Below are 72,089 nucleotides of genomic sequence, written 5' to 3'. Positions count from 1 at the left end.
AATGGGCGTAATTGGTAGAGCTTTTTAGAACAGACACGGAGGAGGTCTCAGGATAATCCCAAACTCCACAAATTACTAGTGATGTGGCTATTCGGTAATCCCTCACGCAGTGATCGGACCCTTAGCAGATGTCCTCTGTGTGGATTGTCATTACACTCCCTCTCTTCTCTCCCTTACCCCTTATATTGTTCTTGCCTCCCACCCCCTTGCCCTGCCTAACACTATCTACTTTTTACCATGATATTATGTTATAATTTCACATCGGCAATTGTTTTCTTGTTGCGTGTTTGGTTACAGGGGTGGGTTAGGGAGGGTGGGATACGTTGGGTTCTAGTCATAATATGCCTCAAGCACGAAGTATATGATGTAATATTATAATGGTAATATGTGTGAATTTCTCCTTGGTTTGAACAAAATGATTCTGCACAAGAGCATATGTTCCACTAGCCACATGTAGATGTGAAATACTCCGCATGTAAAATGCAGATCTTTTCCTTACAAAAATAATGTGTGTGAAGAATTGCTTAACTATGCAAATTATACCAGAAATACCCAATAAAGTGTGTTTAAATTTATTTATTTTAAATGGAGACTGTACAAAAAAAGTAAATCTATATGTCAAAAACCAATCACCGGAGAAGTTTTCTAAGTAAAGAGGAACCTTAAAACCCAATTGTTACATGCCAGTCTTTTTGCAGTACAGTAGGTATATGCCAAAACTAGGGCTTTTTCGTCATGTGGCGGGTGTGTTTACTTTACCCCATGAGTGGTTGACCTGAAACAATAATAATGGATCAGTTGTGCAGCACGCTGCCAGAAAAATTGTGTTTCACCCTGTGATACCCCATATTATCTCTGTGCGTACCCGTTGACTTTTAAAGTGGGAAAACAACTTCGCCAATGTTAAAAGATAGCCTCCAGGGAAAAGTTAATAAACACTCTTGTATTCCAATGTACCTAAACATGGCATGTTACTGCTGGCACTGCTCAATTCTTTTAGAACATGCCTTCCTCAGTATTCAATCTGCCAAATAAGTGGATGTGGAGCCTAACACAGTCACAGCTCCAACAAGCCACGATCCCTCGAGCACTCAGGGTATTGTTAAGGGGTGCGTCGGCAATTGCTTTAAGGGAAGTTTAAGACAGGTATCACTTCCACTTGCTTCCATCTAATCCCTTGTCACATGATTGCGGGGGCCTCTGGTGTTTATGGATAATGTAGTTCACTCATAACTACATAAGTCAGGTAAGCGGCATTACATTGCTTCGAATAAAGGGTGGAGGAAGGGACGGAATGTATTCATCCACATGGCATAGCATACGGGTGTTATTTTATCAAGGGTAAATATTTATGACTGCACATTTATCAGGTAGCGCATACATATCTATACACAATTAAAAAAACATTTTCACCCGATTTGGAATAACTACTAATGAGGTTACTTATGCATGAAGTTGAAGCAAGTATAACAAAAATAGAAGTCACATACAATCTTATTGGACACAAATGTACCAATCTCTGACATTTCGCTTAAACCATTTTCGGCAGTTCAGAAACTTAATCTCATTTGTACCTCAAGACATAATAGTACAGAGTCTGTATTAGTGCTTTTGACATGTCTAAGGGCTATCCACCTCAAGTCGGACAGTGCATGATTCATTTCAACATAATGTTTATCATAGGGGCATGCATTCTGTTGCAACGAATGCATGATTTGAGCTGTATAATGCGTTTTAGTACTTTCTGACTAGTCTTACTTATATTATTTTTAGTGGAGTTTTATATATCGTAACCTAGACCCAAAGGTATCAGAGCGCTTTACATGAGCACCAGTTGGATTACAGATGGACACATTCATTTTTGTTCGGCACGGGGAGATTAAGTGATTTGCTCACATCACTGGATGTTGAGTGTTCCTGCTGAGACTCGAACCTGGTTCCACAGTTTCGAGGTTGACCGCCATAGCCATTAGGCTACATCCTCTCTTTATTGTAGGCTTTATCACACAGGCAAAGTACACAGTACACAACATTTTCAGAATTACAATTTATAAATTTGAAATGTTTAATCTTAAAACCTGTGTAATTGAAACCCTCAGCCTCAATTGTGTTTTTGTATGTTAAACAGTTGCCACACTTATGGCGTCCCCTCGGGTGGAGGGAACAGTGGTGGCCCTTGCAGATAAGCACAGTGGGGAGGAGGTGGGGCAGTGGTGGGGGGGGGGGGGGGGGGGGGGGGGGGATGGAAGTCACAAACAATGGGGAAAATAAAATAAATAAATAAATAAAAGAACTTACTTTGTGTTTGCTGCACGCCACGCCCTCGCCGCCGTCCCCCGCATCCGAAGAGCGACTACAGGAGGAAGGTCCTTCTCCTACCTGGCCGCCAAGACCTGGAACTCCCTCCCGACCGACCTGCGCCTGACCCAAGACCACCTCTCCTTCAGGAAGAAGCTGAAGACCTGGCTGTTCGAGCAGTAGCGGCACCCCCCCCCCCAGCGCCTTGAGACCCTACGGGTATGTAGCGCGCTCTAGAAATGTCTTTGATTGATTGATTGATTTGCTGCATTGCCAAGTCGGATAAGTGGCGAACGCACCAAACCCACCCCTGCCCCACCCCACCCCCACTCCGCCCCACTGCCTCACCGCACTTACCTGCACAGGCCACCACTAGGAGGGAGTTTAAAGAGTCTACTCATATAATAAGTTTGGGTTTTCACTGTGGTGTTAGATCTCACTAGATTGTCCCAAACATTCCAATTACATTTTAGAGCCAATATTGGTAGTTCCTGAAATGTTTGCAGTCCTGTAACTATCTTTCAGTACCTCCTGACTGTGTTTTTTATAAGGTTCGTCACTCCTGAAAAAGTTGTGACACATACCAGTTGTTTAGTTTTCAGTTTGTTTCTTGGCAGTAACAAGTGTTCTCTTTGTGTAAACCAATAATGTAAACTGTAAAAGTAATGTGGATTATAATAATTTAAAAATAAAACAATACCCAGCCAAACCCTGAAAATAACCTACAACCTTTAAAGAACTAAATAACATAATAAGATATGAAAAGTTAACCGCTAATAAAACACATTTACATATATCAACAATTATAATAACCAAAGTAAAAAACACAACATTAATGCAAACTACGTGGACTGCCATGATGGTTTGGTCTACTATATTTTTAACATCAATATTATTTAGAAATAGAAAAAACAATATACTTACCTTCGGTGTTATGTTGTATGACATTTTTGGTGGAACCTTAGATCTCATCTGCATTTTAGGGGCCTATTTACAAACTGCACTAGCAGTACATTTACTAGTACTAGAGTAGTACTATACATGTAATACAAAATGCTATTGAAAAACCTACTTTTAGAGACCTCTGCCTCTTCTATGTTTTTTGTTCGGAGAGCTCCACAAAATTAGATATATGGTTTAGTAGTAAATATGAGAGGAACCTTGGGAAATGGCTTGAAAATGAAGAAGAACTACTACAAAACAGAAGAGGCTTATGGAGGGATGAAGAGGGGTTCGGATAGGGGCATGCCAATAAAAACCCTGACATACAAAAAAGTAGGACCATTGCTATTCACAAACTGCACATACAAAGTTACTACAGTCAACATGATCAAAAACAGTGGTAAATATACTGCAACCCATCCTTGAAGTAAGTCCAGAGCTGCACACAGCCCCTAACAGGTACTTCCAAAGAAAACAGTGGAGTCAGGGACTTAAGAGTATGCACTATAGGATATAAAGTTAAATAAAATAACATTTCAATGTAAAATTATTTATTTAAAATTAATTAAACCAATACATTGTTTTTAACCGCTTAACCGTGGTTTAATTAGGTGGGCGGGGCCACGTCGGCCAACGGATGTGCGCAGCACTACGGAGGTAGTGCTCGCGACGTTGGCCGACAGAAGCAGCAAAGGGGCTAAATAATTAAATAAAACGTTTAAACTTCTCATAAAAAAAATTAAAATGTATTACAATTAAATAAACAAAGAGGTTTTTTTTAAAGTTACTAAATAATAATTACAATTAAAATTATAATGTGGATAGGATTTTATTTAATCAGTATAAATAATCAATGTAATAATAATAATGATACATTGAAATGCTCTATTATTTACCGGTAATCTTCATTACTCCTAGTCCTCGTCCCATTTATTACTAATTGGAGATAACCATCTCCCGACAGAAAAAAAGATCAGAAGAATGCTGGGACACTGACCCCGCCCCTCCCACCGGGAGTACATAAGGGGTACTTACCCAGAATTCCTCCTGAACAACCAAGCCCACAAGGAAGGCCGGCAGTCCGGGAGGGAGGGCGGGGCGTATTAATGAGACGAGGACAACGGGACCAGGAGTAATGAAGATTACCGGTAAGTAATAGAGCATTACCTCCAGTTCCCTTATGTCCTCGTCCCATTCATTACTAATTGGAGAATACCAAAGCAGAAAAGCCGGCCTTCCCAAACAAAACAGAAGCCAACCCAGGAAACCAAACCAAGGCAGCCACCGCAGGAACCAAAAGGCCGAACCGGCTGAAAACCCCAGCCAGAGCACCCAGACAAGAGGGAGCCCCCCCAAGCCGGGACGCATCCAACAAAACAACGGGAGAACAGCCGGAAGACCAGTCCGGCAACCCACAGAGGCTAACCAGCCCACAGCAGGAACACCCCACTGCCAACCATAGAAGGGGAGAGCATGGACCCACAAGCCAACCGAGGCAAGAAAGAACAAAACAGCGAGGTGGCCACCAAAAGAGGAACAAACCTCCGGAAGCCAACCCACCAGGCCCCAAGAGCCAGAAGGGAGCAGACCCAGCAGGGACCAGAACCCCAGAGGACGAAAACCGACCAGGAAACAAGGAGCCCGGGAAGACAAAGAAGAAAAGGGTACAAGTGGAAAACATGAACCCAAGAACACAGCCCCAGCAGAACCAACCAGGAAACCGTCGAAACCGGAGCAGGGAGCCACAGCCCGAAGAAGGCAAACCCCAAACCAAAGAGAAGGAGAGCAACGGAATGGGCAAACGACCCAGAGAACCCAAGACCACAGTAAGGGAACCCCAACGGAGCCAACACCAGCAGCAGACAAACCCAACCAGAGACAGTCCAGGCAGAGACGACCCCAAACATCCCAAGCAGAAGGCAGAGGCAAAAAAACACAAAGGCCAGCAAAGACCGAGGGCCAACAACCCAGAAAGGCCCCAAAGGAGCGGACAGGCCCAAACATCACAGCACGGAAACCTCAACCCACCAGGGGAGAGGTAACACAAAAAAAAAACATCCCGACCACAAGGGCAACAGACGCCGGGGCGGAAAGCACAAAAAAATAAACCCCACGGCACAGCACGTCCAAAGGCAGGGCCCGAACAGGGAAAAAACTCCCAGGGAAGAAAGCGGCAACAGAGGACACCGCAGCCGGGAAGTCAAAGCCGAGCAACCCAACCGACCAGAAGGACCCAAAGGCCCAACCCAGAACTGGGGGAAGGCTCAAAGAAGGGAAGGCCCCAGCAGAGCACAGACAGAGAGCAAACAGCCCCGGCATCGCCCAAACAAAATCCCCAGAGTAGGGGAAAACAGAAGCGGAGGACAGACACAAACAGGCCCATCCAGAGCCAAGAGACCACAATGGCAGGAGCACACAACACCCCCCAGGACCAGAACCCAACAGCAGAGGGACCAGCCACCCCACATGCAGAAAAGACACCAGCAAAGAAGTGGCAGGTCATACAAAGAACCCCCAACACAGCCCCAGCAAGCAGCCCAGGACTGCAGCAAGAGCGCACCCAGGCAACTCCGAGCAGGTCCAAACCCGCAAACCAGCCAAGAACCGGAGCCAACAGGGAGGAAGGCCGAAGGGAACAGGCAACCACAAGGAGCCACCGCCAAAGGCCAAGCAGAAGCATCTGCAAGCCAGCAGACCAGGAGAGACCGAAACATGGCCCCTGGAGCAACACGAGGACAGGGAAACGCTGAGGCACAACCCCGGCCAAAAAGAAACAACAGAAAGGGCAGGGACAAGCACCCCCCTCCACAGCGAACCAAGCCAGAGGAGAACACCGCAGGCCAGAAGAGACCCAGCGGAGGCCATCAGAACCCGGGAACCCAACCAGGCAACAAACAAAGCCCACCCGGAAGCATCACTGACACCAGACGAGACCAGAGAAAGCAGGGAGGAAAGGCCAAAGGGAGAGGCACATCCACCAGTCAAGAGGCCAAACACAAGACACCCCAGAGGAAGCAAGAAGCACCCAGGCACCAGAGCAGGCAAAGCGGCCAGAACCCCACTCAGCCACGAGGACCCAAGACGGCCAACCAGGGCCCTCCAAAGCACACCAGTAAGGAGGACAGACCCAGAAAGGAGGCCAGACCAGCACCACAGTGCCCGCCAGCAGCCCAGGGAAGCAGAAAGAGGAGAAAACCCCAACCGGAAACCCAGGCAGACAACCCCAAACATGAGAGAAGCCGCCCCCAGGGAGCAAAGGCCACAGTAAAAACACCTGAGGCCAGGACCAGCAACCCCGAGGCATATGACACAGCCAAGGAACCCCAGCAACCCTCCCGAACGCAAGGGCTAGCAGACCACCAGGGCAAAAACGTAACATAAACTAGTGCGCCAAGAAGAGCCAGGCCAAAGCGCAGGCAAAGCGACATGGAACAGAACTGCGAGAGCCAGGACAGCAGCAGGATGACAGAGACAACAACCAGCACCACAGCCACACAGGCACAACTCCCAGGAGAAGCAACAGGCAGAGACCCACCGAAGCCAACTAGAGGAACCGGAGCCCAGAGCACCACCAAAGAGACATAGGGAACGCCAAGGCCAGGCCAGGTCCGAGAGCAGAAGAGACCAGGCGCCCTCAGACCGGCAACACCGGGGGGCCAGAGGAAAGAACACCAGACACAGGACAAGAAAGACAACCCGGACACAGCACGAAGACAGCCCGCCAACAAACTGACAGCTGCCAGAAAGAACAGGGCCCACAAGGGAGGAGAGCCGTGGGAAACAGGAGGGGAGGCACTCAAAAACAAACACCCCTCTCCCCCGCAACAGAAAACACCCACGGGAACAACAATGCAAGGCAGCCCAGTGAGAGATGATCCCGCAGTGTGAGCAAGGAACAAGCCCCAACACACAAACCAACAAGCAGCCAGCCAGGGAGACAAACAACCCCGACCCGGGGCCCAGAAGACAGAATGCGACTGCCCCAACCCGCCTAAGAGCAGGAGAACAGGAGGCTCACCCCAGTGCGTCCGAAAAAACGCCAGCAGGAGCAAAACCCCAGCCCCCACACAGAACAAGAACAAAGCAAGCGAGGGACAGGTGACGCCTCCGCAAAGGAAACACACCACAGCAATGGACCCAGACCCGACGCCGAACTGAGGGAGCCCCACAGACCGGCAGAAGATGAAAACAGGGACAAGGAACCAAGCCCCAGCAAGGGCTCCCTGGAGCAACCAGGCCCGGGCAGAGCACAACACATCCCAAAGCACCCCTTTCCCAGGGAACGACAGCTGAGAATGAACGCAGGGACACGAAGATCTAATAGAACGCGTCAAAAGGAAACCCACCACCACGGGCAACCAAAGATGCACGAATACAGTCAGCAGAAGAACAACGCTTCCCCACTGGACCACCAGGGAAGAGGCGCCGGCAGGAGCCAGTGGGTGGAGAAGGGCCACGAACACCCACCAACAACGGGGGAACGGGGTCAGCGGCAGGCAGCACAACAGCAGAGCTGGTGGGGGAGAGCGCAACAGCGCAGCGCAACACGTCTGGCATCAGTGGGGCACCAAGACTAACCCCAATGACAGCCGAGACATGCAGCAACACCAGCACGAAAGAACAGCAATCCATGCCAGAACGGCATGTCAGCAATCAATGCCAAGCTGGGTAAAGAAGTGCCCAAGGACCCAGTCTGGAACGCAGCAGCAGCAGCCTCAACCAGCAACAGCCTCAAACAGCAACGCAGACCATGAAGAAGCCAGCAGCAGCACACCCCCAACCAGCAAAGCGGAAGATACACACAACCCAGAGAAAGGCACGAATGCCGCCAGAGGTCAGGGGGGCGGGTGTGGGTGGGGCAAAAAGACGAAACAGCATACTGCACGAAACAATGCTGGCTGACAGAACCCACAACAGCAGGAGACAGTACCCAAAGGAACAGAAACCCAGACACGCGAGGGAGTAGACCCCACTGTTGTAAATTAAAGCAGAATGTGATTAAGCATTTACTGAAAACATTAATGCTTCCCTTTTATCGTGTTTTTCTCATTATGTTGACCGAAGTCTGGACTCCATTTTGTATTGACATGCTGCCACGTGTTCACCACGAGGAGAGTCCGACCTCTGTGTTAGTTGCTCTTGTAATCTGCCTAGTAACAGTTATAAATAGCTTTCTTGTCTATCTGGCGCATGCCCAGACTTGACCACATCTGTTATAATTAGCTTTGCTTGACCATGTGTTTTCGCGGGCCCAAAGAGTGTGTTAGCTCCGCCCATGTATTGATTCAGTATCGAGAATGACCCTAAATGGTAATGTTCTTCAACCTCATGTGGTATCCACCCACTTATGAGCCCCTCTGTTGTGTATAAAAGGGGACTGTGTACGAATGTTCTTTGTGCTACTCCTTGCAATACTGAAGAGTGTTGTGTGGATTGTAGGACCACCCTTAAGGGTTAATAAACGTTGTTTTTGTACTTTGCAGTTTCCGTGCCAACTTCCTTATAGATTTCGTTACAGAAGAGCGAACCCTTGTCTCTTGCGGGCCTAGCTGGGGCTTGTATTCATCAATTGGCGCCCAACGTGGGGCTCATCGGCGACTCGGATGCTCGAAGGACTGGTCGCGACGAAGGTGAGGAGTTTGGCCGGGGACGTGATCACTGCCAGCGGCGTCTTAGCCCTGGCATCCCGAGGTTTTTCTTCCTTCCCTTCCGAGCTGACCGTCTGGGTGGCGCCGGTCATCGACTGAGACCTCTTCTGTCGGTCCTGCCGTGAGAGCCGTTTGGGCGATTGTGGAGCTTGGCAGTTGGAACCTGGACTCTTGATTGGTAAGAACCGTTGTACGGTACTTGCTCCGAGTTTTGAAGCCTGGTCTGGCTATTTGAGTTTGATTGATGGTGACTAGTCATATTTTGAATTTGTCTTTGTGAAAATATATGCGTTGCAACACATATAGGCAGGTAATGTGGAGAAATTTCTCCGGAGCTGTGTAAACTTTGAACGGCGCAACGATTAAGTGCCATTTTTCTTGATAATACTGCATATTTTGCATTATTCCTAGCATGCCTGCTTTTAGCGCACTTCGTAAGTGGTGCTGCTGTTTTGGGAACCGGTTGAACCTCGAGGAATCTGCTCCAGCTCCCCCAGAGGGGACTCCTAATAGGGATATGTACGTGAAGCATGGTCTTTCTTCCATAATGTACAGCACGTTATGGAGGAAATATACGAGGAAGGATCCTGAGTTGCGATGGCCTTTGTATGGATCGTTTGATATACGTAAGATTGAGTATGTGGAACAGTGTATGTGTAAGCGACGTGCTCGTCAGGATATGTTTGAGTGTGTGCGATTATGGGTGAAGGAAGTGCGTGAGCGAGAGAAACGTGAGAAAGCGCTGTTTGATAAGGAGCAGCGAAAGAATGATCATGTGCGAGCTCAGGAAGCGAAGCATCGGGAGGACAAAGAGCAAACGGACAGACAAGAGAAAGAGCGTAGGCTACAAGTTTCGGGTCAATATGTTGTTCGTCAACCACTTTATCCTGTCCTTAATAATCCTGATGACGATTTTTATTTACTAGATCGCTCTCCGCCCCCTTATGTTGGCGCATCTGCTCCGCGGCCGCAAGATTCTGGCCCGGCTCCGGGTAAGGTCGACACACGGTCCATGTTATCGACCGAGCATATGGCTGATCTTCGGAAACTTTCCCTCCGTGCACTTAAGGGCAAGATGTCTAAGGATGAGTTGTTCCATACTTGGGGGTCGTGGCAAGATAGAGAGAGGGTGTATTTTCTGTCTCATTTTTCAGAAGAAGTAATTGCTGCTTTCCGAAAATATTCTAGTATCCTTGAGCCTGACGAAGTGTCTTCGGATGCCGGAGCATTACGTAATGGTGTTTTTTCTCCCCCTAAGGCTTCTGAGGCGGCTCGGCGGCTGTTCGCTTTGCGGGACGAGGTGCTGGCCCTTAGAGAGAAAGCACGTCAACAAACGGAGGAGGAGAAGCAGTCGGATTCGTCTGCAGCAGGGGGCCACCCATCCGCCTCCCAGTCAGATAAGGATGACATAGTGCATGTTAAACCAATGCGAGAGGCGGCGCCTTTGTATGTTCCTCCCAAGGGAGCAGGGACTAGCTCGGATATTAATTCTGTCGATGCTAGGGGATATTTTGTGTATAATTGGGTTTATACTCCATGGCATAGGGCCGATGTTATGGCATTAAAGAATGCGCTGCCTGACCCCCGCAAGAATCCAGCGGCCTTCTATGAAGAAGTCGAGGGGGCCTTGAATTCTTGCATTATGACCTTAGCGGATATAGACCTGTTCTTTGGCCTTATCCTACCGCCGGATACATGGCGCTCTGTCCGAAAGGTAGATGATGCGGTTGCCTTCAAGGCCCGGTGGTCTGACCTTGAGGATGAGGATAGGGAACGGAAGCCCGCACAGAAACCACCCCAGAATATTTTAGATCTCCCTGCGGCTATTGTGGCTAAGTTGAAGACGATTATCCCCCCTAAAAAGATTGACTGGAATATGTTAGCTGCATGTAAACAGAAAGTTGACGAGTCAGTCGCGGACTTCTTTACGCGCTTTGAGGAGACGTTTCATGATTTTAGTGGCCAGTCGCTTACTGACGACACGGGCCGCCACCTTTTCGCGGACAAATATGTGGCTAATCTGCTGCCGGCAGTTGCGGCCCGGTTAAAAGCGAGTGAGAGTTCTTGGTCCTCCGCGACACCGACGGCCCTTCTGACCATCGCCCAGTATTATGAGCGTCAGGAGCACGAGGCGAAGGGCCAGGAGGAGAAGAAATCGAAAGATCTCAAAACAAAAGTGATGTTAGCACAAGTATATGGCCCGCCCCGACGGGGTAATAATAATAGAGGAAGGGGCGGATCTTATGGTCCCCCTTCGGGCCGATCTGATTTGAATAGGAACCAGTGTGCGTATTGCAAGCAGTTGGGCCATTGGGCCAGGGATTGCCCAGCGTTGCGTGCTTCGCGTGAGGGGCACGCTCCGGGTGGCCCGAGAGGTAGAGGGGGCTTCTCGAACTTTAGAGGGAATTCCAACGATAATGCCCGTTTCGATACTGCCGGACAGCACCGAGATAGCTCAAATGTTTTCGATCGCCAGCACCAGTATCATGTATCGGACATCGATCGATCGGGATATCATGATTCTCAGCATGCATAGGAATGCGTAGGATGGGGGTCTGAATCAGTTGAGGTGCCGGTCGATCAGGCGGGTCCTTATGTATCGGCTGAGGTTTTAGGTTCTACTGATCAGTTCCTAGTGGATACAGGAGCGACACGTAGTGCATTGTCTAGGTACTTGGTTCCGGGGGCTCCCCCATCCGGCTCAATAGTTACATCGGTAGGGTTTGATGGTACACTCTCTCGAAGCCCTCTTTCACAGCCCCTTGCATTTAAAGTTGATTGTTTTTCTGCGCCCTGTCCGTTTCTGCTTGCTCCGTACACACCAGATAACATTATGGGCCTTGATATGTTAAAGTACTTTAGGGCTACAATCCGCTGTTCCCCTGAGGGTGTGAGGGTGATTTTAAATGACAACTACCCCCGGTCTGGGCGGATGTGTACGATATCAGAGGATGCGTTGTTGGCTACCCTCCCCCGAGCTTTATGGGCGACTTCGGACACAGATGTCGGACAAATGGTGATTCCTCCGGTCCACATTAGTGTCCAGGAGGGGGCGGTACTACCGCGCCTCCCACAGTATCGTATTTCCCAGGAGGGCGAGGAAGCTCTCATACAGATTGTGCAAGATTTGATCGCAGTAGGAGTAGTGGAAGAAGTTCCCTATAATATCTGTAACAGTCCGATTCTCCCTATTCTGAAAAAGGACACGGATGCAAAGGTCTATCGGTTCATAATTGATTTGAGGGAGGTAAACAAGATCGTGATACCTCAGTACCCGGTGGTTTCCGATATCACGACGTTGCTTACCTTGGTTCCGCCTACGGCGACCATGTTCTCAGTGATTGATTTGAAAAATGCCTTCTTTTCTATTCCCATTCACCCTGATAGCCGATTTCTTTTTGGGTTCACATTAAACAATAGATCTTATCGTTTTTGTAGAATTCCCCAAGGCTATACAGAAAGCCCTAGTATTTATAGTCAGGCCTTGAAGCGACAGTTGGATTCCTTTGTTTTACTCGAGGGGGTCGCCCTCATTCAATATGTCGATGACATCCTGTTGGCGGCTGACACCCTGGAGTTGTGCGAGAAAAGCACGATAGCCTTACTTTCCTTTTTAGCATTTCACAATCACAAGGTCTCTAGGAAGAAATTGCAATTCTGTAGACCAAAGGTGACTTATTTGGGTCACCTTTTGTCTAAGGAGGGGCGTGCACTCACACCAGATCGTATCCAAGTAATTTTGGACACACCAAGGCCATCCACGCAGAAGGATGTACGTGCATTTTTGGGTCTTGTTTCTTTTTGTAGACAGTGGATATTGGGGTTTTCACACATAGCTAAGCCATTACTAGCTCTCTTGACAAAAGACACGCCCATCCCGATCCCCTGGTCAGATGAGTGTGACGCTGCTTTTCAGCAATTGAGACAGGCCCTTTGTTCAGCACCAGTGTTAGGGACCCCTGATTATGCAAAACCCTTTTCGTTGTATGTGCATGAGAAAGATGGATGTGCATTATCAGTCTTAGTGCAGATGCACGGCGATAAGCAGCGCCCTTGTGCATATTTTTCGGCTGTACTTGATCCTGTCGCCCGAGCATTGCCAGGGTGTTTTCGCTCGGTTGCGGCGACAGCTGTGTCAATACGGCAGAGTGAAGGAATTGTGTTATCCCATAAACTGTTGGTGTTAGTTCCCCATGCTGTTGATGCCCTGCTTAATCAAACAAAGACGCAGCATTTGACCAGTGCCCGTTTAACGGGATATGAGTTGACGCTTTTGGCTCCTCATATTACGTTAAAAAGGTGCGTGACATTAAACCCGGCCACATTGTTGCCATACCCCGAGACCCAGCCTGAGGCGCAGAAAGCGCATGATTGTATTCTTGTGACTGAGGAACAAACAAAGGGTCGTATTGATCTCCAGGATACGCCCTTTCCAGATGTAGATGGAGAGTTGTGGGTAGACGGGTCATGCCTGAAGCTACCAGATGGTACGACTTCAGCAGCGTATGCAATTACCACATTACACACGATAGTGGAGACAGCACGCATACCACAGAAATCAGCTCAAGCAGCGGAACTGATAGCGTTAACACGAGCGTGTGAGCTCAGTACAGGATTGTGTGTGAATGTTTACACAGACAGCCGCTATGCCTTCGGAGTAGCGCACGATTTCGGCCTACTCTGGAAGGAGAGAGGGTTTCTAACGTCACATGGGGTACAGATAATGCATGGGGAGTTAGTTCACAATCTTTTAACTGCATTGACATACCCAAAGAAAATCGCCATTGTTAAGTGTAGCGCCCATAGGAAAGTGGTTGATAAGGTTGGAGAAGGGAATGCGTTAGCGGATCGAGTAGCACGGGAGACTGCGATGCAGCCCGGTACTACTGCCATGTATGTAGTGAAGTCACAGGTGGAGAGATGGCATGATGCGAAGGAGGAAGTGCGAGAAATACAAAAGACCGCTTCTGACAAAGAGCGGGAACAATGGGCTAGCGAAGGAGAACTGGATGACGAGGGTTGCTGGAGAAATAAGCAGATGGATAGATGGAAATTACCCACGGCTTTTGTACAACCTATGGTTCAGATGGCACATGGGCTAGCACATGTTGGAGCTTCCGCAATTGTGAAATTGCTTACCCAAGTCTGGGAGCATCCAGAGATTGCTAGCACGGCAAAGAGGGTGGTGCAGACCTGTATGATCTGTCTGAAGTATAACCCAGGGAAAGGCACGCGAACTCCAGCAGGAGGATTTGCGACGCCCACTGCACCCTTTGAGGTTCTGCAGATGGATTACATCCAGCTTGAGCGCTGTAACAACTTGAAGTATGTTCTAGTAGTGGTTTGCGCCTTCAGTAAATGGGTTGAGGCGTACCCTGCGAAAGACAATACTGCAATGACTACAGCGAAGCTATTGCTGAAAGAGTTTTTCCCCCGATACGGCGTCTGTAGACTTCTGTGGAGTGATAATGGACCTCACTTTGTAGCGGATGTTATAAAGTATGTCTTGAAGGGCCTAGGCATCACCCAGAAGTTCCACGCCGTGTTCCACCCTCAGTCTGCAGGACTAGTCGAGAAATATAATGGTACACTGAAGCTTAAGATCGCCAAAATCCAAGCTTCAACATCTTTGACTTGGCCAGACGCCCTGCCACTGGCGTTATTGTCAATTAGGTCGGTGCCACACTCTCGAACCGGCCTTACACCCTATGAGATTGTATTTGGACGCCCAATGAATATTTGGGGTCCACCAAGGCCTAAGGCTGTGTATGATGTACCTTGTGTGATGATGAGTGATTATCTGGCACAGTTAACGGATAACTTGGTTTCTATTCATCAACAGGTCCGAGAGGCGCTCCCTGATCGGTCTACTGGCGAAGGACATGGTCTCCGACCTGGAGATCATGTAATGATAAAGGTTTTCGACAGATCGAACAGTTTGGAGCCGAGATGGGTAGGACCTGAGCAAGTCCTTCTTGCAACGAGGACGGCAGTGCGAGTCTCGAACAGGAAGAATTGGATCCATTCCCTGCACTGTCGAAAGGTACCGCCCGGATTGGTAGAGTCTGCCGTGCTGACCGATCAACGAGACATCCTAGCAGCAGAAACAGGCCGTGCTGCAGAGCCAAGCGACACTGAGGAGCTCTTTCCGGACCACGCGACTTCTGGAGGAAGGCGATATCATCTGCGACCAAGGAAGTGAGGTTTCCAGTACCGGGACATACTGTCAGAACGGCCCTTGGGTTAGTGAAACGGAGAGCCGATGAGGCAAGGGGGGGGGGATCAGCCCTGCATTAGTGTAGTGACACCCGTCTTGGCCCGCTGGTGAAGAAATCAACCGCTGCCCAAGGGGAAGAGTTCTGACAGACTTTTTAGTTTCAGGAAGATATCAGGGTATTGTTTCCTTTGACATGGAGAAGAAGAAAATTCTTTGTGCGTTGGGGTTCATGCTAACAGTAGCTATCGTTGGTATAACCACATGGTTTGTGGAGGAGGCAACTCCTGCTCGAAAGACGCTTGTGTTGACGACTCCAGTGCCTGAGGAGCACTACTTTTATACGTTGCCATATCAAGAGTTGAAGCATCGACAATCCTATTTGAATAACACTTTCATTCAGATGCTGCATCACACCCACGTTGCTACAAATGCTACGAACTGTTGGATATGTGGGATGATGCCAGCCCATCAGAAGAAAGGAGGTACGCCATTCATACCACTTCCTTTCTCTCACAATGGCTCTTGTAGAGCATGGTACACTTTGTTGTTTGCCACTCGGAAACCGACAGTGGGACGATTGCTTTTTAGACTTAATAAAGAATGCCATCAGGACAAGAATGGATATCCACAAGCGAATGGGACAATTTGGGAATGGGAAGAGTACCGACCGGACAATGAATCCATCCCCTATATCTTCACGAACACCAGAGACACTGTGGGGAAGGACAAATTCGTAATCCAAGTAGCACAAGCCCAAGCGGACCTGTGTGTCCAGAGTGTTGGTTTTATCCCTGTTGGTGTCAGTGATTGCATAACCGTGTTAAACATCGATGGGTTAAATAACAGTACCTTCCTAGCATCCCATAATACCTACTTTGTATGTGGAAATAAAGGTTATTACCGTTTGCCGGCTGGGTGGTCTGGGGTATGCTATGTATCATTCCTATTACCTCCTGTATTCTTAGCACCCGCGTCATATCATAAGGATTTAAAACTGTTGAATAATGTGACTGTAAATAGATATAAACGTACTCTATCAATTGATGAGGTGGATCAAACAGATACCAGCTTGCAACAGTATATTGATTTTAACTTAGGACTGTTCTTTTTTGTTGGAGCCGCTTTGAATAGTAGAAAGATCCGAAGATTAACGAGAGTGGTAGAAGCTGTGACTAATCAAACTGCTGCTGCTCTTGGGAATCTTACGGAAGAATTGCAAATTACTAGGATTGTTGCATTGCAGAATCGTATGGTATTAGATGTAATGCTAGCTGATCGAGGTGGAGCCTGTAAAATTATTGGAAGTAGCTGCTGTGTGTTCATCCCTGATCATACGCCATCCGTTTATAATGCCATTAACAAACTGCACAAAATAGCAGCTGAAATCCGCACAGAAAACGGCACTTGGTCCTTTTCTGGATGGTTTTGGGCGTTGGTTACTGCCTGGGGTTGGAAGGTTCTAACTGGTCTCTGTATTATTATAGCAATTCTGTTCCTTTTCTGTATGTGTATTCAATGTGGACCATTGTGCTGTTCCGTATGCATTTCACTCTGCATTCCAGATAAGAAAACTATTGCCGATGTTGCCCGCCAGAAGGGTCTAGCTAAAGAGGTTAAAGGAATGATGATAATTGACATATATGATGATTATTCTTGGAAACCGGATGTCTTCAGTAAATGCTGAAAGGGTCGTCTGTTGTAAATTAAAGCAGAATGTGATTAAGCATTTACTGAAAACATTAATGCTTCCCTTTTATCGTGTTTTTCTCATTATGTTGACCGAAGTCTGGACTCCATTTTGTATTGACATGCTGCCACGTGTTCACCACGAGGAGAGTCCGACCTCTGTGTTAGTTGCTCTTGTAATCTGCCTAGTAACAGTTATAAATAGCTTTCTTGTCTATCTGGCGCATGCCCAGACTTGACCACATCTGTTATAATTAGCTTTGCTTGACCATGTGTTTTCGCGGGCCCAAAGAGTGTGTTAGCTCCGCCCATGTATTGATTCAGTATCGAGAATGACCCTAAATGGTAATGTTCTTCAACCTCATGTGGTATCCACCCACTTATGAGCCCCTCTGTTGTGTATAAAAGGGGACTGTGTACGAATGTTCTTTGTGCTACTCCTTGCAATACTGAAGAGTGTTGTGTGGATTGTAGGACCACCCTTAAGGGTTAATAAACGTTGTTTTTGTACTTTGCAGTTTCCGTGCCAACTTCCTTATAGATTTCGTTACAGAAGAGCGAACCCTTGTCTCTTGCGGGCCTAGCTGGGGCTTGTATTCATCACCACCAGGGCACAGACTCGGGAAAGCAGAGCACAGGAGCCGAGCAACCCACAGAGCCATCCGCCACCAGCCAAGACATCGGCAACCCACCCCCTCGAACACAAAAAGGCCCCTGCAGTAGCCAGGACAAAAGGAAAACTTGCAGCGCAGGCAGGCCGAAGCCCATCCGTAAGCCACGAGCGTCACCCCATGCTGCCTACAACGCCAAGCGGAAGCGTGAGCCACCAGACAACAAGGCCCCCACCGCCAGCCGCAGTCAAACACACCAACAGCGCAGAAGTACTGCAGCGCACAAGAGGCGGGGAACAGAAGCGAAACAGGCAGGGAAAGTAGAAATCTGCAAGCAGGCACTCACCCGGAGTGGGGGCCAACCCCAGAATCAAGGCCCCCACTCCAATCGCCCCTCAGGAGAAGTTCCAGTGGTAGAGCACATGCTTTGCATGTATGAGGCCCCGGGTTCAATCCCCGGCATCTCCAGGAGTCTCTGTTGCTTATCTTGGTGATTTTCCAGAAGGCTTAGCCTGCCATCACTAAACTGACGAAGAAGAGCAACACCGCAAAGCGGGACTCACCCGGGGGGGCTGCAAACAGCCACAAGGCCCCCCCATGCACCGTCCGGAATCCAGGAAGCCGCTGCCAGACACCAAAGGCAGCAGAGCTTCGGCAGGAGCCAGAGGAACCAGGAAACCATCACGAAATCCACCCAGCCAAGCCCCAGGAAGACGAGCCTCCAGTAACCCGGAAGGACCCGGGAGGCCGGCTCACCAGCCGCAAAGGGCCACCAGAAACCACACACATGGGAATCAAAGAGCCGGCCGAGAAACCAAGCCTCCCAGCAAGCCAAGCAGGCCGGGAGGCAAGGAACCAGATACCCCAACCGCACAGCCAGGCAGCCGGATGGGGTAAAACAGGAACAGAAGCCACTCAAGCCCAGCAGGAGCAGCACCAGCATCCACATCAAGTCTGTCGACAGACAGAAAAGAGCACAGGGGGAATGCTGGGTAAGTACCCCTTATGTACTCCTGGTGGGAGGGGCGGGGTTAGTGTCCCAGCATTCTTCTGATCTTTTTTTCTGTCGGGAGATGGTTATCTTCAATTAGTAATGAATGGGACTAGGACATAAGGGAACTGGAGTTAATAATATTTGTTATGTAGGTAATTATTTATTACACATTCAATTTCATGAGTAAAATGTGCTTTAACATTTAATTCTTTTAGTTCTCGGTTACAAATAATCTGTTTAAATGAATTTAAATGTGTGTTTTATATTAAGATATTTACTTGTTTTTTTAATAAATATTAAATCTTGTTTTTCCTTGTACAATAACAAAGTAGGTCGCACACTGCTCGTCATACCCGCAAATAGCCCCATAGAACTCTGGATAATGTAGTAGCAACGGTGAGTACGCCTATGCCACGAGTGTGTCACTATAATGCCATCCCTGGACACGTGTTTCGAGGTAATTGCCTCTCGTCAGCAGGGAGCAGGTAGGTATGTGGGGTGCCAAGTAGACTGCCAAAATATTAAAGGTAAAATACCTCTACCGGCGCGCAGGTGCGGAACCAAGGCTCGTCAGCCCAAATCGCTCGAGGGAGCTTAAAAACATTAACAAAGTAGGTCGCACACTGCTCGTCATACCCGCAAATAGCCCCATAGAACTCTGGATAATGTAGTAGCAACGGTGAGTACGCCTATGCCACGAGGGTGTCACTATAATGCCATCCCTGGACACGTGTTTCGAGGTAATTGCCTCTCGTCAGCAGGGAGCAGGTAGGTATGTGGGGTGCCAAGTAGACTGCCAAAATATTAAAGGTAAAATACCTCTACCGGCGCGCAGGTGCGGAACCAAGGCTCGTCAGCCCAAATCGCTCGAGGGAGCTTAAAAACATTAACAAAGTAGGTCGCACACTGCTCGTCATACCCGCAAATAGCCCCATAGAACTCTGGATAATGTAGTAGCAACGGTGAGTACGCCTATGCCACGAGTGTGTCACTATAATGCCATCCCTGGACACGTGTTTCGAGGTAATTGCCTCTCGTCAGCAGGGAGCAGGTAGGTATGTGGGGTGCCAAGTAGACTGCCAAAATATTAAAGGTAAAATACCTCTACCGGCGCGCAGGTGCGGAACCAAGGCTCGTCAGCCCAAATCGCTCGAGGGAGCTTAAAAACATTAACAAAGTAGGTCGCACACTGCTCGTCATACCCGCAAATAGCCCCATAGAACTCTGGATAATGTAGTAGCAACGGTGAGTACGCCTATGCCACGAGTGTGTCACTATAATGCCATCCCTGGACACGTGTTTCGAGGTAATTGCCTCTCGTCAGCAGGGAGCAGGTAGGTATGTGGGGTGCCAAGTAGACTGCCAAAATATTAAAGGTAAAATACCTCTACCGGCGCGCAGGTGCGGAACCAAGGCTCGTCAGCCCAAATCGCTCGAGGGAGCTTAAAAACATTAACAAAGTAGGTCGCACACTGCTCGTCATACCCGCAAATAGCCCCATAGAACTCTGGATAATGTAGTAGCAACGGTGAGTACGCCTATGCCACGAGTGTGTCACTATAATGCCATCCCTGGACACGTGTTTCGAGGTAATTGCCTCTCGTCAGCAGGGAGCAGGTAGGTATGTGGGGTGCCAAGTAGACTGCCAAAATATTAAAGGTAAAATACCTCTACCGGCGCGCAGGTGCGGAACCAAGGCTCGTCAGCCCAAATCGCTCGAGGGAGCTTAAAAACATTAACAAAGTAGGTCGCACACTGCTCGTCATACCCGCAAATAGCCCCATAGAACTCTGGATAATGTAGTAGCAACGGTGAGTACGCCTATGCCACGAGTGTGTCACTATAATGCCATCCCTGGACACGTGTTTCGAGGTAATTGCCTCTCGTCAGCAGGGAGCAGGTAGGTATGTGGGGTGCCAAGTAGACTGCCAAAATATTAAAGGTAAAATACCTCTACCGGCGCGCAGGTGCGGAACCAAGGCTCGTCAGCCCAAATCGCTCGAGGGAGCTTAAAAACATTAACAAAGTAGGTCGCACACTGCTCGTCATACCCGCAAATAGCCCCATAGAACTCTGGATAATGTAGTAGCAACGGTGAGTACGCCTATGCCACGAGTGTGTCACTATAATGCCATCCCTGGACACGTGTTTCGAGGTAATTGCCTCTCGTCAGCAGGGAGCAGGTAGGTATGTGGGGTGCCAAGTAGACTGCCAAAATATTAAAGGTAAAATACCTCTACCGGCGCGCAGGTGCGGAACCAAGGCTCGTCAGCCCAAATCGCTCGAGGGAGCTTAAAAACATTAACAAAGTAGGTCGCACACTGCTCGTCATACCCGCAAATAGCCCCATAGAACTCTGGATAATGTAGTAGCAACGGTGAGTACGCCTATGCCACGAGTGTGTCACTATAATGCCATCCCTGGACACGTGTTTCGAGGTAATTGCCTCTCGTCAGCAGGGAGCAGGTAGGTATGTGGGGTGCCAAGTAGACTGCCAAAATATTAAAGGTAAAATACCTCTACCGGCGCGCAGGTGCGGAACCAAGGCTCGTCAGCCCAAATCGCTCGAGGGAGCTTAAAAACATTAACAAAGTAGGTCGCACACTGCTCGTCATACCCGCAAATAGCCCCATAGAACTATGGATAATGTAGTAGCAACGGTGAGTACGCCTATGCCACGAATGTGTCACTATAATGCCATCCCTGGACACGTGTTTCGAGGTAATTGCCTCTCGTCAGCAGGGAGCAGGTAGGTATGTGGGGTGCCAAGTAGACTGCCAAAATATTAAAGGTAAAATACCTCTACCGGCGCGCAGGTGCGGAACCAAGGCTCGTCAGCCCAAATCGCTCGAGGGAGCTTAAAAACATTAACAAAGTAGGTCGCACACTGCTCGTCATACCCGCAAATAGCCCCATAGAACTCTGGATAATGTAGTAGCAACGGTGAGTACGCCTATGCCACGAGTGTGTCACTATAATGCCATCCCTGGACACGTGTTTCGAGGTAATTGCCTCTCGTCAGCAGGGAGCAGGTAGGTATGTGGGGTGCCAAGTAGACTGCCAAAATATTAAAGGTAAAATACCTCTACCGGCGCGCAGGTGCGGAACCAAGGCTCGTCAGCCCAAATCGCTCGAGGGAGCTTAAAAACATTAACAAAGTAGGTCGCACACTGCTCGTCATACCCGCAAATAGCCCCATAGAACTCTGGATAATGTAGTAGCAACGGTGAGTACGCCTATGCCACGAGTGTGTCACTATAATGCCATCCCTGGACACGTGTTTCGAGGTAATTGCCTCTCGTCAGCAGGGAGCAGGTAGGTATGTGGGGTGCCAAGTAGACTGCCAAAATATTAAAGGTAAAATACCTCTACCGGCGCGCAGGTGCGGAACCAAGGCTCGTCAGCCCAAATCGCTCGAGGGAGCTTAAAAACATTAACAAAGTAGGTCGCACACTGCTCGTCATACCCGCAAATAGCCCCATAGAACTCTGGATAATGTAGTAGCAACGGTGAGTACGCCTATGCCACGAGTGTGTCACTATAATGCCATCCCTGGACACGTGTTTCGAGGTAATTGCCTCTCGTCAGCAGGGAGCAGGTAGGTATGTGGGGTGCCAAGTAGACTGCCAAAATATTAAAGGTAAAATACCTCTACCGGCGCGCAGGTGCGGAACCAAGGCTCGTCAGCCCAAATCGCTCGAGGGAGCTTAAAAACATTAACAAAGTAGGTCGCACACTGCTCGTCATACCCGCAAATAGCCCCATAGAACTCTGGATAATGTAGTAGCAACGGTGAGTACGCCTATGCCACGAGTGTGTCACTATAATGCCATCCCTGGACACGTGTTTCGAGGTAATTGCCTCTCGTCAGCAACCCCACTCTCATTTTCCTACTCCCTGCTGACGAGAGGCAACTACCTCGAAACACGTGTCCAGGGATGGCACACGCCACGCATACTTGCACGCACTCTTGAGCATAGGTGTACCCGCCGACGCTGACCTTCAGGGACCATTTTCATTGGGGGAACACGACTGGTAGGTGTAGCAGTGTGCGACCAATCTGATGTCACTTTATATTCAGGCTCCCTTGAGCCGGTGGAGTCGACGGACTCATGGTTACGCACCTGCGCGCTAAGAGAGGTACTAGACCTGATTATGTTTTTAGCAGCTTACACAGCAACCCCACTCTCATTTTCCTACTCCCTGCTGACGAGAGGCAACTACCTCGAAACACGTGTCCAGGGATGGCACACGCCACGCATACTTGCACGCACTCTTGAGCATAGGTGTACCCGCCGACGCTGACCTTCAGGGACCATTTTCATTGGGGGAACACGACTGGTAGGTGTAGCAGTGTGGGACCAATCTGATGTCACTTTATATTCAGGCTCCCTTGAGCCGGTGGAGTCGACGGACTCATGGTTACGCACCTGCGCGCTAAGAGAGGTACTAGACCTGATTATGTTTTTAGCAGCTTACACAGCAACCCCACTCTCATTTTCCTACTCCCTGCTGACGAGAGGCAACTACCTCGAAACACGTGTCCAGGGATGGCACACGCCACGCATACTTGCACGCACTCTTGAGCATAGGTGTACCCGCCGACGCTGACCTTCAGGGACCATTTTCATTGGGGGAACACGACTGGTAGGTGTAGCAGTGTGCGACCAATCTGATGTCACTTTATATTCAGGCTCCCTTGAGCCGGTGGAGTCGACGGACTCATGGTTACGCACCTGCGCGCTAAGAGAGGTACTAGACCTGATTATGTTTTTAGCAGCTTACACAGCAACCCCACTCTCATTTTCCTACTCCCTGCTGACGAGAGGCAACTACCTCGAAACACGTGTCCAGGGATGGCACACGCCACGCATACTTGCACGCACTCTTGAGCATAGGTGTACCCGCCGACGCTGACCTTCAGGGACCATTTTCATTGGGGGAACACGACTGGTAGGTGTAGCAGTGTGCGACCAATCTGATGTCACTTTATATTCAGGCTCCCTTGAGCCGGTGGAGTCGACGGACTCATGGTTACGCACCTGCGCGCTAAGAGAGGTACTAGACCTGATTATGTTTTTAGCAGCTTACACAGCAACCCCACTCTCATTTTCCTACTCCCTGCTGACGAGAGGCAACTACCTCGAAACACGTGTCCAGGGATGGCACACGCCACGCATACTTGCACGCACTCTTGAGCATAGGTGTACCCGCCGACGCTGACCTTCAGGGACCATTTTCATTGGGGGAACACGACTGGTAGGTGTAGCAGTGTGCGACCAATCTGATGTCACTTTATATTCAGGCTCCCTTGAGCCGGTGGAGTCGACGGACTCATGGTTACGCACCTGCGCGCTAAGAGAGGTACTAGACCTGATTATGTTTTTAGCAGCTTACACAGCAACCCCACTCTCATTTTCCTACTCCCTGCTGACGAGAGGCAACTACCTCGAAACACGTGTCCAGGGATGGCACACGCCACGCATACTTGCACGCACTCTTGAGCATAGGTGTACCCGCCGACGCTGACCTTCAGGGACCATTTTCATTGGGGGAACACGACTGGTAGGTGTAGCAGTGTGCGACCAATCTGATGTCACTTTATATTCAGGCTCCCTTGAGCCGGTGGAGTCGACGGACTCATGGTTACGCACCTGCGCGCTAAGAGAGGTACTAGACCTGATTATGTTTTTAGCAGCTTACACAGCAACCCCACTCTCATTTTCCTACTCCCTGCTGACGAGAGGCAACTACCTCGAAACACGTGTCCAGGGATGGCACACGCCACGCATACTTGCACGCACTCTTGAGCATAGGTGTACCCGCCGACGCTGACCTTCAGGGACCATTTTCATTGGGGGAACACGACTGGTAGGTGTAGCAGTGTGCGACCAATCTGATGTCACTTTATATTCAGGCTCCCTTGAGCCGGTGGAGTCGACGGACTCATGGTTACGCACCTGCGCGCTAAGAGAGGTACTAGACCTGATTATGTTTTTAGCAGCTTACACAGCAACCCCACTCTCATTTTCCTACTCCCTGCTGACGAGAGGCAACTACCTCGAAACACGTGTCCAGGGATGGCACACGCCACGCATACTTGCACGCACTCTTGAGCATAGGTGTACCCGCCGACGCTGACCTTCAGGGACCATTTTCATTGGGGGAACACGACTGGTAGGTGTAGCAGTGTGCGACCAATCTGATGTCACTTTATATTCAGGCTCCCTTGAGCCGGTGGAGTCGACGGACTCATGGTTACGCACCTGCGCGCTAAGAGAGGTACTAGACCTGATTATGTTTTTAGCAGCTTACACAGCAACCCCACTCTCATTTTCCTACTCCCTGCTGACGAGAGGCAACTACCTCGAAACACGTGTCCAGGGATGGCACACGCCACGCATACTTGCACGCACTCTTGAGCATAGGTGTACCCGCCGACGCTGACCTTCAGGGACCATTTTCATTGGGGGAACACGACTGGTAGGTGTAGCAGTGTGCGACCAATCTGATGTCACTTTATATTCAGGCTCCCTTGAGCCGGTGGAGTCGACGGACTCATGGTTACGCACCTGCGCGCTAAGAGAGGTACTAGACCTGATTATGTTTTTAGCAGCTTACACAGCAACCCCACTCTCATTTTCCTACTCCCTGCTGACGAGAGGCAACTACCTCGAAACACGTGTCCAGGGATGGCACACGCCACGCATACTTGCACGCACTCTTGAGCATAGGTGTACCCGCCGACGCTGACCTTCAGGGACCATTTTCATTGGGGGAACACGACTGGTAGGTGTAGCAGTGTGCGACCAATCTGATGTCACTTTATATTCAGGCTCCCTTGAGCCGGTGGAGTCGACGGACTCATGGTTACGCACCTGCGCGCTAAGAGAGGTACTAGACCTGATTATGTTTTTAGCAGCTTACACAGCAACCCCACTCTCATTTTCCTACTCCCTGCTGACGAGAGGCAACTACCTCGAAACACGTGTCCAGGGATGGCACACGCCACGCATACTTGCACGCACTCTTGAGCATAGGTGTACCCGCCGACGCTGACCTTCAGGGACCATTTTCATTGGGGGAACACGACTGGTAGGTGTAGCAGTGTGCGACCAATCTGATGTCACTTTATATTCAGGCTCCCTTGAGCCGGTGGAGTCGACGGACTCATGGTTACGCACCTGCGCGCTAAGAGAGGTACTAGACCTGATTATGTTTTTAGCAGCTTACACAGCAACCCCACTCTCATTTTCCTACTCCCTGCTGACGAGAGGCAACTACCTCGAAACACGTGTCCAGGGATGGCACACGCCACGCATACTTGCACGCACTCTTGAGCATAGGTGTACCCGCCGACGCTGACCTTCAGGGACCATTTTCATTGGGGGAACACGACTGGTAGGTGTAGCAGTGTGCGACCAATCTGATGTTGTTTTTCCTTGTACTTTCCCATAGAGGAATCTCTTCCAATGTATTGGAAAGTTACTTGTAGTAACTTTATACTCGCAAATCTTTTTTAGCAGGATTCGCTCCCTCCTTTGAGAGGATGGAGACGTAAATATGTACCTTTACAGTCAGAGTTGTTGTATAGCGAAAAAGTGTAAAGTTACTAATAGTAAGCTTACATGACTAAGGGCCAGATGTAGGTATATTTAATTTTGCGAGTCCTTAATAGCGATTTTTACTGAATCGCTATTAAGGACTCGCAAAATTGAATGTAGGTAGGAATCGAAAAAATATTAGCAATTCCTTAATATTAATTAATTGCGAATCGCAAATTGAGGTTCCCAATCAAGGAATACCATCCCATTCAATCAAGCAATCAATCAATTTGTAAAGCGCGCTACTCACCCGTAGGGTCTCAAGGCGCTGGGGGAGGGGGATCCGCTACTGCTCGAAGAGCCAGGTCTTGAGCTGTTTCCTGAAGGAGAGATGGTTCTGGGTCAGTCGTAGGTGGGTGGGGAGGGAGTTCCATGTCTTGGCCGCCAGGTAGGAGAAGGATCTTCCTCCAGCGGCGGTCTTGCGGATGCGCGGGACGGTGGCGAGGGCGAGGCTGGCGGAGCGGAGGTGGCAGGTGGGTGTGTAGAATGTGAGGTGGTTGTTGAGGTATGTGGGTCCCATGTTGTGGAGAGCCTTGTATGCGTGGGTGAGGAGTCTGAACGTGATCCTCTTGCTGATGGGGAGCCAGTGCAGGTCTCTCAGCTGGAGAGAGATGTGGCTGAAGCGGGGGTGTCCAGGATAAGTCGTGCAGAGGCGTTCTGTATGCGCTGGAGTCTTTTCTGTAGTTTGGCTGTGGTTCCAGCGTAGAGGGTGTTTCCGTAGTCCAGTCGGCTGGTGACGAGGGCCTGGGTGACCGTCTTCCTGTTGACGTGGGGATCCACCGGAAGATCTTTCGGAGCATGCGCAGGGTGTTGAAGCAGGATGACGAGACGGCGTTGACTTGCTTGGTCATCGTGAGGGAGGAGTCCAGGATGAAGCCCAGGTTGCGAGCAGGGTCCGTTGGCTTTGGAGCGTAGCCCAGGGCAGGGGGCCACCAGGAGTCGTTCCAGGCGGAGGGGGATGTTCCCAGGATGAGGACTTCCGTTTTATCTGAGTTCAGTTTCAGCCGGCTGAGCTTCATCCATTCCGCGACGTCTTTCATTCCTTCCTGGAGGTTGGCTCTGGCTGTGGCGGGGTCGTTGGTGAGGGAGAGGATCAGCTGGGCGTCGTCGGTGTAGGAGATGATGTTGAGGTTGTGCTGTCGGGCGACGTCTGCGAGCGGGGCTCATGTAGACGTTGAGCGAGGATCCTTGTGGGACGCCGCAGATGACTTCGGTGGCTACGGACCGGAACGGGGGAAGGCGGACTCTCTGGGTTCTGCCGGCGAGGAACGAGATGATCCATTCCAAGGCCCATTCATTCCTATGAGCCAATTTGCGATGCCTACCAGCATAGCATTTAGGGAATCGCAAATTGCGACTCTCTAAATGCTTGTGCATGATAAGGAATCCCAATTTTGCTATTCCTTATTTTGCGAGTAGGTTTAAACTTACCTACATTGCTCGCAGCCAAATTGTGATCGCAAACGCTGAAATTCTGCGAATTTCAGGGTTTGCACTCGCTATTTGGCTTCCTACATCTGGCCCTAAATCTACACTTTGCAAACAGAACCCTAAGCCTGTATCTATGCTACTTAGCAAAGGATAATATTAGAAAACATGTTAATGTGATCTCCATTGAGGTGCAAATTCTTTAAACATTATACAAATGATATGGCTACAAAGTTGAAAGGGGAATAATAATCTTGAATGCCATTTATTGCAAATAAATAATCTGTTTCCAAAAAGCAAAATCTGGTTATAAAACACTTTTTTCTTCAAATTTACACGGTTAGATGCTTCTGAGCGAGGTAGTATAAACAATTATAACACCCGAGGCTGAGATGATATTAACATCGAACTAGCTTGTAGGGGCTTCGCAGCGATGTGCGTGTCATGTTGTCATCATAAATGTTTCACACATTTTAATTAGCTTTTAATTATGTATTATAATTATGCCTTTCAAGTGCAAGAGGAGCCATGGCTATAATTGTTATCAATAGAAGGCACAGCGCACCACAATAGCTCACAGCGGGTGTGAAGGAGAACACAAACAAACTGTCAGCGATCTGATTAAGACGGGCATGCCATAGCAACCGCTGATAACAAGACTCCACAGTGAAATATATTGCCTTTCCACATGAATATCAGCCAGCAGTCACAAATAAGGCTCAATGCAAGCTCTCCATCCAGGGTGATTTTTAGTTCAGCAGAGACATAAACATTTCAGTGCGTCTTTCAATTTTTAGTAGAGTCCCTGATGTGGCGGAGAAGAGCGTGCTATGAGAGGCACATCACTGCTTTCACTTGGAGAAATGTCACAACACTTTAAATTCATTGGCGAGAATGGCTTCTGTGCGTTGTCTGCACATACAGGACTTTCAGTTCACCTCAGAAATGAGTAAACTTGATCAATTTGCTATTTTAGAAAAGTGCAGCATAAAACATGGCTTGTCCATAGTTCTTTCTACTTTAATTACATTCGAATTGAACGTCTCCATATTTACACTGGCAGTAGCTGGCTCTGAATACATTTATTTTTACGATTCCTGGGTTAGTTTCAGTCATTTAAATTGCTTAACATTCCGATCACATGTAGCAGTGGCGGCGCCAAAACGAGTGACATTTAGTGAACATTTCTGAGCAACTCTGAGAGTGTGATTTGTTTATGCTGTATATAGTGACTGCCACTTTTGTTGTACGTTGTCAAATTAAGATAATCAGCTGTAGTCAGGATGCACAATGAGATGATAGAATATATATTTCCATCAATGTTGACAAGCACTCGGAAGTAATGCAGAGCAGGAGAGACGAGGGCAAGACAGAAACTAACACGACTGCCAAGAAAATAACCAACAGTTCTGATTTTTATATCATGAAAAGGGGCCTTACCAAACTTCTATTATACAAACAGAATGGGTGACATAAGGACAACAGCAGTGTGACTTTCCTCTCAACGAAAACGCATTCTAGTGCAGGCTCTGGCTTTCCAGAAGAGCATATAGGCTTGTTATTGAATGCATTATTCTTTATGTAGGTATAGAATTGGTGTAATAGTTTTGTCAACCTCAGAAAGTTCATTGAAGGTGAAAAGAAAGTGAGCAGTCATGGGACAGAGGTCAGGTGAGCTCTGCGTATGTCAGCGGTGATGCTCATCACAGGTGGAGTCTGCATCAACAGCAAACTGTAAAATACATTTGAATATGCCGATATATGGAGCGTTAGACCAGTCTAAATTTACTCCAATAATGGGCCGAAGTACTCAAGGAATCCACAACACATAAAAGTTCACTAGGTGAGGATTGGGCAGGGCTTTGTGCCTAAGAGGCTCTTTTGACTCCTCCCATCCACCCTTTAATGGACAGTGGCTGTTCAAAGCCATGAAACACAAGCTGGAAAACCACTCTTTGCAGTGGTTTCCAGCTCGTATTTCCTGCCACTGTGTGATATCGGCTCCTCACCACGTGACATGTGAAGGGAGCCGATATTATGTGATACATGGTGGCACTATGTGAGTTGACAAGTCTCCACATGTTTCTGTCTCCAGTGAGTTAGGGCTCCACTTGTCAGTAAGGGAAACTGCCCAAAGCAGCAGGCATCATGTCCAACCTAACATTGGTTCACCGATTTCATTTAGAGTCGGAAGAAAAGCTAAGAATTCCATTGAAGGAAAGGAAAAGATATTCTCTGATGTTAGTGAGGGCAGGTTCACTGCCCCTTTCAAGACTCAACCAAGATTCATGGTCAGGCATTGGTTTCATTAGAGAAGATGATGATATGTTTCAGAGTTTCATTAAAAAACACTCCAATGAAGAGAAATGTGTTAACCAGATAAGTAAGATCATCTGCTAATAAGGGTAGTAATTGCTTCAAACAAGAAGCTGAACAGGACTGAGGTTAGATGTTTCATTTATGTTTACCTTTGGCTGGTTGGAGGAGTGTGGTGAAAGCATTTTGAAGAGGAGGGCTGATAGCAGAGTAAGCTGAAGGTTCAGAGAAGACTTAAGTTGAATCTCGGATTTTGGTGATGTTGGACTCAAGACCTCCCTGATGTTGAGACGAATAATGGAGGCTTTTATCTGGCCATCTGGATATGACAGTCCCCACTAGAGGTTGAAGATGTCTTCTTTCGTCTTCTTTTGTGTTTGACTTCTTTAATGTGTTTGCTGAAGTAGACCTATTAGCTGACATGCTGCTGACTGCATGTGAAAAAAACACGCTACCTCAAAGAAGTCTCTTATGCTTAAACACACTTGATGTTCCCCAGAACACCTACGTTTTCAGAGCTGTGATCAACGCAATAGAATAAGTGAAGTGAATTACTCAATCAGGGGCATGGATAGAAAAAACCTTGCCATGTCTAGAAGAGTCTGGCAGAGCTTAAAATGCGGAATTGCACAATGATGACATTAGCCAGTTATTTGTTAGCAAAAAAGGCAATTTTATTAAGACAGACTTGTGTCATCAATTCATAAAAGGTACATAACATAACTTAAGAAACCCCCTTCTCACTAATACATTATATTTCTTATATTCCCCCACCCCTAAAAATCTCAACTTTATAAACATTGCATCAACAAAAAACCCCATGTCCTTCCCCTTGTTTCCTTTCTTCCTCACCACCTTTATGTCGCATTCTCCAAACTCTCTCAATCACACCCTATCAAGCAACCCCAAGTGAAGTCACTTATTGTGTTTGAAACCCCCAGACGCTCCTCTTCCTCTCCCCTGTTATCTCCCCTCCCCCCATGGGATTGATATGCACGCTCCAGACTCTTCACCCCTCCAAAATGCCGCACCCAGGAAAACCGTTAGGGGCAAATTCTCAAGGATGTATCGCCAAGTTATCGGCACTTCATCGCAGCCAAAGCTGTGATAAATCTATCGCACCATTCACAATCTGGTGCTAACAGCCCATATCACCAGTTTACCTAAGATAGCAGCCTCAAAAAAGACCGCCACAGATGAGCCCGGCAACTATCGCTAATGAGATGCAGAGTAGGCAACAACACCACTCCGCAACATTCACAACGAGCAGCCAGATCTGAGATAAGATCCCAAAACAGGCGATAAGGCTCGTTAGCAGCAGGATTCTAACACCTGCTCTGACGTGGTGTAAAGTCGGACGACAACCTGCACCAGAAAAGGGAGCCCAGCCCACAGCCACACCTGAAGAACAACAGATGCCATGGAGACACTGACCATGCATCCCGGAGCCCCAAAAGGGCAACAACACCCACCACCAACACCCCCAGGACACCACCCCCTCACCCCCTGGGGCCCTACTCCAGGCACCCCCCACCACCCCCACGGACAAAGATATGTCACACCAACGTTACGAAATCATGAACAAAACAAATAGCCTGATATCGCACAATTACAACACCCAACATACATGTGTGGTCATAAAGAGGAGAATCATATCATCTTAGAATTTCCAAATAATTCATCCTATTCAGAATAAACACAAAACTAATATTCAGAAGAGTCATGGCGGGTCTTCTCAGGACAATCTGCAAGTCACAACCTGCAAGACAAAATCCTGCATAAGAAGGTGTGTCATCAAAGGAGAGAGAGAGAGAGTGAACGATAGAGAGAGACAGCGATAGAGAGAAAGAGAGAGAGGGAGAGAGAGAAAGACAGAGAAAGAGAGAGATTGTACAAGGAGCGCAAGGCCAATCAGGCTCTTGGCTCATACATGCCAACTGTTACGTGTGTACCACTATTGGTGCACAGTAAGTCTAAGGCCTCGCATCAATTGCAACACGAAGGCCATATCACTTTTCAAAAATGCAAGCAGTAGTCAGACTAATATTAGGTATGAAAACTCCTTTGTCCCAATACACAAGGCGGAAGGACATCTGAACCTCCGACCTTGGTTTTGAAAGCGGCTGGCACCCCCTGCGAGAGATGCCATACCAGATCCTGACTACTCCCACACCACGAGCTGCGCTAATGAAAGACCACCTTGTCCACACCCCACACACACTTGTCCCTGCTTGAGGTACACATGCATGGAATGCCCTTTGATACATAAGGAGAAAAAAGCCCATATGTCCAAACTTTGCACACAAATATGACTCACTGCTCCGAGCTGTGGCATATCATCCACATAACTGCCACCGGTCAGACAAGTGCCGGTGCTACGAGACCTGCAAACACAATGGCAGGCAATCCCAGGCACATGCACAACCCCTGTCACATGGAACCGTACCGTTCACAAATGCTGCATCTGTTGGGATCACCGCCACTGGCAGTGTTGTGCACCAGTTACCGACTGAGTTTCCATCTTGCATACGTTGCCTGCGTCCAGCCCTGGTTCCACTGTCGATCATGTACATTCAAGTGGCGCATGGAGGTCTGCCTATCAAACACAACGGTAGCTGAACTAGATTATGACTTGTGTGTGCGCCCACAAACAGGAGTGTAACTGGGATACCCGTGCATGGGATGCCTTGATATTTGGCGTATGTGCTGGCAGTTATGCACGGGAGATTGCACAACTCCTCATGTACAGCGACCACATCGAGGCGCTCCCATATTGGGCTGTGTTGCGGATTGGTGAAACGGCGTGGACGGAACACAGCTGTCCGGACCAGTAAATGGATTGGCTTTCCCTCATGTTCCTTGAACTCGACAACGATGTACTCTTGGAACAGATTACCCATTAAGCGGCGCTCACATTCATGGACGAGTAACTACATTCCTGCAGCCACAACTCATTGTCACCCACTGTACAGGTCCCCACACCTTGTTGCATCTTGGAGGTATGATCACATATCCCACCACAACAGTGGACATGTCTGCCTTCGCCTGGACTCAGAATGCATGTGCGTGGACCTAGGCGTGTGTACACACACCTGTGCAAGGTGATGCAGTCCCATGGGCAGAGCAGCTCAGCGTAGTTTGGCAACGTTCCTAATTCGGACATTCTGCTGGGGGGAGAGTATACACATGGCAATGTAGTATGACATGTGACCTTGTAGGACCCTTTCACCTGCTCACTGTCAGCAGAGCAAACAGTCAGCGCAGTCCATTAGTAGAGCACTATGTAGATCCCATGGGCTGTGTGTCGTGTCCCCTGACACGGGGCAATGAGCATATACCAAACATCACATTATTCGTCCAGCAAGGCAAGGCGGGCTGAGCACGTTGCCATCCGTAATGATTTGTGTCTATTTTTGCCTCCCAATTTCTTGCACCTCAACATGTTTATATTCTGCCTGTTCGTGTCTGAAGCATTGGTCTGCATGTTGTGCCCCTTGCCTTGCCCGTACTGACACGCACATGCTAATAAAGTCTACACAACTTCACTAGTGTTCAACTGTGATGTGTGTTGATTAGAATGACAAATCGTGTGCCTCAATGAGCATTGTCCGTACACAGGGAGGGACTGACTGACGCCTGTATGGGGGTGGGTCCCTATTGACAGCTCCACCTCTGCGAGCCAGACATTGTTGTTGGGATAGTTGCTGGCAGACCTGTGCTCTTACGTGTCTTCAGCAATGTGAGTATGGTATCCAACTTCTTGCCATGTCGATCAATGTGATCCATCAAACAGACTGTGTTCACATAGATGTGTGTGAGTAGGTATGCGAAGAGACGTTCTGTTGTCACATGTGACGGGAGACACCACTTCAGGCCTGCTACCGATTTTGACATTTCTACACACAGCCCTATTTAATACATGGACGTGGGCCTACGTTGTGGGGTTGCAAGATTGTTGTTCAAGTGCAATGAGGCCACAGCTAGTTCACACCTTCACAGTCATCTAATTGACCATGTGGTTCAGGGTCACACATGCGCATTGATGTCATTTACCAGGGTGTACCTTTTAGTGCAATCAATGTCCCTACATTCATCCATACTTTTATCCTTGAGTGAGCATAGACATGACACATCTGTGTGATTTGGAATGTTTTATTCACATTCTGGGGAATGTCGGAGCTGGAGCAGTACATGGCCATGCCAAGCCCACATTACATGGTTGCCCAGTGGTGGGCCAACCAGAGTCCTTGGGGGAATGAAAAGTTAATCTGAAGAGGAAGAGTTCAGTCCGCAGCCGGATTGCTGTGTCATTGTTAACCAGAGCAGCTATGGCAGTCCATGTCGGGGTCCAGGTGAATGTTGCAGAGTGTTTCGGGGGACAGTGGGAGGTGTTGTTCCAGGGCATGATGCTTAGGGGTGAACCAGGCAGGGACAGGTCATATGGCGGGAATGGATGGCTCTACCTCCTTCCTCACACAGTCATTACCCTCCGCATCTTACTCCTCTGAGTCTGTGTCCAGTGTGTCAGGTGTGTGTGGTGGTGTTATGGCTGCATCACTGTGTGCCACTGATACATCAGGGTGCAAAGGTGATAGGGCTGCATCACTGTGTGACACTGACTCATCAGGGGCGGAGATGTGTGTGTCGAAGTTCTTGCAGCAGTTATCTGTGACAGGCTCAGTGGCAGCAAAGGCAAGATGAGGAACTGCAAGGTATGGAAGATCCCAGCTACATCTCACTGGTGATCAACTGTGGCAGCCATACTTCCAGCCTGCATCGGCTCCATGGTCTCCTTTTTAATGTGTACCTCATCCCGCTAATCAAACTGATCCAATCCTTTGGGGTCAAAACAATAAATTACGCGGATGACACACAGCTCATCCTCTCGTGGGAAGGTGAAGATGCCATTCCTTTTTTCACCTTCCACGACTGCCTAAGAGAGACGGCTGGATGGCTACACAGAAACTCCCTCCAGTTCAACTCCGCTAAAACGGAGGTCCTGTTTTGCTCAGGCACTAAGATACCCCGTCAGTTTCCGAATGAATTTTGGCCCCCGGAGTTTAGAGACAAACCTCTGCCAGTTCCTTCGGTGCGCAACCTGGGAGCCATGCTGAACAACAAATTAAGTATGGAAACCCAGGTGATGAAAACGGTGGGGATCTGCACAGCCCTGCTTCGATCACTGCGGAAAATCATGCCTCTTCTCCCGGTACAAGCCAGGGCGTCGATAGTCAGGTGCACGATACTCAGTCGCCTTGACTATTGCAACGCCCTACTCCTGGACTCTCCAGTCACGATGATGGACCGACTACAGCGAATTCAGTCTGCCGCCGCCAAGCTGGCTCTTGGCTGGACGAGGAGGGCCTCGGCCACAGCGGCTCTGGCTGAGCTACACTGGCTACCCTTAAAACAACGAGTGGCCTTCAAGTCCCTCTGCATTGTCTTTAAGGCTCTGCACGGACTTGGACCCAAACCTCTGCAAGCCCTGTTTCTGTGGTACACTCCTGCCAGAGACCTACGTTCATCCTCTGCCTGTCTGGTAAAGGTGCCCAGATTCAACAGAACTAGAACAGGGGGCAGATCCTTCAGTGTTGCAGCGGCCAAGCTGTGGAACAGCCTGCCCACTGACATACGTCAGATATCACAGCTTCTTCCATTCAGGAGACGCATCAAGACCTGGCTCTTCCCCAAATAAATTGTCCGTCTGACTGTTCTCCCGGTTATCCGTTAACAGAGTAATTTCCAGCGCCAGGAAGCCTGCAAGGTGTCAGTCGCGCTTTACAAATTCTCAAAATAATAATAAATTGTCCTCCGCATCTGTGCCAACTCTGTGCAGTCATCGCTGGAGCCTGTCTGACTAGACAGTTCTTGTATCTGAGTAATGGCCCACAGCGATGTCAGCCAAGGATTGTTGGAGAGCAATGTGCGGACAGTGGGTGTCTGTTAGGGACTGTAAGTGGTCCCTGATGGCATCGAGTTTGGCTGCCACATGGTCAAACCCCACCCGCAGCTGATCAGCCATCTCCTCCTGGCACCCTAACACACGGTGTTGGAATGCCATGTGGTGGTCGAGGGGGTCCTAGGAGCCAGCCGTGGTGGTGTGTGCTTCCTGCTGTGTGGTCTGTGCAGGGGGTGGGGTCGCCTCGATGCTGCTGGGCTGACCTGCACCTGGGGGTGTGGTGCGGATGATGTCCATTACCCGTTGGAGGGTGTGTGAGCAGGGTGTCCTCTTCATCATCACTGAAGAGATGTGTGGTCTGCTCTGCACGATGTATTGATTGTCCCTCTGCAATGTAAAGGGGAGATGCAGGTTAACAGTGTGTCCCATGTATGTTGACGCATTGTAGATGTTTGCATACAGACTGCCTGACAATGTACATTGTGACTGTTTTGGTGATGCTGGCTATTTCATGGGAGACAGTGGACATTTCGACTACATGACGAATGTGTGGTTGTACTCATACATTATCATCTCACAGTGTCATGCAATGCCAGATGTGATTGGCCAGTTCGTATACACAAGCGGGACCAGTTCTGTCCTCTGTCCTGTGGTGTGAGTGTTGAACTTTGTACCACATTGTCGTCAATGTTGATGTGCTGTGATTGCTATGTGTGTGTGCTGCATTGTGGGAGAGTCGCCCCTGCAGCTCTGATTAAGAGGCCCCTTATCCCTTTGAGGCGGTGTGCCTTTGACTTGTGTGCTTTTCGGGTGCTGGGATGTTTGCGACTTGGGTCATTTGTACTCTTGGACAGATTTTGTACTCTTGTGCATTGTTTGTCTGCAGATGTAGCTTTGACGTCATGGGTTGTAGGTTCACGTAGATGTGTCAGAGTGTGACCTGCTCCTTTACGGATGTGTCCACACTCAGCCACCTCAATGTCGTCTCGTGCACTATGTCATGTATTTTGACTGCAGCCGTGCTCTCGGTCATGCAGTGTCACTTGCATTGTCAGTGTGGCTCACAGAGCCGCTGCTTTTCTGGGTTCAGCACATGTGCATGGGTAGGTTGTGAGATTGGTGATACGAAGGGGGGCCCATTTGTGCACATAGTGGACGGGGGCCTACTTGGTGTTTCTATGTGTGCTGCAGTGTGCCAAGGGTATCAGGGACATGTTCCACAATCATTGCGCGTGTGTAGTGTGCTACACATGATTGTGCATGTGTGCCATTGTGTCCATCTCCCTCCGTCCCCCCAGTCCCTGGGTCATGTCATATCGAGCTGTGTCCAGACCTCCAACTCCTGCCACCGTCTCCACACTGATGACTGTGGCCACCATTTCCTCCAGCTCATCCAGCTCCACCTGTGGCGCAGGACTCCCACCTCCAGTCGCCTATGCTGCCTTCCTGTTGGCAGCGAGTTTCTGTTTGGTTTGGCTTTGCACATCATGCCAGCGCCTCCTCCATTTACCTCTTCGACACTCCAACTGCATTCACGTTGTTGACGATGGACTGCCATATTTCAGTTTGTGTTTCCAATGACGCAGTGGAGGTGACGAACAATTGTTGGTGGTGTTCTATCACCTCCATGACGATGATCAGGTCTTCCTGCGGACTGAACCCCGTCAACCTCTTCCTCTTCTCCTTGCCCTTCCCTGAGCACGGGGTTCCTGGCTGGTCCTCCGTGGGGATTGTGGGGTTCAGGTTGTCCTCTGCACTCTATCCGGGTGTATCCATGGTGCTACGCAGTTTGCTTTAGTTTTGGTGTGTTTTTTGTGTTGCTTTTATAGTGTATTTTCCTGCAGTTCACATGGGAATTGCAGGCCTGTCACTGGTTGTCGCTGATTTTTGTATCGCGATTTGGGGCATCGCAACTTCTTTCGTATTCCGGTTTCGCATTTTTGCTGTGTCTCGTTGATTTTAACGTGGTCATGTCGTGGGACTATCGCATGGTGCAGCCGGGTTGAGAATACTCCATTAACACGGTGTTGTTTTCTCACGATAGACTGCGATATGCAGAGTTGCGTTAAGCTAATTTGGCGATGATTATCACACGTTCTTGAGAATATGCCCTTTAGTTTTTTCCTGCCCCACCAAAGAAAAGGTGCCATTTAGTCCATTAAGTATTCAGTGCACCACAGCATCTCCTTCCATAAAGAGTCAAACAATTCTCGCACTTGTAAAAGATAACATGCCTGCCTAAATTTGAATAAATGCCCCATCATCTTTGAAGAGATAAGCCTTGTTTTCTTGTATATGCTTATTCATTAATGTTAGAATACCTTCCTGTTCACAAAATATCCGCATTGCCCTATTTAACTTGCCGAGCAATATCCATTGTGGAGTGACTGATAGTCCCTCTTTAATATCTTCTGGGTAGTAATTCTGACCACACAATACACGTACATACCCACTATTTCTTTAAAAACATGACATCCACTTTTGTAAAATGAGCGTGAGACCCCACAACTGTACCAGATCATTTTCTCCCAAATGTATTATCAATAAATCTGGACACCATCTGTTGGAAAAAAGTTCCGAAAGATTTGGTACTAGTTGTCCCCAACACATGCTGCTTTTCCCCTTCCATGCCACCTCATGCTTGCTACTGGGCAGTCCTAAAGAATGGCCATAAATCTGCTGTTGTGCATATTCTGGTGCCCGTCTGACAAAGGAATGTACCATAATCCATGAGACCATCTTATTCGTGTTCGGACCTTTTATACATCCTAAAGCGAAAGAAAATTACAATTATCAAAGTAAAATGGGAATTTGATAAGTGACAGAACTCTTATTTTTTCAAATATTTCTCACAGCAGTTTGTTTTTCAATGCCCAATTTTTATAATATCATCCCAGGACCAACCCAATGTAGCTGCCTCAGTTGCTGCCCCAATGCGTAATGATTGTGGTCCATACATGCTTGGCGATTGACCTATGTACTGTAACACTAAATGCACCACAGCTAACAAGTTGGAAACTGAAATTCTTCCACCATTCCTGTGGCAAAATATTTCTTAACCCTTGGCTTGTTTACCTTTCGAAAGCCTTACCCATTCCTCAACTGGGAATAAATCTACCACCTCACTTCTATTCATACACATCCATTTCCCTCTTCCTAACTAATCTATCTTAGAAGCTTGCAACCAAATCCTCAACCTGTCCTTCCCAAAAATACTTTGCTATATTGTAAACCCAGTTTCCCTTTTCCACCCAGTAACTCTGAAACTTTGAACGCGCCAAAAAATAGCCATAACACGTATAACCTAAAAAATGCTGCCTCAAAGTCATCATAATAACAAAAAAGCAATTTCTCCAACACTTTCACTAATGTATCAAACATGATTGGTTGCCTCAAATGAAGCGTCCAATTAGGTTCTCTAATGACTCCTTTAAGAACTCTTCTAACTAATGGAGATTGCATCGGGTCAAAGCCCCACCACCTCACACCGTAAAAAGATATACCTGCTAACTTCCCTGAGATAGTTGTGTGTGATAAACCTTTATTGATCAGAAACAAGACACACCTGAAAATCCTATGCTCATTCCTCCCATATTCACTGTTCTTTGGTGTCACTTAATAAGGCCACCACGTAACAAAATATCCTGCCCAGCCTTCTGAAATCTTCTGGTGGACGGTGCAATAGATTTTTGTACCAAATCCACTATTCTCATTACCCCCAAGTCCAGATGGTCTGTGGAAGTTCTGTCTTGTTGTTGTCTGCATTTGGGGTCATATCACATAAACGTTACCATTGAAAGTGATGCAAAGCATCCGTTATAATATTCTGTACACCTGGAACATGACGTGCTTTGAAAACAATATTGAGCTGGAAACACTTTAACATAAAAGCATGTAAAAATCTTAGCACTCTCAAGTCCCTAGCATTCTGCTTGTTCACCAGTTCTAAGACTGCCACGTTATCTATGTGGAACAAAACTGTCTTAATCTGTAGCTCGTCACCCCATGAATACAAAGCATCCACTAGTGGAAACAGTTCCAAAAAAGTAATACTGCACCCTTGTCTCAACCAATGAGATGACTAACCCTCTGCACACCATCTGCCCTCCGAGAATATACCAAAACCTTTAGCCCCTACTGCGTCTGAGTAAATTTGTACCTGCCATACCGTGTCTTCTTCTGTAAAATATAATAAAACTCCATTAAAGCTGTCTAAAAAGGTCAACCAGATGCATACGTTTGTTCTCATATGAGCCGTCATGCTTACCCTATTATGAGGTCATTTTGCTCCGGACATGCCATGCCTATATTATCTGGTAAAAGTACATCCAGCCCTCACAGCTCTGAAAGCAAAATTTAGGTAGCCTACCAATTTTTGCACTTTCCTCAACTCCATTTTCTTCTCCCCAATGCAAGCCTCAATGAATGCTCAAATTTCTTCAGCCTTATTCTCTGGGAGCCTTGCTATCATCTGTACTGTTGCTATTTCTACCCCCAAAAAAGTCAACCTGGTAGAAAGGCCTTCCATTTTATCTGTTTTTAATATTAATTAGATATCCAATTAAATAGTCTAGTTGGATTTTAATAAATAAATATAAACATTTACATTCAAAAAGCTAGACTTTGGCTTCCTGAAGCTCCAGTAGGCTAATTAGCATTAGCCTGCCAGCAGCTGCCCACTGTCACTGATTTTCCCTAATGAAGTCTGAAAACCACTCCTAGAGCAGACACAAGAGCTTAGGCATTTGGACAGGAAGACCTGGGTGAGTGGCATGCAGCTCCTCTCAGCTAAGGAAGGGCACTTTGGGAGGGTTCAGGAACTTGATCAACTTCAATGGGGCGTGGGTGAAACCTGCCCATTCACAGGTAAGTGTAATGGGACACCAGGAGAAGTGAAGCCCATTGAACTCAGGGTATAGTTTAGCCAGGAAGACACCAACTTAGTTAGTTGGGTCCCAGAACCGGTTTGCTGTGGTTGTGCAGGAGGTACGGCTTATTTCCCTACCATGTTGGATATTGCTCAGAAGAGTGCAATATGTGATAGTTCGCAGTAAGACAAACATGTTATGCTGCAAGAGTGGAAAGGTTTGCCATTTGGGGATTTTTTTCCCTCATGGTTTAAGACATGTCCATGAGTTTTCACCACCCAATGGTTAGTGAATCCTAAAAATTTGCAGTTCACCCCAGCTAATCAGAACACTTTCTTGGCCTGCTCTCTGCAGGGGCATTGAAACTAGGGGTGCAGCAGGTGCTGCAGCACCCCCACCGCCCCCCAAAAAGCATTTCAGAAAAACAATTGAAAACAATGAGGCTTTCAATCTGTTTTCTTTGGCAGTGGTATTAGCAATTGCAGTGACAGGTCAAGGATATTTAATATGAACCCAAAAAATAACTGCAAGCAAACCACTGCACATTTGTTTTTCATGTCTGTCTAGATTTACATAAAGTGGCTTCAAAGATTTGGCACTGCTAATCTGAACACTCTAATGACCACTTCCTATGGAAGATGAAAGAATGAGGCAGGAGAAAAACACCAATTTTAATATAGTTTATTTTTCAAGTTTTCAAATATTAAAATTGAGGCACGTTTGGGGTTTTTATTTGTGAAATATGATGGGAGAGAAGTTTTGAAGTATGATGAGAAAACAAACCGATCTACATTTTTTGGCTAAAAGCACTGTGGTTTCTTAAATCCTTCTTTAAAATAACTTCCTGAATAATACCGAAACAATTTTCTGATATTTATAATATTATATCATAATGCACCATTAAACCACATTTAAAAATATTTTTTCAAAAATGTCTAAGACTACCATCTTATCCATCCTCTTCCCTCCCACAAATGCATACTTCCAACTTAAAGATTTGTGTTCATTTGCTCCACTTGTCCATTCAATAATACAAGGATTTTTTAGGACTACTATAATTTTATTGAGCTGATGCCCGTGGCCGGCATCCCCAGTTGGAAAAATAATTCAGCACCACAGGCTGTCTGTGACCTGTGTTGTGACCTTCAGGGCTGGGCCTATTGCCACTTGTTCATTGGACTAAAAAGTAGACTCCAAGAGTCTGTTGGCTGACTTCCTGTGTGGTTACCGGGGCACAACATGCTGCAGAAATCCTTTTCCCTGAAGTGACCAGTGCCTAGGTATTATGGTTAGCGGACCTCAATTGCCCCCTTATTGCGGTCTGTGAGGTCCTAGTAGCCTTAGAAAACAACAATAGGAACTGCTCCAGAAAGTCTTATCAGTTTTGACTTCCACGACCTTTGGTTCTTTAGTGGGACCCTGAACAAAAGGTGTTCAATTTCAAGAGACTTTTTCAGATAAACCTTCCAAGCATGCCCCTCCTGAGGATTTTGAGATTAAAAAAAGAGGCTAAGTCAGATGATAGAAATCTCGAATGGGTGAAGTCGCAAAAAGTATCTGACTGATGAGAGGACTATGGGGGGCTGAAGTTTGAATTTTCCACTCACAATCTTTCCCACTGAAATCAGAGGCTTCAGCTGAACCTTGTCCATTGGCTTTCTGAATTTGAGAGGACTTTGCCGGATACAGCCTGCAATCTTGCCCCTCTGGAGAATTTCGGCTTCGATTTCAGAAACTTGGTGGGATGGTAACATCTCTGACCTGGATAACTCTCATGGTGCAGCTGACCTCTGCTCCACTATGGTCAACCTGATATCACACCTAGGTTCCAGTAAACCACAAATAGGAACATCTAATTGGCGATTTACATTTCCTTTGCAGTTTGTGCCCTACAACTTTACAAATGTATATTTCTGATTCAGTTTATTGGATTTTAATGATATTAGTGTCATTTTCTAATGAAAATATTGTCTTTTTTCGAAATTGGTTGTGGGATTTTTTTATTGAGCTGTTTTAACTTTTAAACTGTTTGGGTCTGCTAAAACACAGTTTTCCATTAGCTGTGCATGTCTGCTCTGTGCCGTAGCTAACAGGGTTTGAGACCAAGTTTATTTATTGAACTTGCGTGTTGGACGAGACAAGAAATTGGACTTATTACGAAGGAAAGTTTCACAACCCATTTTGTTACCGGGGCAATAATATTTTAATTTACTTATAACTTTAGCACTGTTTGAGGAATCTTCATCTTCATCAAATATGACAGGTAATTAGCAAGTTACACCTAGAGATTTCAGATTTCATGCATATTGGAAAGTGCCTCTTTTTGCATGGTTAGCCCCACTTTTTGCCTGATGCCGGATGTGGTTTCCAACTGTAAATGCACTGGGTCCCTGCTAACCAGTTTCCCAGTGCCAGATCTCTTTGCCCAAAACTGTACTACAGAACTTCAGTTACCCCTATAAGTCCCAAAACTGTAAGGCACAACTTCGATTACCCCTATAAGTCCCTAGTAAATGGTACCCCTGGTACTTAGGGCACTGGTACTGAGGAGGGTCCTCTGGAGCTGCAGCACTGATCGTGCCACCTCATTACCCCCTAACCGAGGCTATGCACTCTGCCACTACAGGCTGCGTTTCTTGAGGCAGGAAAATCTGAAAAGTCTACATAGCACACAGCCCTGTATGCCATGCTTCTCATGCACTGCATAACATATAGGTAAGCCACCACTATTGCAGGCATTCAGCCCTTAGGCAATTCTATGTGTGGGCATATCTGCATGAGCAGATAAGCCTCTACAATATCCAATATATTCTCTGATGTTGTAAGTGAACAGGGAAGCCATAAAGAGTACATGGGCTGGATACTCGTCACCACGAGTTTCCTCGCTCCACTAAGGTGTTTGGTACCAAACATCTTTTTTAATAAATCCTCACTGATGCCAGTGATAGATTTATTAATAAATGTATACAGGAAACCCTTTTAGAAGAACCTCTGAAAACCTACAAAGCCCTAGTGTGGTTCCATACTGTTTTTCATCAGTCTGCCACCACCAGACTTGTTTCTGACATCATGGGGTGAGAGCCCACACTTTTGAGAGGACAGAGACAAAGCCTGCACTGGTCAGAGGTGTTGCACACCTCCTCCAAGACAAGATTGCCTTTCTGGGCGGGAAGTTTTAAAAACCATGCCGTCATTGAAATCCAATTAGGAACCTTCAGATAGTGGGGGAGGCCAAAACCCCCCGTTCCGGCTCCATATCTGGCTGGAGGAAAGGCGGGAAAACAAATGAGACTAGGAGGTGTGCCCACCTTCAGCCTGTACCACCCCTAAGGCAGTGAAGGCAAGGCAGATCCCACATTTCACTTTCCACCATCTTGAAGATGGAGAAAATAGCCTATCAGGATGAGAGATATGCCTGCCCCCATGTGGTTTAAGCATCTAGAGCGTGAAGTCACCCTACTGGTAAGCAGCAAATTGGCTACTACCTGGTGCCCCCTCTGTGCCCCCTACATTTACTATTTAGGTGGCTCCCCGAGACCTTGACTGTAGCTTACATGGACCTATAGAAGACAAAGGAAGAAGACATGCTGCTGCTGCAGGAACTGGGCCCTGCTGCAGAAGAAACCAGTGCCAAAACTTCCAACTGCGAAAGGACTCGACAGCTATGGTCTGCCATCCCCACCTGAAATGTGTGCAGTCTCCAAGAACCCTGGAGTCCTGCTAGCCTTCGCCAATTGCCTGTGACAACCTTTGGAATAGTGGTACTGGTCCTGGACACTCCACCAGTCTAGAACTCCACCAGGTGAAGCCCAGCATGGACTGTGTTAACGCAATCGACCTCATCAACCAAAAGTTAGAGCAGCCAGGCATGTTGGTTACCAGTCAGGTAACCGGCCCCTTCAACACATCCACCAGCCAGAGGGATCTTCATAGTAGCTGCGACTGATGCTTGGAACAGCCCAGCTCTTGTGATCCTATACCTGCTTTCTGGTGAAGTCAACTGTGTGAAAGCACCAACTTGGACACAACCGCCGTGACCACGATGGACTGCCCTCATTGCACCTGTAACTGAACGCTGCCTGTAAAGAACAAATTCTGGATCCCAAGACCTCCAGCACCTCCAAACCAGGCAACCCAGATCTGCTTGCTGTGCCCAAGCCTTGGGACTTCCAACAATCTGACTCCCCTGGAGTAGAACTTCCCCTGAACTCTGGGCAACCCTTGAACCAAAACTCAGTGGTGGAGTGTTGCTTCCATCAACTGTTACGGTAAATGTGTCAGAAGTACTCCGCTATCTATCCTATGCTTTTCTTCCCCTTGACTGCGACGGTCTCTGCCTGATGGTAGTGACCACTGTTGCTTAAAACCCGTAAGAATTTGTGTCTTGAACTGTATTTAGTTTATTTACTGTTAGTAACTCTAAAAATATATATAAAGATACAACTTTATATTTTTGCAAATTGGTCTCAGATTTATTCTTGAGTGAGTGTCTCATTTATTGCCTCTGTATGTGACAATAAATGCTTAGCACTACCCTCTGATAAGACTAAATGTGCGCCCGCACTACCACAAAAAGAACATTAGAATGATCTGCTTTTACTTCTGAGCATCAATTGGGGATCCACTGGACTCTCTGCACAGTGTACTTGTACACAGTATAGAGAGCCAGTTTCCAACAATGCAGTTACCATAGGAGAGCAAAATTAAGAGAAGTCAAGATATTTTGGATTTACTAATAACTTTGGCACCATTAGTGTGTTTCGCCTACTCTGTGTTCTCAATTTCAAGCAGGTCTTCTGCAGGTGGGGAGGAATAGGTTTCTAGGTGAGGGTCATACAAGAGTTGCTAACAGTGTTGGCACTGTTTGATAAGTTGGCGAAAAACTTGACAACTGTTTACCAGGTTTAGCCTGCTGTTGGTTATGTCAAATTTGTAGCAGATCCATGAAGAGTGGGAAAAATATCTTTGAGGCAATACAGGTTTCATTCCCAATTTACTTTGGTGCTAGTTGTTGAATATGAGTGAACTTTGGCAGACTGCAAAATAAGACCAGTTAAAACATAGGTAGACCCTTTGATGAACAACACCAATACACACAGCTGAGAGGTTTTGGGTGCAGGACCTAGCCACAGACTGTGCACAGCACAGTATGGGTATGTGGCACATTAATGCAATGCATCACTAAAAAACCATGAAATTCACTAAGAATGCCAGGGGTAAAGGTAAGTAATAGTTCTGCTAACTTAAAAAAGGCTGTCTACATAGAGCATAATATTTTATGATGTGAATTATGATGTGCATTGTGTGTTGCACACCATATCTGATGAATTCCAGTATTATTTCACCTACATAGCCACTCCCATACTAAGCTGAGTTCTATTCCCTCCTAACACTGTCAAACTGGCTCTCTCCCCACTGTTAATCGAGCCTGGCTGTCGAGCAGGGCCCAGAAAACGAATAAGAGAAGCCCTTTGAAAAAAATGGGGTTCTTACTTCAGGGGGTAAGTACCCACCTCAAGAAATAATCACACTCTTTGTCAAGATTAACAACTAGAGTCCCTGAATAAACCTGAGCTCAATTCCTTAGTAGCTATGGCGCAGAGCAACTTAAAGGCAATATGTACAACATTTATGCTATATCGTAACTGTAAAAAAATTCAAAATGCAAAACAATAACAATCCCCACAAAATAGAGTAAGATTTAATAAAAAAAATGACAATAAGATGGCAAAAATCCAATAAGGGGTACCGGAGATATGAATTTAATGTTTTTTCAGTACAAATAGTGCCAAATAGCACTAAGTGCCAATGATATCAATTGTCCTGCTAGAACAGGACCTAGCTGCGATATGAGAATCACAGTTATGGAACGTAGTTCGGATTTGCTAACCAGGTTTGAACTGTTCAAAGATTTTACCTTCTGAGTATAAGTCCCAATCCACCACAAGAGTGCATTTCTTAGCCCCCCCAGGAATGCAGGGTAGGCACTTAGAGACTCAGTGGGTGGTAGGTAGAGGCCAACAGGAAGGTACAGTCCAGGTCTAGTTGCCTCTGGTCAGTTGGACAGTTGCAGGAGAATACCTCTTGTAACTTGTTGTATCCATGCAGCTTTAACAGGAGATCAACCTTACGATCCCTAGAGTCTACCTCTTTGTCCTCGGTGAGAGAGAGAGAGAGAACAGGTCCAGTCTTCCAGGCCTCTACTCAAGTAGCAAATGCAGAATCAGTTCTATTTTGATCTTCCTAAGGTCCAGGAGTGTTCTGGAGTGGGTGCTTGGAGGTGCCACATGTATGCATGGCAAGAGCTACTGGGTGGGAGTTACCCATGGTGACATCCTAACAAATGGGGTAATGGTTCCTGGAGCTAACCAGTACCCACTATGGGCCTCTTCAAGTTGGCTGAAGGCTTCGGCCACATTAAACTTAGGCTCTGTGAGTTGATGGTTTGTGTGGGGAGTGTACTATGGAAATTCTGGTGCCCTCCCACATTCAACACTAAGATCCAGTTTTAGGCAGCGCCTTTGCCATCAACAAACTCAGTCACAAAAGTCTGCTTTAACATAGCTGAGCTTTTAGCAACCAATCAGTAGATTCACGCAAATTGTTTAGTCTTTCTGGTTCACCACCAGTGAATTTGGCTTGTAATAACATTTTCAAAGAGTTAAAAATCAATTTTGCAGCTTTATCCTAGAAGGAGATAACATTTATTAGACCTCATAGTGTATCCCAATGCTTTCCTATGGAACAGGAAACCCTGTTGGAATGATAATATATTTTAGGGTGTTTTAACTGTGAGGACGCATTTAACATTAACCTTTAACATGTACTACTTTTAAATACCATGCACCCTGCCTTATAGTCAATAAGCTCTACTTGGGATGACCTATAAATATAGAAAAGGAAGGTTGAAGTCTGTCAAAATGTGTTATTTTGATAGGTTGAATTTGCAGTTAAAACCTGCACAGCCAGGCTCCTGGTGGCAGGCCTGCAGTCGCATTTATATTGTCACTGTAGTGGATCATAAAATGGGTGCTGCAGCCCACTAGTAACATTCAAATTATATGCCCGGGGTACACCTTGGTACCATATTCTAGGGACTTCTAGGTAAGCTATAAATTCTAATCAGGGATGTGCAATTTAAAGGGAGAGCCCAGCACTTTACTACTGGTTAGCAGGGGTAAAGTACACAGAGTTTTATAGCCAGCAAAATTAGCGTTCAATAAAAAGGCAAAAATATCAAGGGTGACCCTGCAGAAAGGGCAAATTACCAACACCCTTATTAGGCATTTCATAGTAAAAAGAGGTAGGGCTAAGGCTGCCCAATGTTCTACCAACTTTTCATGTTCACTCTTAACACCGCACTGTCCATCCTGAACTCAGAGGCAGCCCATTGTCTTCTGAGAGAGGATCCAGTGGTGGAATGAGTGGCAGGACTGGGTTTAAGGTAGCTCAGGCAACCTAATGAACATTTTTATAAAGCTAGTTTCCACACAAGTTATCAAAAATCTGATGTCCTTATTAAATCATAGTTTGAAATTTGAAATTGAGTAGGACATAACTTTCATTGGTTTTGCTAGCATTTTTCCAGGTAGAAATGTAGTATTAACTATTTTAATTACACCTCTTTTCTTTTTAATTATTTAATTACTACATCTGACTAATGGAAATTGTAACTGAATTTAAGAGTGAAATATCTTTAAGGTCTTCAGTCACTGTGAGTGTGCTCATTTTAAATATATAGTATGCCACATTTTTTTTATATATTAGGCACCTTGACTTGGGGATGTATAAGGCCCAATTTAGGATTGACTTTATAATATATAAAAATATATGGTAAAGGCAATTTTGCAAGCTATATCTCACTGTACTTTCTTTAAACCGTAACCAAACCAGAGCCCAGTGATGTTCCTGGCAGCCATATATATATGTGTCATAAATGTGGAAGATGTGAATACATACTACTGGCCGTATATGAACTTTAAGTCCTGTGTCATTAATGTATTTTCTGCACCATATGTTATGGGTTTACAGGATACTAATAGAACAATTAGGTGAAAACAAGTTTGTGAATACCATTTTAGTGCCAGAGTACATGTGCTGTGTCACTGGGTAGCAGTGCTACAGTGCATGGAGAACAAATACCTGCAAAAAGGTTTCCTGAAAAAGATTGATTTGCCACACTCACCAGTTAAAGTGTATAGTTTTCAATATAGGTGTTCTAATTCCATATCAACAAAATACATCAATCACGTTCTTCCTTGAGTGCACACTGGATTCAACATGAGTTATTTTAGAAATACTTTGAGGTTTGAAGAAATGTGTTGACAGTAAAGTTTTCATGAAAAGATAGAGGGCCTCATTTATGAAAAGTGACGCATCGCTGCGAGAAAAAAGCGATGCGTCACTTTTCATTGTGCGCTCCTTGCGACACCAATGATGCGTCATATTTACAGTATGATGCATCACGTCGCAAGGCGTTACAGATATATCAGCATTTCTGACGTATCTGCAGGCGCAAAAATGACGCTTTGCTGGAGTGTGTAACAAAAATTACGCAACTCCAGCTATGGGTCATTACACATGGGCAAGTCCCATGTGAAATGTGCCTGTGTCAGTCTTACGCCTGCCACGAGGCAGGCGTAAGATATTGACGCATTTGTGTCCTAGAAGTGGCGCAGTGAAATCTTATAGATTTCACTGCGTCACTTCTATGACCTTTTCTTGCATCAGAACACCCGCCCTGCATACATTATACCTGGAGCAGGTATAATGTGGCGCAGGGGTTTACAAAGTGACGCATCTACCTAGATGCGTCACTTTGTAAATATGGTGCAACAAGGCACATTTTTTACGCTGCTGATGCGTCACAAAAAGTGACGCAAGTGCCCATAAATAAGGCCCAGAGTGATTAACTAATTTGATTAGTGTACTCATTAACGCTTCCAGCTCCCAGGAGCTATTCATGTAAAATATTTTACAAAAGTGATGTGAATACAGCATTCAGTGACAACAAGAGACCACATACATGACTCGCAATATATAGATGAAACAACAGAGAATCTGCATGCATGGATGAGAAGGATGTAATATTGGGGAATTTTGCAGGGGCTCTAACATAAATTCAGAACATTTGACAACAGTTTGTCCCAAAGAATGTCTCTGTGTTCAATCACAGGATACAGTATCCTTCTGCCTAAAACAATCTATTTAATCTGATGGGGCCCTGTATTCATTCGAGAGTGCACTCCTACGGAATTTGAGAGAGAGATGTTGATGAAGGGATACAACAAGAAATTGTTGAAAGATTTGGAAGGACATCTATGAGGGACAATAGAAGAAAAGGTTTGCTGAAAACACAAGAAGAAACCCTGTATTATCGTGCTGGCTATCCACTGTGCATTCACTTCAGATTTACTTCTGACGATTGTAGTTTGACCTGAGGTTGACTATAACAGGGCACATTCCAGTAAATGCTAATGTTTCACAGTGTTAACATATCTCAAGAATGTATTGACAATTAGGAGAAGCTCTCTTACTTTAACAGCCATACTACATAATGTGCTACTACGAAGTCCAACTAACTGTGCCTGTGCATGGCAATGCTAGTACTATGGGTGCCTTAGTTATGGGTATGCCATCTGGCATCAGACTGCCTCATCACTAGGACCAAAGCGCTCTTGAGAGTCAATGCATAATAGAGCATTACATCCTGCCGCATGTGAGTCCAGTTCCTAGCGCCTTATGTCACAAATCGATCATTGGCAATGTTTTTTAAGTTTAAGATATGCCACAGTTTTCGGATGACTGGTGTCGTAAATAGTTGAAGAGCTGGAGCACTATCTTACCAACTTAGAAAGTGGTAACTCGTTGCTTGTCATAGGAACTTTAAGGGCATATGCAGTCTTAGAATGGAAATGTAGCAGCATATATACAATGTGAGCATCGGGACATAACATAATAACAGAAAAAGAAACAAAACACGATGAAAACACAACTGGGCACAACGCAGCAAAACAGTCTAAAGAGAACACAACAACCAGAGTGCAACAAAACAATACAACACAACAATATCATATTGAAATAATGCAGAACAAAAACACAACAGAATACAACACCACAACAAAATGTCACACAACAGATATGCACAAACATTGTTGCCACACATTAGCACCTCCAGAAACCTACTTTCATAATACGGTGATACAAGCTGCTTATACAAAACACTGTTTTAATTCAACACTGCATGAAAGCGTGGCGTTCAAAAATGTTTCCTGACCCAGCCCCTGGACTGGTTCATCTTACTCATGCGAGTAACGGGAAAACTGTAGACCTTTATTCAAGTTCTTACAGTTCTAACAGAAGAGACACAATAAAAACCCTCCAGTTTGTTTATGCTTGTAGAACAGCTATCTTTGAGAATGTTGTAAACAAATATCTATTATATGAACTCTTATTTTAAATTCCTACGTAGGGTACACCTAACACCACCCTGGTAATGTTGAACCTTTTTCTTCTCTTCTAACATTTATTGACTGGCCAAGTAACTTGAAAGTAACCAAAATGGGAGAAATGTATGGAGACATTTTTGAATCATTGTTCCATGCTGCAGGTTTTCTTCAAATCTCTATGAAGTTATATTAGAAGTTTTACACAGTATTAAACATCATTGGTCTAGCTGCTGGCATGTCCCACATGTGACCCAAAAGAAGGCCATAGTACTCAGACTCACAAAAGTTAGTACTCAGATTAGGAAAAATTTAGGGGCAGATTTATGTTTCCTGGCGCATCCCTGCAAATCAGCAGGTATGCGCCAGGAAAGATGCGTCACGCAAGTTTACCCTTGCGCCACCACAGATGCGCCGCATTTACAATGCAGCGCACCATGGCGCAAGGATAAACAGATGCGTGACGCATCTGATGGCATATGGGCGTCGCCTTGCTGGAGTAGTGTGGCAAGCACGACGTAACTACAGCAATGCTCAGGGGCTGCCCATACCGAACATGCTGCTTCATGCCTTACGCCTGCTTCAAGCAGGCGCAGGGTTTTGACGCAGCAGCGTCGGAAAAGTGACTCAGTGAAATCTTGTAGATTTCACTGCGTCACTTTTCCGAGGCTTTTTCCGACGGAACGCCCACCCTGCATACATTAAACCTGACGCAGGTTTAATGTAGCGCAGGGCTTTACAACGTGACGCATCTCCCTAGATGCGATAAGTTGTAAATAAGGCACAACATGGTGCATGGTTTACGCCGCCGCTGCGTCACAGAAGTGACGCAACGGTGGCGTAAATGTCTCGCAAGGGGCGTGTGAATATGCCCCTTAGTTTTTTTTGTAAGCCAAAGCGCTTGTTTTGCTTACATTATAAGGTGACAGAAAACAGACTGCTGAATTATCACTCCCTTTAGAAAGTTGGCTCATAGAATTAACCTACAGTAGCAAAATGGAGCAGCTCTTCAAAGAATGCCTGCCAACAAAAATAACAAAGACTGAGCATTGGTTGCGCACTGGTGGAAGGAAACAATAGAAAACCCAATTTAAAAACGAGAAATACAAACTCCGATGTGCTGAAAAACTATTATGCATATGAAGTTGAAGTCGCTTACGTGCATTGTACTTAGGTTAGGCATATTTGAGGAGTATGCAACTATGTCAAACAGAAGACAGAAATAGTATTTCACTTTTATTATTACTATCGATGGTGTAACTTGCAAACCACACATTCTAATGAACTACAGACTCACTCTGTTTCTAAAAACCAGTTGCACACTTTTCTTAGATGATAGGCATTGGGACCACTTACAATTTTAAAACAATGAGGCAAACAAGAAGTCTTGTTTAGGAAATAAATAGGCTCTACTGTCAAAGAGACAGTTTATTGTCTAGCGGTGAAGATGTCCTCAGACCAACAGCATCTGCTGCAACAAATTTACACAAGGATTTTGGAAAGAAAAATCCACTCTAAAATTCCTCTAGTTGCTATAACAATTCCTACAGAATCTAAATATTAGAAAACATATTATAGACATCCAACAGTGCAAATAACTCTTATGTCCATAGCATTTTCCAGATTCAGAAAATGAAATCTCAGAAAATCCTAATACAAGCTAGAGGACACACTTAGAAGTGTAACTCTTTAACATTGGTAAAGGTTCAGTCTATCAGGTGCTTGGAAGTCTCACGTCACACAGCGTTCCATGTGCTGAGTAATTACCCATTCAGGCATAAACTGAAAGTTTTCCTTTAATGACCACACCTTTACAATGGTATTCAAACTCATTTTGCCAGGGAAAAACCTGGTGAAATTGGTTTCCAAAAATATGGTCAGAAAGAGTCAAAATGTGCAATCGGGTTGTAAACTTTGATGGCAGTGGTTATGACACCTTCCAAACTCAGAGTGGCTGGGTTATACCACACCCAGGGACATATTCTCAAGGATCTATCGCCGAGTTATCGGCACTTTATCGTAGCCAAAGTCGCAATAAATTCATCGCCCCATTCACAAGCTGGTGCTAACAGCCCATATCACCAGTTTACCTGCGATAGCTGTCGCAAAAAACATTGCCACAGATGACCCCGGCAACTAACGCTAATGATATGCAGAGTAGGCGTTCCCGTGCAAAAAGCCGCGACAACACCACTCCGCAACATTCTCAACGACCAACCAGATCGGCTATAAGATTACAAAACATGCGATGAGGCGCGTTAGCTGCTGGATTTTAACACCTGCTATTACCTGGTGTAAAGTTGGACGACAAACGGCACGAGACAAGGGAGAACAGCCCAGAGCCACACATGAAGAACAACAGATGCCCTGGAGCAACTGAACACGCAGCCCGGAGACCCAATAGGGCAACAACACCCACCGCCACCACTCTCAGAACCGCCTTCCCCCCCCCCGGGCCATACCCCAGGAACCCCCCCCCCCCCCAGTCTTTGGACAAAGATATTGCACATCTACTCTACAAAATCATGAAGCAAACAATTCGCCTGAAGTCGCACAATCATAACACCTAACATACATGTGTGGTCAGAAAAAGGAGAATCACACATTCATCTTAGAACATCCAAATAATTTGTTTATTACAGAATAAACCCAAAATAAACAATTCTGAAGAGTCATGGCGGGTCTTCTCAGGACATTCTGTAAGTCACAGCCTGCAAGACAAAAATCTAGATACGAAGGTGTGTCATGCACTCATCAAAGTACAGAGAGAGAGAGAGCGAAAAAGAGATAGAAATAGAGATAAGGATAGAAAGAGAGGGAGAGATAAAGAGAGGGAGAGAGAGAGAAAGAGAGAAAGAGAGAGAGAGAGAGAGAGAGAGAGAGAGAGAGAGAGAGAGGGATAGAGAAAGAGAGGGAGAGAGAGAGTGCAAGAGAAAGAGAGAGAGGGAGAGAGAAAGAGAAGGAGAGAGAGAGTGAGAGAGTGAGAGAGAAAGAGAGGGAGAGAGAGAGAGAGGGAGAGGGAGAGGGAGAGAGAGTGCTGACACAGCGAACCCAGGCCTCACTGCTCACCTGCTGCCACCGGTGTGTCTCCAACCACGTGCGAGTATACTCTGCAGTCCCCCAGGTCCCTTATCTGAAACACTTTCCAGAGACATGAATGACAGAGTCCATACAGTTGCACACACCATTATCGCTTGCCCACCCCTGCGCACACAGGCTGCTGCACTCCAGCCCCTCCCGCCAACCAATGGTGATTGCCAGCCCCTGTGCAACCAGGCCTCACCTTCTGCCACCAGCGTGTTTCCAAGAGGGACCACCATGTGCCGGTGCAAGCTCCAAGCCCGGGACCCGGGACCCGCGACCATGGCACCCTCCACACTCCACATCATGCAGCCCTGCACCGCGGGCCACCAGGTCACACACTTTGCTCTGGGTCTTGATTTCGCAATGGCAGAGATCATATTAGTACACATGGCATCATCGCAGGCTGTCCCCCGGCTCAGCTCTTGAGGTGCCACTAACTCTGTGAACAGCGAGGCAACGCCATGTGGCAGTAGGCCCGCACTGCCCGCTGGCTCAGGCCTACAATGTGGTCTAGCAGGGCTCACACAAATCCTTACCAGTCCGGACCGCCAGGACGGCGCATCATCACAGGCTGCACACCCGCTCAGCACTTTAAGTGACCCTACCTCAGTGCACCGAAAGTCACCGTCCTGTGGCGGTGTGCCTGTGCCTGCCGCAGTGTATCCAGTGCCACCAAGTCTGTGCGCCGCAAGTCATGGACCCTTTATGGCTGTGTCTTGTGGTGCGGACGCCATCATGTCACCCCCGGCACTGGGCAATGTGAGGTGGCAGGGCCCTAGGCCCTCATTCATAAATGATAACCACAAGGAGACACCCAGTTAGAGAGTGGAAATGGCATCCTGCATGTGCGCCAGGCCCTTTTTATTGGCAGGGTCACATGTCCTGTGATGCCTGTGCTGGATGGGTGTGGTGTGGGTGTAAACCAGCCGTGAGGGGGTGGCTGTGGCATGCTTACAACTAGACCTGTGAGCAGCAGATCCCTACAGGGACGACCTGGGACAAGTAGCGTTGTCCCCCCCTGTGAGCATAAGCGGAGTGGCCTGGCCTTGCGTATCCCAATCCAGCGTAAGGGTGTGAACAATGACCCTGGGGCTCTGGGCGTGGTTCCGTCCTGGGCTGGACAAGAAAGTAACTAATGCGTGTGTCTCTGCTGTAGTGTCGGCGCCACCCAGACTGCAATCAGCAATGTGTCACCCTGTGACCCAAGTCCCACAACATGAGCAACATGGACGTAAGGGGAAATCACTGACCCTACATTCATCCATACTTCCACACTTGAAAGATCATAGACATGACACATCTGTGTGAATATGAATGTTTATTGCACATTCAGTGGAGTGTTGAAGCTGGAGCAGTACAGGGCCATGCAAACCCCACTTTACATAGTTGGCCCGTGGAGGGCCAGCCAGAGTCCTTCAGGGAATGACAAGTACATCAGAAGAGGAGTTCAGTCTGCAGTCTGATAGCTGTGTCATTGGTGACCAAACAGAATATGGCAGCCCATGTCGAGGTCCAAGGTGAGTGTCGCAGAAAGCATCTGGGGACAGTGGAAGGTGATGATGCAGAGGGCAGAACCAAGTAGAAACAGGCCATATGGTGGAGATGAATGCTACTGTGTCCTTCTGACCACGAAGGCAGATTCATCCGCATCTTCATCCTCTGCTGTTGCATGTGCCTCACATGTGGATGGTGGTGTTCTGTCTCCAACACTGTGTGGCAGTGACACCTCAGGGGCTAGAGGTGGAATGTCTTCCGCACTGTGTGGCTCTGACACATCAGGGGCCGGAGATGTGGATGAAGTGGTAGCAGCAGCATGCATCAGCACCAGGCCTTGTGCCAGCAGTGCCATGAGGAGGGTCTTTAGGGCTTTGAGGGATCCAGCTACCTCTCGCTGGTGTGCAGCCGTAGCAGCCGCTCTTTCCACCTGCGTCCGCTCCATGTTCTCCATGATCCCGTGTCCCAACTCCCGGGTGAGATCGCTGGAGCCACTCTGACTAGACAGTCGTTCTCGTCTCAGAGTCAGGACTCTAGCGATGTCAGCCATGGTTTGTTGGAGAGCATGGAATGGACTGTGGGTGTCCATTAGGGACTGTGAGTGGTCCCTGATGGGACTTAGACACCCACATTTGGCGTCTAGTTTGGCTGCCATGCAGTTGAACCCCACCTGCACCTGTTCAGCTAGCTTCTCCTGACACCCCAACACACAGCATTGGAAGGCCATGTGTTCGTTGTAGGGGTCCTGGGAGGCAGCCATAGGAGTGGGTGCTGCCTGCTGTGTGTTCTGTGCAGGGGGTGAGTTCTCCCCGTAGTAGCTGGCCGGCCCGCTCCTGGAAGTGGGTTGCGGAGGCTCTCCATGAGCTGTTGGAGGGAGTCGGAGTCGAAGGTCTGGTGGTCCTCTTCGTCAACAGAGAAGAGAGGTTTGGCCTGCTCTGCAGGAGGTGTTGGATTTCCCCCTGCAATGTGAAGAGGAGATGCAGTTTAACATTGTGTTCACATGTATGTTGACGCATCGTACATGTTTACATTCAAACTGCATTTCAGTGTACATTGTGACTGTTTGGGGGAGCTGCCTATTTGATGCGGGACAGTGGACATTCCGACATCACAGATGTGTGTTTGTACTTGTACATTGTTAACTCACATTTCCCTGGAATGCCAAATGTGATTGGCCAGTTTCTACACACAAGCCGCAGCAGTTGTGTCCTCTGTTCTGTTGTGGACGTGTTGCGGTTTGTACCACATCGTTGTCAATGTTGATGTGCTCTGCATGTAATGTGTGTGTGCCGCATTTTAGGGGAGTCACCCCTGCAGCTCTGAGTTAGCTGCCCCTTATCCCTTACATGCAGGGTGCATACTTGGGTGCATTGGTCTCTTGGTGGGAGTTGGGGGTCTGGGGAATGGTTTGTCGGCAGATGTGTTATGCTTAATTGTGCATGTGTGACATTGTGCCCATCTCCCCCCGTTCCCCCAGTGCTTGGTAGTTACTCACCATGTTGCTGTTGTGTCCGGTCATGTTGAGCAGTGTCCGGGCCCCCAACTCCTGCAACCGTCTCCCCACTGATGACTGTGGACACCATTTCCTAAATCTCGTCCAGCTCCTCCTGTGGTGCTGGACTCCCACCTCCAGTCTGCATTTCTGCCTTCCGGTTGTTTGCGAGTTTCTGCTTGGTTTTGCACTTCACATCATTCCAACGCCTCTTGACCTCTTCTGTTGTCCTCTTCAGCACTCCCACTGCATTCACCTTGTCCACAATGGTCTGCCATATTCCATTTTTAGTTGCCAGTTACAGTGACACAGTGGAGGTGATGAATAGTAGATGATGGTGTTCTACCACCTCGGTTATCAGGATCCTGTTTTCCTGCGGACTGAACTGCTTCTTCCTACTCTTCTTGTCATTGCCCTTCCCTGACTCCGAGGTCCCAGGCTGGTCCTCTGGGGGGCTTGTGGGGTTCTGGTAGTCCTCTTTATTTTCTCTGGCTACCACCATTGTGCTTCGCTGTTGTTTGGCTTTTGTTAGTATGTTTTTTTCTTTTTATAGTGCATTTTCCCGCATGATGCATGGGAATTGCAGGCTTGTGGCTGGTTTTCGCAGATTTTTGTATCGCGATTTGCGTTATCGCTACTATTTTCACGTTCGTGTTTCGCAATTTTGCGGCGTCGCGTTGATCTTAACGCGTTCATTTGACGGGTTATCATGAGACTATCGCATGGTTCTGCCGTGTTGGGAATACCATGTTAACACAGCGTTATTTTCCCGCGATACACTGCGGTGTGAAGAGTTGCGTTAAGCTAATTTTGTGGTAGTTATCACACGTTCTTGAGAATATGCCCCTCAGTGTGATCATTGTTTACTGGGTTCAGTATTACCACTCATAACACTGGTGCACTCAGAATGAGGCCTTCAGTGTTCATTTGCTCACTTTTGAGGTGTAATCTTCATTCCCTCTGTGATACTTTCAGTGTCTGTTTTTCTTGATGCACAGGATTTTAATATTTCCTTGACTAGTCTTTTATTTTTAAAAATCGAGTTTGGTTATCCAGTACAGTATTATCAAAACAAATAAAACAATAACAGTCACAGTGGCCACCCTTGATGGTTTGCAGACCCAATTTACATAAAAGTAATATCAAGAACGGCTGTACGACTAGTCTAGTTACTTGCGAGCATTTCATATTTCAACTCTAATCAATTGAATCTCCAGTGCCCTTTTATGTGCAAACGGCTTTCGGCTTTTAACAAGCTGCACTGGGATATGTATTGAACACATTCGTGTGGGTGCATGCTCCACTTCTTTCTGTGCTTTGCATCAGCGGCTTTCAACTTTCTTGTGAGAGAGACAGAAATTACATTTTTGTTTTGATGTTTCAGAATCAATTCTCCGAGATTTCATATTTGAAGGTACTTTTGAATGAGATGCGCTACTACTCGAGCTGGAAAAATGAAAAATAAATTGTACCATAACACTGGCCACAGCTGGGCGTCTGTCATAGCAAGACAAGCTTATCAGGCGCTTCATGTTTGATTCTTTTAAGGGGCAAAATGGTAATTAACTGTAGACTATTGAGTGACATTATTTCGTGCAGCATAATAAACCACACGGGTATCAGGGTGCATTCAATTGATGAATGAAAGTTATATGGCAATATAAGGGATTTTGATGTAATGTCACATGGACTAAATATTCCAGTGAGATGTACAATTTAGCATTGGAATGTATCAGAAATACAGGTATAAACTCACAAGGTAGCATGGAACCAAAAACAAAGCAAGTTAGTTATCTCTACATTTCTCTCTCAGGCAGGGCAGCTTGAGCTTTCACCTGTTTTCTTGCCCCCAGTTTCATTTATAATTCAATTATTCAATTCAGCTCTGTGTGAGATCAAGAAGAGTTATATCTGATAATGTGTCATATGTTCAAAGTTGTTCTGAGCACATGGTCCCAAATAATGTGTTGCCCAGGGCAACAAAAATCCTTAATATGGCCACTGGCAGAGCTATACAGTAGGCACTCACTGCCCCATCCTTGGAGGCAGACAGGCGTGTAACCTTCATAAAGCAATGAGCAAGGGAGAAACAGAGTAATCACTTTCTGCAGGGCCTGGAGAATATAGAAGCCGGGGATCGGCATAGCAGAGAAGTGCTCCCCATTTTGCTCCAGTCAGAAGATTGCTGCGGGTAACAGCGTTCCAATACTTGAATGTCACATCACATCTGGCAGAGATGTCAGCCCTCCTCAAGGAAAAATTATAGAGAAAAGCAAGATGGTGAGGGTGATGCAATGAAAGGAGACCGAGATGAGGGTCAAAAAGCAATAATGGTAGTCTTGGCCTCCATTATGAGGAAACTGGACAAGGTGGAAAAGTCCGCTGTGGCACTGGGAGCCTGCCTACACAAGATGGGAGGCAAAATACTGATGATGGAGTCCTCAGTGAAAGAATTTAATTCTAGGGTGCTTTTCGTGGAGGCTGGATCAGTTAAAGAAAGACACAAAGGCACAAAATGAATATCTAGAGAAGGTGACTGGGGCCCGCTGTCATTGGATAGTAAGATAGAGACACTGGAAAGCCTGCAGCATAGAGCTCACCTCAAGGTCCTGGGAAACACAGCAATTTCTCCAGGTAAGACGTTGACGAAAGTAATGGAGTAATTGTTCCTTCCTCACCTGTTATCCCCAGAACACATCACTGAGATCCTATTTCAGATGGGATATTAACTCCCTTCTAGGAAGGCTCGTCCCTCTGGTGGTACAGTGAGGAGACCTACATCGTGGTTGTTGGAAAATGGCCCTATCTGAAGAGTCACCCCAAACATTTTGCCTTCCTCCTCCTTTTTCTCTGACCATCTTTTTGTTGGCATTTGGACTCTGAGCACTATCCAACTGCTGACCAGTGCTAAAGTGCATGTAGTTCTCCCCTACCCATGGTTACATTGATGTAGACATCATTGGCATATTTAGTTGACTTGTAAAGCCCTTGTATAGTAGTATACCATTTACCCATGGCCTATAAAAAAAATACCACTAGTGGGTCTGCAGCACTGTCTGAGCCTCCCACGCCAGTAGCCTTTCAAACTTGTCTCAGGCCTGCCATTGTAGGGACTGTGTGTGAAGTTTACTTCCACTTCAACTTGCCATTTGAAACTACTTGCCAAGCCTTAAACTACCCTTTTATTACACAAAAGTCACCTATAAGATAGGCCCTAGGTAGCCCTAAGGGCAGGGTGCTGTGTATGTCAAAGGTACGCCATGTACTGGTAGTACAAACACCCAAATTCATTTTCCACTACAGTGAAGCCTACTCCTTTCATTGGCTAGCATTGGGAATTTCTTAATACACTTCTAAGTTGTAATTCCTGAATAGAATGGAGTAGCTGCAGCATGTTTCATATCTTTGAATAATGGTTATCATAAATTGTCTTTACTGATAAAGTTAGAGTAACCATAACTGTTTTAGAAATGCGACTTTTAAAAAGTGGACATGTCTCTGCTTTTACTGCTCTGTGTGCCTTGCAGCCTCTCTCCAATACGCATCTGGGTTGGGTTACAACTACACGTTGTGCATTCCTCTAATCAGCCACAAACACAGGAATGGTGGGTGTGACTGAGACCTAATCTGAATCCATCTGTATTCTGATAGCTCTTCCTGAGCAGAAAGAGAGGGTGGGGGAGCTGACACATACCTCAACAGGCAGTGTCCTGTTTCCAACACAAAGGGCTGTTTACCCTCTACTGATAGTCTGGAGCCAGGACTGGGAAGAAAGGGGCAACCTGGGCACACCAAGGGCATGCTCTGAAGTCACCTGTACTTCAAAGGCACAACTGGGTATACATGCTGGGCCTGTGACCCTACCAAGACAGTACACTAGTGAACCTGTGAAGAACTCTGACAGGAGTAAAGACTGCTATGCTACAAAGATTGACACTCTGCTTGATTTCTGCTCTGGAAGAAATTATTTTCCGCTGTGCTGCCCTGCTGCCTGCTGATCTCTGCCCTGCTGAGGACTGGGACTGGAAACAACTTACTGGAACCCAGAGTGACTCCTAGAGCTTGCTGGCTTGCCCCCGGTTCTGAAGTTCAGGGCCATCAAAGACTGCCTTCAACCCTGCAAGAGCACCTGGCCTCTGCCATCCGTGAGTCCTGCCTTGCCAAATGGTGAAGAATCCAGTACTGGGCCCTTGAAAGGTGACTTCTGCTGACGCAGTGACGACTTTGCGCCAATCGGAACCAGCACATTGCCCTTCGACACAGGTGCTGATCGGTGAAATTGCTTCTACGGGCTGTGCAGCTCGGTGACAACGGACAGCATGGCCCAAAGATGATGCATCGCTGGTATGATAAAGGGGTTCGCCAACAAAGACTACATGACCTGCGTGGATCGGAACTGACGCATCGAGTCCAGTTATACTTATTGGATTCTAGTCATTTTGGTCTTGTTATACTCATAAACATACTGTCTATTCTTCTAAACCTTTGTAGAGGCATTTTGTGGTACTTTTGTATTAGTTGTGGTGTGTGTTGCACAAATACTTTACATATTGCCTCTTTAGATAAGCCCGGCTGCTCTGTGCCAAGCTCCCAGAGGGAAAGCACGGGTTATCTTTTAGTGTGTACCTAGCTTCCCCTGACTAGAGTGGTGCTTCCTGCTTGTACAGGGTGCATACACTAACAACCAGAATTTACAGTTCTAACAGTGGTCTTTAGAAAGCCAGCTGTTTTCGATATGCTGCTAAATCAGGCGTGTATACTAAGGCAGAGCTTGAAATGTGACAGAACAAGGATTCTCTTGTTTTCTGCCCTCAACTCAAAAACAAAGACAAAGAGGCAGGAACTAGAGGCAAATCATCAAGACCATGCTGCAATGGCAGTCACTGTCTTGGTGGGGCACTGAAGTGACCACAAACACAGCTTGAGGGTAGAGGAGTGGAGTTTATTACCGCTCATCTAAACAGCTTCCAGGGAATGACCACAATAAACATTCCACAGTTTGAACATATACATTCCATCCCCAAGCCAATGTCGGAACCCTCAGTATGTGATGACATAGCTTCCCAGGATACTACAACATCTCCCTTTCTCACTGAATCATTAAGGAGAGAAGAAGACCTGGAATAAAGAAAACTGCATAAAGGATTAAATGCAATAGAAAACTTAAAAACTCAATGTAATAATAAACAAAATAAAAATAAAAAAGTAAAGAACTTAAAAACTAAATTAATGCAAAAAGCAATACAACATTTAACTCAAACCCACAGATACACTTCATAAATCCTTACATTTAGGAACAGATCTCCTGCGACTACTCTTCCTCACTGCAGGAGTAGACAAATTTTGAGATAAACCATTGCTGATCTGAGTTTTCGCACTCAACTCAGTCACCCCACCATCCAATGGTCTACTGAAAGAACCAGCAGATTTGAAATCCAGACCCATTTGATGTACCAGATGATCAGGCATTCTATAAATCCTGGAGGCATTCCACCAACTCCTCCCATTGACTCTCACAGCATAACGTGACACCGAATCAACACACATCGGTTGCCCATATTTAGAGAGACCTTTGGGTACACTATGTGGATTTTTAATTTTAACCCAATCTCCTACCCTGATTTTGTGACACCAATCTTCTTTGTGACCCTTTTTGCTCAAGGAGTCGAAACATTTCTCTTTCACATCAGTTATCATATGTGCAAGAGGATGTGTCTTACTTTCAACCCCTTCTAAAGAAAGCCTCTCTCCCTCAGCACCTTCTTGAAGATGAGAAAACGACGACTTAGACATTAATCCCCACTGTCTCATCCATGCTGGACACATGCTGAAGGTAGCAACTCTCCCTCTCAACAGCTCAAAAGGACTTTTCCTAACTTCAGCCCCCGGTGTAGTGCGATGAGCCCACAACATACTCTGGACCGCTCCTTTGATATCAATCTTACTGGAAATAGCCCATTGCACACAATCCACCAAAATACGGTTCATGCGCTCAATGAAACCATTACCTTGTGGGTGGTAAAGAGCGACCCGCCGATGGTTAATACCAGACTGATTTAAAAAACTTGACATTTCTTTGGAGACAAACTGTACTCCATTGTCTGACACTAACTCCTTTGGAAATCCTTCCCTGGCAAAAAGACTTCCTAGAAACGTAATGACTTTGTTCGTGTTGGGATCAGTCATGAAACAAACCTCCCACCATTTACTATAGTAATCTGCAACAACCAAGGCAAACCTATATTTGTTGGGCAAAGCATTAAACGGCCCAATGAAGTCCAATGCCAACTTCATCCATGGACCAGCAGGTAAGTCAACTCTCATTTTGGGAGGATTTACAGTCTTGATAACTTTGTCACTTGTACAACAAGTTAAACAACTCTCAACCATTTTTTCAATATGACGATCCATTGAAGGCCACCAGTAAATTTACCGAATTCTACGTTTGGTACAAGTCTGACCCAGATGACCTTCATGTCCAGCCCTAATTATACGATCTCTCAGACTTGTAGGAGGTACAAATTTATCACCACGTAGAATCATATCCCCCCCTTCAAGAGACAACTAATCAGCCACTTTCGAAAATGGTTGTATTTCACTATCCAAGTGTTTTTCCTTTGGCCAACCATTTATAATGTACTTTCGGACTTCTTTCAGAACAGAATCAGAATGCAGAGCGTCAAACCACTCTTCCTCCTTAAAACACCCCTCTTTGCACACGTCAATACTTGCAATCAAACATTCCTCATCCTCATCTCCAGTGATTTCCTTCCTCCCATCCGGTAACGGTAGTCTAGAAAGGAGATCCGGTCTTATGTTTTTTCCCCCAGGAATGTGTTCAACAACAAAATTATATTGCAAAAGTTTAGAACTCAATCTAGTAATCCTGGGAGTGTGATCCTTCACTACAACACCATTGAGAATGGGAATAAGGGGTTTATGATCTGTTAATAGCTTGAACGATCTACCCCAAAGAAAACTTTTGAACCTTTCAATTGCCCAACAACAAGCAAGAAGCTCCCTTTCAATGACCGAATAGTTTTTCTCACTAGGACGTAGTGATCGAGAAATGAAACCAACCGTATGTTCAGCATTGTCCTCCATTTGAGTCAACATACCACCGAGACCATCTAGACTTGCATCCACTGATACAACAGATTCAAGAGAAGGGTCAAATGGGGTCAAAATTTTACAGGCACCCAGTTCACACTTGATATTATCAAAATCAGTTTGGCACCTTTGATCCCATACAAACACCGATCCTCTCTTCAAGAGTTCTCGTAAATGAGTTGTTCTGGCAGAAAAGTTAGAAATTAATTTTGAATAAAACTCACACATCCCCAAGAAAGAAGAAACCTGCTCTTTAGACTTGGGAGATGGGGCCTTGACAATAGACTCAATCAGACCTACTCTAGGAAGAATGCCCTTCCCCGATATACAATGTCCTAGATAGTCAATGGATTCCACATAAAAAACACACTTGCTCAGGTTACCTACTATACCCTTTTCTTGTAGTCTATTCAAAACTTCTTGCAGACTTTTGTAGTGTGATGATTTACACAACCCCGCCACTAAAATGTCCTCTTGAAAGACAACTGTGTTTTTAACTCCCTTCAACACTTTTTTCATGATGCGTTGGAACACAGACGCAGCCGAAGCTAGCCCAAACAGCATCCTTCTGAATTGGAAAGTCCCTGACGGGGAATCAAAGGCTGTCAAATGTTTAAATGAAGGATCCAATTCAACTTGGTGGTAAGCCGAGGATAAATCTATCTTCGAAAACCATTTAAACCCTTGGAACTTGGCTACAATATCATCAATACGGGGTAGAGGGTGTGAATCCACCCATATATTTTTGTTGAGACAACGTAAATCAATGCAGACTCTTTTCTTCCTTGTGACCACTAATGGACTCAACCAAAGAGAGGACTCAATGGGCTCAATCACACCTGTTTCACACATATTCTCCAACTCTTTCAAAAGATCCTCTCTATCACTCAAGGGTACGTTCCGCAATTTATGTTTAATTGGAATAGCTCCCTCTTTTACTTTAATAAGGTGTTTAAAACCCTTGATTAAACCAAGTGTGTCGCTGAAAACATTAGGAAAAGTACTTCCCCACTTAGAAGGTTCTTCATGCCCTGTAAGCTCATTAACAATAGAAACTGGTTCCTTTGTGCCAGGTCTAAGGGTCATCCCAAATAAACCTTGGTGGTACTGCTGGAGCAGGGTTTTTAATTTTAAGCCAAATACCTGTTTCATTTTTTGTATGTCATTATTAAAAGTACTACTGATTAATTAGTAATTACTAAAGATTTGTCGAGTCTTGTCTAACCAACCTTATTAACAGAGGAATTACACGTGGGAATGCAATTGCATGGCTAAATTAATAAGTGAACTAAGTTGGTGAGCAAATTGACAGTATAGATGTTGCTTATGTGATGTTATTGTGATTTGCGCTTATAACAAATATGCATTAATGGCTTTTGATGTCGCAAATGGCTAGATAAATACATACACATAAGGGTATTAGCAGGGGAATAACACTGTATAATCATTTCCATGTAGTAATTATGATTTTGTGTTTTCTTCGCTTAAGTTGACCATTGTGGCCTGCTGTAAAATGGCCACAACCCGCAGCCTGCATTCGAGTAGATGAAAATATGAAAAGAGGCTTTGCGCTGACTGCGACCCTGTCCTCTGATTGAACTGAAAAGCCATGAACATGACGACAAATCTGGGAGTGTTGCCAGATGCCCCTGAACGTGAAGAATTGTTGCAACTTTAAATCCGACCTGATGAACTTATAATGGTCCCATGGATGAGATACATTTTATTCTAAAGAGACATCCGTAGAAGTAGCGAATTAGCTATGGACTTCTAATTTCTATTCAGAATTTGAAACTATCAATACATGAGAAAATCTAATGGTGTAGCTTAATGTACCAAGACGACATAATTTCCGCCAATCGACTGTTTTGAAAGTTATATTTGCAACATTTGGAATGTAAATTTTGGTATAAATATTAGTAGACTAGAGAGGTCTAGCGCCACTTCTTCCCGAACCAATGATCAGAGGTCCCGACGCTGACGGAGAGGACGGTGACTCTACATGACGGCTAGAAATCTTTAACTATCTGCCATTTCTGACTTAGAAAACGACTTTTAGCCAGAATAGGTAAATATGGAGAAAATGATCTTGCATTTAATTGGCTTTTCTTACAATTTTAGATAAACAATATTCTGTTTGAATTACTGTGTCAGGTGGTTATTTTATTGTCATGTTTATTGAATATTTAGAGTGTTAAGTTGTATCACCAAATCTATAGCAACTAGTTGATCTTATTGACCTCAGGGTACATGCAGATTGGTTAGGTATTAAAAAGTGTTTTCCCTTATACATGGCACGGATAGAGTGGTAGGATGAATGTTGGTGTTATGGGCCCCACAAGCGTGTGATGTGTGTGTGCGCGTGTGACTGTGAAATCACTCCGTCCGTAGAAGTAGAGGGGATTCAGAAGCTCCGATCTGCACCAGTTTCTTGGTAGCAGAATGATGGTTAACTATTGTCTTGATCTGGTGAATTTGCGTGTATATAAGCTTATTGATTATTGATTGATATTGATATATGTACTAACACTATATGTTGAAGTCGTATTGAGTTTTATGTAGTGTGTACGGCTTCTGGGACGTAGGAAGTCGGTGACAGTTCCATAGTAGGTCAGAGGGAAGCGCTGCTCTCGGAAGAGGCGGGATTGTTGGCCCTGTATGTAGACAGGGGAGAACGGGTGACAATTGAAGTTGCGCGTCGCATTGTCTAGGTTCGATGAGGTAGCATCGCCGTGTGTTGCCATTACAGATGTATTTTCTGTGTGAAAGAAGTGTATATGATAGTGAAGGTTACCTGTGAAGTTCTGGTCTTAGGTATCAGGGATCCTTATGGCATTCCGATAACGCTTATCACTAGAAAGGTAATAGGTATTCTCTGAGCTTGTTAGAAGGACAGAGCAGAGGTAAGCACTGCTTTGTTAACGTGTGATATAATTCTGTAGTAGAACAGACTGTACATTTTCTGGTGTGAAAGTGCGTGAATGAGAAGGCATTTTGGTTAATTGTGAAACTCTTAGGAGCATTCCGGAGAAAACAGTTAATTGGTGCTTGCTAGAAGGATAGAGTAGAGGGATGTGCTACTTTATCAACAGAAGTAACGATTCCGTAGTAGGGCAGAGGTAAGCGCTGCTCTCGGGAAAGGCGGAATTCTCGTGGGAAAGGTCTTTTGCTGTTCTGTGGTTAGCGAAGCAGACAATGGAGATGTTTGTATGTTGTAACTAACAGACTCGTAGAAGTTGAAACAAAGTCTACCGAGTAGTTTTGTAAAGGAGGGGTAGACGAGAGACAGGAGACAGGATCAGGAGCTGCTGCAGCAACTGCTGACATCAGGAAGACCGCTCTGTGATTGGACAGTAGGTTAGGACGGTGGAAGCACAGTGATTGGTGTGCTGGTATACGCCGCGCAGGGATTGGGAGACATACAGGGTGACGTAGACGCTCCAGGATTGGTGCGTTAGTGTGAGCCGCGCTGGGATTCGTGGACTGAGTCAGTGACGTAAACGCTCCGGATTGGTGCGTTAGTGTGAGTCGCGCTGCAATTGGACAGGGGATCGTACGGTTGTAGAAAAGACTAAAGGGTTGCGGAAAACAAGAAAATGTATTACCACGCTGAGGAAAAGAAAAAGAAATCCTTGTTTAGTAAGGTTCAGACCTGGTTTGACAAGGATAAGGATATTGTGACTAGGGAAGGACAGTTACTTCCTCCGATAAGAACCCCCGCATCCTTCATGGTTGCAAAATATGGGTATCATATCTGTATTTGGTTAGACAATTGGGCAAAGTACACCAAAGAAGATGGAGTTTTAGCTTTCCCGGAACATGGCTCATTTAATCTGGCCATATTGAGAAACTTACGGGAGAGGATGATGAATCTAGAGCCTCGGCCTAGGCCGACGCAGTTTGAGGCATTGACTGAATGGGAAGATGAAATGCATGAGCGAGAAAAGCAGAGGAGTGGAGGAAACTACCGGTATATGTTCGGGCGAAAGTATGCGAAAGTGCCTGTAACAATAGGTCCGGTTATGCCTATTTTTGAGAAGCAGAGGACTGGTGAAGGTGGTTTAACAGTTCCATATGTAGGCAACAGACTGGTTGTTCATCCAGAACAGACAGAAATGAGATCGGGAGAAAATCAGTGGAGATCAGGAGAAAATCAGTGGAGACATACCATATGTGGAGGAGAGTTGAATGTGCCGACTAACTCGGTTTTTAATTCCGGTTGTGTGGAAGGGAACAGAATGACTGGAGGATCGATCTTAGAACCACAAAGAGTGACAGAACCAGTGGGTGCAGAAAAAACTATGGGGATAACTGCTGAAGATTTGAACGATTGGCTAAAAGTTTTGCAGGGGAAAGAAAAGGAATCCCAGGCAATTGATGTAGCTACACTACGTATGGAATTGGAGGAGCTAATAGTAGGAACAATTCCTACAGAAACGCTGAAAAACTATCAGGATGGGGAAATACTATTTTTGTGCAAGAGCATCACATGGAGAGCAAAGAACATACATGACAGGTTGAAAAGAATAGCCAGTGAAATGGGAATTGATATGGACAAGGTAAAAGCTTTACAAAAGCCTTACCGAGTGGATTTTACAGATAAGGACATCGAGAATCTGAATAATGCAGGCCGAACAGGGCAGATTAAGGAGGTGATTGCTTTGCCGCGAAAATGGGGAGATGTGGAGAAATGGAAAGATAGATGGTATAGAAAACGAGAAGATGCAGCAGACAGAACTTACTCAACATTCCCTGTGAGAGAAAAAGAGAAAACAGTGACAGCTTATCCCATGAGGGAGATTCCAGGAGGAGGGTATGTATATGTCCCATGGACCAGACACGATATTTTGTCATTTACAAATGATTTCCCTCGACTGAGAGAGAAGCCCGTCGAGTGGTATAGACAGGTTGACAGATTTGTGAAGTTGTCAAAAGTGCTGTGGATCGACCTGAATAGTCTATTTTATATAATTGTACCAGCAGACTTGTGGGCAGAATGTAAGATAGTCATAGACTGGCCCACTAAAGAATACCCGAGAGATCCCAAGACAGGAGCTCCAGACCCGGAGGTCATGAAAAAGTATGAGCAGGTTATGGCTTTCCTGAAAAATAAGGTACCCCCCAAGGAAACAGACTGGGTTAAGATAGATCGAACACATCAAGAAGTGAAAGAATCAGTCCATGCTTACTATGAAAGACTAATACTAGCTTTCAAACAGTTCAGTGGAGATGAACATCTGGGTGACAAGGATCTGAGCCATTTTGTATATAGATTTGTGTATGGCTTGCGACCTGAAATCAGTGAAATGATAAGGCAGCATACCGTAGACTGGCAGAGCAAAATGATTGATGAGATCCTGAGACATGCAAAATACTTCAGTGATGAAATTGAGGCAAAGCAAAGAAAACTGAAAGAAAAAGCAATGTGGGCACAGGTGAAAGTTGCAGAAAGACAGGAAGCTCAGTTGGTTGAACAAGCAAATAACCCAGGAAATAAACCTAGATTTGGTCCAGGAAAAGGGAAAGGCAATATTGAGGAAGCAAAGAAAAGGTTTCCCTGCCACAACTGTGGAAAATTAGGGCACTGGAAATCCGAGTGTAAGAATCCACCGTCTGCTAACGATGACAATCCATCATTGAATTCACGGGTGCAGAGTGAGGGGTGTGGTCAGCAGCAGCAGCAACAGCAGAAGGCTGTTAAGCAGCAGAATCAGGTGCCAAAACTGCCCTTGCCACAAAACAGAGGATCCCAGAAGTACAGCCAGGATTCGGGGTTCTACAATGAAGAACAGGTAAACAAGGCAAAACGCGCAAGCACTGTATCACAATATTGGCTAAGGAATGAGGGAAGTGATTCTGAGGGAGACTTCTGACGGTGCCGAAGAGAGGAGGAAGAGTGCGTACTTGGCGCAACTCTAGAAATAGACCAGGCAGGACCTTTTGTAGATGGAAAAATCAATGGTGAAAGTATTACTTTTCTAGTTGACACAGGAGCTACGAGATCGACTGTCAGGTCAGCTGATATAAAGCATCTTCCTCTCTCGGATGAAGCAATCCAAGTGGTTGGTGTATCCAACACACAGATCAAAACTCATCTTACTGAACCAGTAAGGGTTAGAATAGGGAAATTCTCAGACATGCACCGGTTCGTGGTGTGTGACACCAGTCCTGTGAACTTGTTAGGCAGGGATTTGCTGTGCAAGATGAATTGCACTATTTTCTGTACCCCAGATGGAATAGCCTTTGAGACACCAGATGAGGATGTCTTATACAGAATGACCCTAGATAACAGGGAAAGTGAGGCTATTGGAACATATGCTGTATTCAATCCGGACGGATTACCCCCAGAATTAAAACAGACAGTAAAAGCAGCAGTTTGGGATTTTACTGGAGAAGATGTGGGCCTGATGAGAAATGTAGATCCAGTAAAAATTACTGTAAAAGATGGAATAGTTTACCCAAACATCCCACAATACAGACTGACACCTGAAATAATTGAAGGAATAACACCTATAATTGAGAAAATGATCCAGCAGGGGGTGTTAAGGGAAATATTGAGCAGCCCATGTAATTCACCTATAATGGGACTGAAGAAACCCAATGGGAAGTTCAGAATAGTACAGGATTCGAGGAAAATTAACAAGATTGTTGTGTCATGCTGTCCCATTGTGCCAAATCCATCAGTGATTTTGTATCAGATTCCCCATGATGCAGAATGGTACACAGTAATCGATTTGTGCCATGCTTTCTTTTCAATCCCGTTGCATCATGACAGCCAGCCGATTTTTTCATTTCGGTTTGGAGAGAGAATTTTGGCATGGTGCCGAATTCCACAGGGGTATACAGAGAGTCCTTCGATATTTAATCAATTGCTGAAGAAATCTCTGGAGAGTTTAACAATGCCTGAAAATTCAGTTTTGGTCCAGTACATTGATGACCTGCTTGTGGCATCAAAAACACGTGAAGCTTGTGAAGTAGACAACATTGCTTTACTGAATCACTTGGCAGATGGAGGATTAAAAGTATCTCCAGCCAAATTGCAATTCTTCAAGAGAGAAGTCCAGTATCTGGGACATAATATTGAGAAAGGCCTGAGAAAAGTGACCATTGACAGGATTAAAATCATCAGAGGGATGAGAGCCCCAATGACACAAAGAGAAGTGAGAATGTTCCTGGGAATGGTTGGTTATTGTCGTCAGTGAATAAGTAACTTTTCCTTAATTACCAAGCCACTGATTAAATTGACTAAAAGTGAGGTGAAAGACCCATTGGAATTAAACCCAGAAGAAATGGCAGCATTCAAAGAATTAAAGAACAGGCTATGTGAAGCTCCTGCCCTAGGAATGCCAGATTACGAAAAAGAATTTGAGCTGTACTGTAGTGAGAGGAATGGATGTGCACTTTCAGTTTTAATCCAGAAACATGGACGTCTGAGGAGGCCAATTGCGTACTTCTCATCAACACTTGACCCAGTAGCTGTGGGTTTATCAGGTTGCCTGAAAGCAGTAGCTGCTACATGCAGAAGTTTGGAACAAAGTGAGGGAATTATAATGGGATATCCTGTACGGGTATTCGTACCTCATGATGTGGCAATCCTTTTAACAAGGAGCCGGACACAGTTTATGTCTCATAGTCAGCTGACTAAATATGAGAAAGTCATTCTTGGTGCATCAAATGTGAGTCTTGAAAGATGCGTGAATGTGAATCCAGCAACGCTGTTGCCAGATGCTGAAAGTGTGGGAGTAAGAGATGATGTTGATCATGATTGCCTGGATGTGCTTGATTACTGTACAAAACCAAGACCAGACATAAGAGATCTGCCACTGCCTGAGAGTGATAATGTGTTGTTTGTGGATGGATCCTGTCTGAGAACTGATGAAGGAATGCTGAGTGCCGCATATGCTGTGTGTACAGTTTCAGGAGTTGTGGAAGCATCACCTTTGAAAGGAGTTA

Source organism: Triturus cristatus, chromosome 3_1, assembly GCF_964204655.1.
Source record: "Triturus cristatus chromosome 3_1, aTriCri1.1, whole genome shotgun sequence".
NCBI classification, from domain to species: Eukaryota; Metazoa; Chordata; class Amphibia; order Caudata; family Salamandridae; genus Triturus; species Triturus cristatus.
The sequence above is the reverse complement of the archived record's forward strand: the minus strand, read 5'-3'. Positions refer to the sequence as shown.